This window comes from Lolium rigidum, chromosome 2, assembly GCF_022539505.1.
Source record: "Lolium rigidum isolate FL_2022 chromosome 2, APGP_CSIRO_Lrig_0.1, whole genome shotgun sequence".
NCBI lineage: Eukaryota > Viridiplantae > Streptophyta > Magnoliopsida > Poales > Poaceae > Lolium > Lolium rigidum.
The window spans coordinates 128,708,556-128,780,644 of NC_061509.1; the positions used below are offsets into that span (position 1 = coordinate 128,708,556).

General features: G+C 44.9%; 1 protein-coding gene across 1 annotated transcript; it reads right to left on the minus strand.

Annotated features, from left to right (window-relative positions):
* Window positions 1-28,474: 28,474 nt before the first annotated feature.
* LOC124692345 (beta-fructofuranosidase, insoluble isoenzyme 1-like) lies at window positions 28,475-32,487 on the minus strand. Its single transcript, XM_047225697.1, has 7 exons — window positions 32,265-32,487; window positions 31,548-31,556; window positions 30,277-31,151; window positions 30,014-30,172; window positions 29,238-29,482; window positions 28,975-29,065; window positions 28,475-28,885 (listed from the first exon to the last, which is right to left on the minus strand). The coding sequence occupies exons 1-7, from the start codon at window positions 32,449-32,451 to the stop codon at window positions 28,700-28,702; spliced, it is 1,752 nt and encodes a 583-aa protein (XP_047081653.1). The 5' UTR covers window positions 32,452-32,487; the 3' UTR covers window positions 28,475-28,699.
* Window positions 32,488-72,089: the final 39,602 nt, after the last annotated feature.

Here is a 72,089-nt window from a genome sequence, read left to right on the forward strand (position 1 = left end):
GAAATACCCTAATTTATTGTGTATTTAATTGACCCCAATTACCCTCTATATATAGGGGGCAAAGTGGGTACTGGGTTTCATAAGGGGGAAAGGTGGGACTAAAAAGGAGGCAAACATGAGGGAGGAGGGGATGGCCGAGCCACTGCCGCGCCTGGCATGTGCGTGCCGCGTTCTCCCCCGCCCGCTCGCGTGCCTGCCCGGGTGAGCCGGCCCACTTGACCGGGCCGGTCCCCCACCCTGTTTTTTCTTTTCTTTACCCTTTTCCTTTTATTTTATTTGGCTCCTTCCGAGGAGCCTAATAAAATAGGGATGCCCATTTAATTAATATAAAAATGTTATTTTTATATAATTAAATATATTTCAATATATTGATTCAACCAATCAAATATTAAACATATCCTTAATTACCAATTAGTCTGAGACACCTCCCTAAGTATTCCGGACCTCTTTCAGAACTCACTGAAATCCTATTCTGGATATTTCTCTCAACTCCGCTGAATCCAAAAACATTTGTAGTTTCGTTGAATCCTTAAGGGTGTTACCCTATGGTTTGGGAATAACATACCTATGTCCGGGTCAACGACCATATGATCACTATGGGGGTCTAGAGAACCATTGCGATCACTATGAATTCACGAAGATATTATCTTGAACCTATGCAAATAGTCTTAATCCTTTGTTCATTCGATACTTGCAATTGTACGAGATATGATCATCGGTATCACAATGCCTAGTTCAATCTCGTTACTGACAGGGCTTATTCACTTATTCACATGCGATTATATCCCCATGACCTAGTCATTAGCTGCACAGCTTTCTTGGATATAATCTCACCGAGTGGGCCCTTATAAAGTATCTTCCTGTCACGTGGACGGAAAAAATCCCGCTCTTAATAGCGTAGGCCTCTACCATTCCATCGGTATACCTAGCTGAGCCTTTATGACCACATACCACCCTATCACGGTGTGGCGGTTGAAACAACTAAGGCAACCTCAGGAGATGCTGATAAATACGATCTCATGGTCTGAGGATTAAGCAACTATGCACTCAACTATGAACTCGATATAAACATCGTAACACTAAATTCCATACGGTATGATCGTGTTACAATACTTATGTTGCGGGTATATCCACCATATATCATTCATCTAATGATATGATCTTATTGTCAATAACGTGTGTGTCCACGATCGAGAAAACCTCGACCAACTATCAACCTAACCAGTCATGCACTTGCGTGCTAACCAGGGACAATTGGTTGTTTACAATACCACATGTGTACTAGTGTTTTCCTTATAATACAGTTATAGCATGGCATAAAACTTATTACGAACATTTGGACATATAATATATCCATTATTATTTGTCTCTAGAGAACTAACTTCAAGAGTCTCCCACTTGCACTAGAGTACAAATAATTCAGTCATATTTGTCACTCATCATACGCCATACACTTATCAGCTCATGATTATGCTTAGTTGTGGAGCACGTGTTCTGAATCCTCAGATTTATATGTACTTTGTAAATCCATAATGCCACCTTATTTGGCATTATTTCATCGAAGTGATAAATCTATTATCAACTTTTGGCTCCTTAAGTGAGACGTTCCTTTCTTCTATCACATGACGTTTGGTTTAGTCAAGACGACGTTTACTGTATTTATCATGAATACTTGGAAACATACTTTGGCGAAAATCCAATTTTCTCAGCCTCTTATCAATGTAGATCTTGATGGTGATGCATCAGATGCTCATCCATCTTCCGTTTCACCTGTTGATGTGGTATTCACAATTTCCTAGAAATTTGAGAATTACCGTGTTCAACATTTTTCTCAGAAAATGCTTCAGAACATGTCCTTCCAGTAAGAACTTGGATCACCTTTTGTCATTTTACAAATCAAGACTTAATGATAGAACCCTATGTCACAACATAGGTGATGTAGTCCATGCGTTAGCCTCGAAAAAGAAGACAGGAGTCTAAGCATTTTAACAAACAGTGCACACAAAGATTCATGCGTCGCTCGCACCGGAAAATAGACAACAAGAACATCCATCTTGAACGATCCAAACGGCTATTACATTGACCGCGCTCTAAGCTAGGCTGAGAATTAGCAAATCCTTTATCTTCATCTTCATCACTATCACTTCACTAATATAAAAAGAGAGAGAGCCGGAGATCCAAAACATCTCAGCCATTAAACTAGATCAATTTACGGTCAAGATTGGCTCAATGTTGAACGCTCAACACGTTGAGCGCTTAACACATCGAGGTCCCGTAAAAGAAGGAAACTAACCCTGCCCCGCTGCGCTCCCATGTCAGATCCACTCACACGCAAATCCCCAACCGCCCACCAGCACGAACACCTCCATGGCGTCCATGAACACCCTCCCCAACCTCCAGCAGGAATGCCTCAGATGCGCCTGGTGCGCTCTAACTGCCCACCACCACCGCCTCCTTGCACAGCCTGGTGATCTGCCATCGCTCGCCGCCGCCAACGTCACAGGAGACGGAGGCGTCGCTGGCCCACGCGTTCCCTCGGCGAGGCCACCACCGGTTGCTCCTCTCGACCCGCGGTTGCGGTGGTCAAACTACCCACCGTCCTCGCCGTCTACTGCAGCTGATGCCATTGCCCTTCTTCTCGATCCGGCGCCGATGAGGAACCCAAACGGGGTACACCAGGATGTGGCGCCGCGAACCGGTCAGAGTTTCTCACGTCCCCTCCATCATAATACTCACTTCGTCCTCTTTGCCGTAGTGCCTCGATCTTGGTTCGATAACCTGGTACCAATTGGTCAATGCTACCACAAATCGGATATGTAAAGATAATTATTTACAGTTTCTCCCATTGCTAGGAAATAATCTAATTGTTCTAATGCATATTTGACAGTAATTTATTAACACATGAAGGTACTCAAATGATCTGATCTTGAAGCTCTGTTTTCTTTCTTGCTTGGCAATCAATTATGCATTACATGACAAATCTAGCATCAGTTAATTTCTTGCATTGATTTATCCTGACATGTTCATCATTTTTTACCCGGTTTGTTGCATGCAACAAGGTCATATAGTCAGGCAAGACCCCAAGACCGCGAGAGTGATGCATAGATTAGTGAATTTCACGGACTCGCAGTTTACACGTACCAGTTCAGAATTCTGATACGTTGGCAGGATGCTTCTTTCTGCTTTCTGAATATTCTTTACTGATAGGCTTTGGTTAGGCCTATAACTGTTAGTGCATTTGACTTCTTTAATTATTCTTGAGACCTATTCAATTATAATCTTGCAAAGGTTTTGCATGAGCCAGTTAACTATTACTGCATTTAGCATTTTCAGTTATTCCGATTTGTTCGTAGTTATTTCTTATTTTTTTGTTGGAAAATTGCAATGCCAATTAGAATGTTAGTTATTGACAAGCTGCAGTTCTCCACGTTCATATTTAGGGCATATAGTCAGTTCTTGGTCCATCCCAATTCCAATATATGTTCATGGTTTATCTCAATCTAGCACGCGAGATATGTATCTTTTGTTCCAATTAGGAGCAAGCAAGTTGTTGACGTCAAAAAAGCACCAAGCAAGTTGTGGACTATACAGTCGAGCTTGTCATGCTATTGAGCACATCTCTAATGACTGGTTGGATGCCACAAAACCAGGTGCCCCAAACAAAGGAATGTTTTATTTAAGGCTTATGCATATAATAGCATTAGGAAATATTTCCTTTTTGTTGCCGGATAGAGTGAGCTTCTTTTGCGTATAAAATACACGAATTAAAATGTTCTATCTCAGCCTGAACCAAAATATCTACTTCCTCAGTTAATTAATTTGAATCAGATGGAGTAATATTATCTGAATATTGTAAAAGTATAGTATGGAGCATGTTATTAATTTTATTTCTCAATTTTTTGCTGTCAAGTATTGATGCCTTAGTGCAGATCAAAAGAAGGATCTAAAACGGCTTTTGGCAGTGAAGTCCCAATTGAGGAAAGAACACAAATTGAACATGAAATACAAAGTCGTCTTCTTTGATACAATTGTAAAGATGTGTCAATCATTATTTGCATTTTCTTCAGTAAATGGTAAAGATGGGTAAAGGGACTGTTCGTCCTTATTTTGTGCCAATGGCATGCTTATACCTAGAAGGATACCATGGGCATAGAGAAAGAGAGACAGAGAGTTGGAGTGTACCACGTTTTGATTTTTTCTTGGTGTCGAGGAGGGCGCCGCTGAGGCCGTCGACGACATCATGAGAAAATATGTATGGATAACAATTCAACCTCCCACATTAACCACAAGAGAGTCACTGTATTTGCCGACAATAACTTACCTGAATCGGCCTCTGCTAATGGGGTGGTAAGCATCTTTCTTGTTACATAACATGAATTCAGTTTCATGTACTATATTCTTGCATAAACTAATGATACCTGAACTGCATTACAACTTAAATGGCCTTATTTATATTTTCATTATAAGTTAATAGCTGGTCTTTGATAGGGAAAGTTCTTTCATTATAAGTTAATAGCGCAATGGATATGCAATTGCACATGCATGTGCAATTACACACGGATTATATACACGAATCACAACGCAAATCTAACGGTCGTTGAGTTGATTGGGCTTTAACTTAGTTCCCGGCTAACCGGGAGTTAACCAAGATATATACATAATAAAATGATATGATAGTACCACATCAACATTACTATATTATTTTTATTTTCTAAATAATACTATATTTTTACATATAATTGGTCAAACTTTGCACAATTTACTGTTTTGGCGAAAAAATCACCGACCTATTGAATATACTTATCAACATAGTGCAAAGAGCCTTAAAAATAAAACAAATTACAAATAGATTTTTAGACCGCCTTACTAGCAAAATCGTATATCATCAGATCATTGTTTGCTCCACTCTAGTCCGAATCAACGCGTGCATGCCACAATTCCGATCGAGCTGTCGCACGTCTTGTTCGGCCGATCGATCGAGGTGGTGTCTAGCTAGTCGCCACTCAAACTGTTCATACCGTACGTCTCTGCGATCGCGCACACCCGAGATTGACCTCCATGCTTGCCTGCTTGTGTACGTTGCCGGCTGGAAATGGAGAGAGATCTCGACAGAGCTGCTCCGCTAGACATTTTGCTGGTACAAGTGGGAATAAGTGGCTGTCCATTTCGCAGCCGGAAAATCTCGATTGATCGTGCCTTCTTCTACCTCGCTGCTGATCTTCTCGATCCTTGTACAGGTGGTCCATGCGGTGAGGCGTCTGAGCGTGCCACCAGCATGCGCACAAGTGCATGTACGCCATGCGTCGAACTGTAGTGAATGCAAGTCGTCTCCATATCACAATCATTTTGACGGAAAGATCGCGGCATGCCCGATCTGATGGGCTGCAAGCCAAGGCAAATGCGAGGACAAACATGGCGTGCATCATCTCCCTTCAGTTGACCTCACCTCACAAGATCTAGCGTGAGAGGTGGCACGTAGAGATATGTCGGCGTTGTTATTCTCCATACTCTTCATCATGTACATGCATGCTCAAATACAAACAGGAGAAACAGACTGGTGATTAAAGCCACATAATAATTCAAGCAATGAGCTTTCTCCCTGCGAATAATTCAAGCAGGAGTTTTTATTTAAGGACTTCTACAGTACCTCCAAACTTATACAAGCCATCCATTTTGACCGATCGAATGGCTCCTGAGCGCTCGTACTCCACAAGCAGCCCAGGGAGTACCAACTCAAAATTGCCGGAGGACTCGCGGAGTAACTCAGCCGGAGGGGCCGAAAGTAATTACTCCTCATAATCTACCCCAAAGTATGGGTATTTTGCTGTTTCTTTTGTTTGTCTGAGGGTTTTTATGCATTATTAGTTATCCCAGTGAACCCTCTCCCATCGTTGCATTTCAAGGACGAACCCTAGCGGAGGTCCTAGCAGCGTCACGGGAAATGGAAGAGGAGCCGACCGGGGAGGGGAATGAGGCGTTGCATGGCCATGGTGTCCTGCCCCCCGACGGATGCACGCCAAAGAATAGGCGCCAGTGATTGTCCACATGTAAAGCTGGTAGAGTAGCGGCGGGATAGGTAAGGAGTAACTCCAGTTGTAAACCAGCGGCTGTGGGTGGGTAGTACACATGTAATTCCTGTAAAACCTCTCTCTATATATGCTCATTCTTAATGAAAATGATGAGCAACCATTGGTTGCCTGTCCTGTAAAAAAACATGTTTACTGTATTTGAGAGGCTTATAGTACTTGGAATCAGTCCTTGCGTAATTATCTAAATTTCTGCTTATTTATCTCTACTTGAGGCTTTCAGTATTTGAGATCAAATTTCTGGCCGGTGCTGGCCCAGAAGATCGATCAAGTAATCATAAGGATTATTACTCTTCTGTTTATTTACCAGAACTCATATATGTCCACGTGCACGGTACATCAGTAGATGCAGAAGTTAAAGACATGCCACGTGCACGGTGCGAATATCAACCCCGTAAGTAAGATCATGTCCTAACCCTACCTCCTCCTCCCCCGCCCCCTCCAGGGCGGCGGCGGAAGATCCGCTCGCCCCGCCCCCGGACCGCTGCCCTGCTGTCGGCCTCGGCCACGGCTCCGGCCCCGGCCCCGACGGCGGTGGCGGCGCCCCTTCCGTCGAGCGACGAGGGGGAGGGGAGGGTTTCCGCGGCGGTGTTCCATGGGAGATGATGAAGCGCCGGTGGAGGAAGCCGGGCGGCACGGCTACTTGGCCGGGGCCTGATGCTCTCCGTCGGTAGCCATGGAGGATTCGGTGGAGCGGTGGCGGCCTCCGCCCCCGGTGACGGTTCGGCGGTGGTACACATGATCCGCGCCGCTATCCCCTTCCCTGGTGATCCGGCAGGAGGGACTGACGGCGTGGGGGCTGCTGGTCTTGCTTTGTTTTTGGTGGCGGTCCTCGGGTTTCTCGCAAGCGAAGATGAAGATCTACCGGAAGTCAGTTTGCCTTGATCTAGCTGGAGAGATGAGTTCCGGAAAGCTCCATCGGTGAATGGAACAGTACATATATTGTCTGGAGTTTGCTGAATCGGGTGGTATTCGATCGCGCGTACCCATGTTTTTATTCCGACCGTTTGGTTCCAGAGGGAGCGGCGCGAAGCTCTATTCTGTGTTGACATAAGGTGACTTTTTGGTCCATGGTGAAGTCAGAAGAAGGAATATCATGAAGGCCGGATTGGTGGACTGGCTTAAGGAGGTTCGAGTCTCCGTGATGCTGAGGGATTTGCTTGGCGTTCTGGGCTCCGTAGCTGTGGTATGCATGTGAGGGCGGTAGCACAGGTAAAGTTCAGAGTCTTACCTCTCAGGGTGAAAACCCAAGGTCTGGCCTTAACTAGTTGTTCCTGGCAATGACCTTGTTGGAGACATTGTTTTGAGAGTGGGACTACCTTCAGGGTGAAACCAAAGACCTTTGGTCGGGCGACAACGACGCTGGTGCACTGTTCCCTTCTTGGAGGCGTCGCTTTTGGAGAGTCTGTATTTCATGTGTTGTCACGGTGGTGGTTGCATTGCTGTTGCTAGCTCTGTAATGCTGTAGCGGGATTTTTATTTCTTACTTTTCTTTACTCTATGTTGGTTGTGTGCATCCGTACTGCCACTAGGGTGAGGCGTTGTTGCAGAGATTGAGTGTAATTGGTATCTTTTGATATTAATATATTCCCTTTATCGGAAAAAAAGACATGCCACCCTTTTCCAAAAAGAAAATTAAGGAGCAAAAATAAAAGCATATAGGGAACCAACATCTGAAACGAATCGGACTGCTAAGCTTTGGCTGGCGGAGATAAGAATATCTCAGGCCATCTGTCAATTAGAAAATCATCCATGACTCTGGCCCTGGGTATCAGCCGCATCTTTGTGGCTGTGGACGTTTGCTTATCGTAGACTTGTAATACACTATCTGTTGTTCAATAAGCCAGATTTGATGGGAAAAGATTCTGCAGACCAGTAGAGCTGTAGCTAACTCTATGGTTTGGAAAATTTATATGCACGTACGATTGGAGTGTGTCATTTTGTAGCTCGAGCTACATGGATCTTGTTTTTTTCCAAAATCCGAAAACGGTATTTTAAAGGTTCAAAAAATTAGGACCAAAAATTCTATAGGTAGACAATGATGTACACTAAGACTGTGAAAAAGAAGCAATACAAAAGAATCCGTATTTTGGGCTGTGCAAAATTCACAAATCCATGGATCTGAAAACGTGAACAGTGTACATTTTGAAACCTGTAACATTTATCAGAATTTTTCTTTTTTGTGTAGCCTCTAATATAACTTATTTCATCCTGAAAATTTGCACATTGGTAAAGTACATTATTGGCTACATTCAGATTTTTTTAGATTTTTTAAAACTTAAATGTTGAATTTAAATTTTGTAAAAAAAGTCAGGATATGTGTAGCTCGAGCTACACTTTGAATTTCCCCATACGGTTGCCGGGATATCAGGTCCTCGTTTCCGGAATAGCCGATGTTTTTTATGGATCACACCCTTACCACTACATAAATAAAATCCTCGGAACGAATACAACACTACTAACCGGTGGGTCAAAGCAAGATCTGGTTATCTCGCTAGCCACGTGGGTTTGCAGTTGAACCATTACCATCAGCCAGATTTGGAAGTAGAAGACCATCAACGTAAAGGGAGTCTTGTGGTTGATTTTATTATTCAGGAGCATACAACTTGGAGCTAGACATTGTCCACTCTAGATAATATTTTGTTGCCATTAAATTTCCTGCACCCACTGCATACGGTGACCATTATTGGTCCATTCTAGACTTTGAATTGGATATTTTGATTGCCTCCCTTTCATAAAATATTGCCCATATGGAAATGGCAGCTAGATTAGGAGTACCTCGTGCCTTCATAACTTCAAAATGGAAAACAGCGGCCAAAACAATACTAGTGCAGATCGCTTTGTGATGGTTACCGTTCCAACGCCTCTTGCTTTGACGTCTAATTTTTTTAACATAAAATACACATTAAAGTAAATAGAAACCAAGGAGATTTTCTAGAAATGTATATGAATGAACATAACTAATAAAATAAATGCTATGATCTAAACATAACAAAATTTCTAGAAGTAAACCGAATTGAAAAGCAATTATCTAAACAATACAAAAAGAATGAACTAAAGAAAAATAAATATAATGGACTAAACATATCTAATCTAAACTAGATGTAAACATGGCAACATATCTTATCAATTAGGCGCGAAATTCTTGCTTGGAGCCGGAGCTAGAGCATAAGGAGAAGTCGGAGATAGTCCTCCTCTTCTTCGAAGCCATCTACGCCCCTCGACCCTCGGCCGTGACATAGGAGAGGTCCATTAAGGTCCTCGTATCCGCCTAGAATGTCATCACCATGATAGATTTCAAGTCAGCTCTTACCAAGGATAGGGTGGTGGCTGCCCTATCCTTCACCTCGCGCATGGTTCCCTTATTGTCCTCGGCTTCAGTTGAGGACAATGGCCACCACCCCTCCTTTTACTGTGATTCGGGGGCCGACGTCCCCTCATTCTCCTCCTCAGATGGAGGATGGGGACGATAGATGGAGCATCCACTCGCAGGTAAGAGGATCAATCGGTTAGCACGGATGGCAACATGCTAGGCGTAGTCGACGCCGTCACGTTAGCCAATGGGACGCCGTCAGACGGGGAAGGGCCAACAGAGAAGGACGCCACATCCTTCGCTGGTGGGGTGGACGATTACTATTATCTGATGTTGTCGATGGATTGCATGTTAAGATAAACTATAATTAATAATTCCGAGTGGATTTTTGTTTGCAATAAGTATATATTTATCCCTTTGTCTATCGAAAAAATAGTATTTTGTCTATATGCCAATCAGCTAGATATGTGTAGTTTATCGCATGTTATTAGATTTAGTAGTGCATTTATTTAGGGCCTTTATTTATGTTGTTGCTTTCGCTAATTAAACTCATAAAAAGTTACTAATATTTCAACAATTTCGTGCTTAGACTTAGTATCTAACAATTTCCATTTCTTATCGTCAAATTTGCTACCGCTTGCGGGTTCTGAGCTGTACGAGATGATGACTACTGTCTCGGTTCCATAATACTTGTCGTGATTACGGAACGGAGGGAGCAGTATACAAACCAAATTGATCCCGGCGCACTTGGAGACAGCACTAGGTGCATCTGTTGCTGGAATTGCTGGAAAGAGTCCAGGAGATCATGTAATTACGTGCACGATCCAAATTCAAGCTTATGCATTCGCGCTCCCCGTTGTGGAGTGGTGACAGCGAGGAGTATCATCGATCATCGTTCAAATTGGTGAGCACCAGTTCAAGTAGACCAAGCAAGCTAATGTATCATCTCTTCCTAGCACACATGAGTGGATGTACACACCCAACTTCTGAGTTTAAATTCAGGTCCAGGCGGGTTCTGGTACTCATGCAATTTATTTTGAGGATTATGCTTTAATCTTAACAAGATTAAAAATGTTAATACTCATGCAAAATGGCTATGTACATCCCTGGTTGGTGCAGAGACCGGGAAGTGAAATTCTCCCCATTTTTCTCTAACAAATTACCAAGTCATTCACTTGGTCCATGCCGTTAGGACTGGCGACCGTCGAGGCGATCTGACCGCCCGCCGCAGTGCCATGTCGGCGGGCAGGCGCCGCTGTCGCCTTACTCCGGCGCCGGGCGGGTGGGGCGGTGCGTCGGCTGATCCAGCTCGCAGTACCAGGCTCGATGTGCTGTCGCGGGTGGAGAATGCGGTCGTGGAAGACGGATCGGAGGCCGAGGTTCCGTTCGAATCAGCGCTTGAGGTCCTGGACTCGGACCCGGTGCCGGAGTGGTCGATGGTGATTCGGCGTGGGCGGTGGACGGGCGAAGAGCTGGTTCAAGACTTTTGGCCAGAAATTGGATATCCCACGCCGGCGTCAGGATTTTGGGAGGTGTCTTCCTCGCCGAGCTCCGGTAAGCCTGATGAGTTGTCTGATGTGTGTAGGGTTGGATCTTCGATGGAGGCGGTGGTGCTCCAATCGACGACGTCTTCTTCTCGGAATGTCACCAGAGCACAGAAGTCTAGGGAGGGTGCCACTCCATCCGCGGTGGGTTTCCAGGTCCAGCGGAGGCCTAGGGCCGGGGCATGGCGTGGCCCTTGCCCTCCAAGGCGGGTAACTCCTCTGCCGGTGCTTGGCCACTTCCTTCTCAAGGCAGGATGGTCACCGGTGGGCGAGCATGCATCTCCGGCGAGGATCCCTGAGCGTTCGGAGGAAGAGACGGGATTAGCGAAACCGTTACAGCTTGGTGGAGCCTAGCGGCATGGGGCTTCTGGTTGGACGGCCTAGGAGAAACCCTCAGATTTCTCTGGGTTGGATCACGGGCCCGTGCGATCTCCGAACCATCGTCATCCTCGTCATCCGACGCCGCCCTGCCGCTGCGGAACCTCCACACCGCCACACTTTCTTCCTCGCACTCTCCTTCATCGACGTCGGCTGCGCCGTCGCCTCTTTCAAGGTCCGCTTCCCCTTCACCGAGTTCGGCTGCGCCTACATCGTCCTCGACGCCGAAACCTCCTGCACCTGCTGATGCCGCTGCCGCGGCGCTTGGGGCCGGCTGCTGCGGGTGGGGGTACCTCCGCCGTCCCTCCTTCGCGGAGGTCGCGACCAGACGCCCGTACGCAATGTCGGGGTCGCGCCCGCCTCTTAGGGGGCCATTCCCGCAACCTGCAGGGAGCAGGCCGGGGATGGCTCTGCCTGCTGCTCTCCACGGATACCCTTCGCCGGCTCCTCGTCCACAGCCACCACCGTTTCGCCCTCAGCCTCCACCGCCTGGGTACGCGGCACCTCCGGCGCCGAGGCTGGCTTTCCAAGTGCAGCAATAGCCCCCTAATGCGGTTCCTTCTCAGCAGTTCCTAGGTTAGCCGTCACAGCCGCAACAGCTGCAACAGCTAGGGGTGGTGGCCGGGGACCCGTACCGACCTCCTGGTGGTCTTCAGCAGCCCATGCAGCATCAATATTCTGCGGGCTTTCTGCAGCCGCAGCCTGCGGTCTTTGCGCCGGGGGCTACGTCTAAACCTAAGAGAAACAACAACAACAAGAAGAAGGTGGTTCCGCCCGGGGTTCAGGGAGTTGGCTCAGCCTCGTCTGTACTACAACCTCAGCAACAACATGGCTTTGGTTTGGGAGCACCTCTTATGCAGGGCAGTCATCGATAGGTCAAGGGCAAGGTAGCTTCGAGCCGCAGTACCAGAACTTGGGTACGTCACCTGTTCTTATGCAGCAGCAACAATTTGCACCGTAGTCGTTGCCCCTCCTTGTGGTTCAAGTGAAGAGTGCAGTTGTGGGGGTGTGTGACAATACCAGTTCTTCTCCTGCTATTGATTCCCATGGTTGATAAGTCGCTGCCTTCAGCGAAAGTAAAGAACTTCTCGTGTTGGAAATGTGTTGATCACTGTCATATGACCAAGGACTGTAAAGTTAAGCACTACTGTTATATTTGTGATAAGATCGCCCATCCCACAGTGCGATGTCCAGTTCTCAAGGCATCGAGGCCCTCTGCTTATATTGCTGGTTCTGGTTTATCGGAGACTTTCTTCACTGCTTTGCTAGACTCGGTGGTTTGTGAGGACTTGACACCTACCAACTCCCCTATAGCCCGTGTGATTGTTACTGGTGACGTCGTGCCTGCTGAGTCGGTGGCTAGACAGGTTGCTAGGAGATGCTCTGTTTCTCCTGGGTGGAAATGGGAGGCCATTGCTTTTGGGGACAATGAGTTCTTGGTTAGTGTACCGACCTTTGATGACTTTAACATGATGGATGGTATTCAGGTGGGAGTTCCTGAGTCTGCTTCTTCTCTCAGTATCACCGCTTGGCAGTCTTCTGAGGTCCCTCATAAGGCCGAATTGGAGCAAGTTTGGTTACATGTGGAAGGTGTCCCTCACACACTCTGTCACTTCTTGGGACTTTGGGCAGTGGGGTCTCTGTTGGGAAAGACTTTGGATGGGGATCTCCTGAGCCTGCGCCGCCAGGGTGTAGTTTGCGTGTTGGTGTGAATGTTGAATTCTTCAGTTTTGGATAGGACAGTCTCGGAGCCTGGTTCTTACGCTACTTCATATGTTGTGGTGAAGCTAAAGTCCTTTGAGATCCATTTCCAAAGGGAGCCTGCGGACTATGTACCGAATCCTGACTTTGTTCCCTACCTCTGGGAGAAGAGGAATGATGGTAATGATGAAAGTGGTGCACCAGAAGCCGAGGATGATGATGCCATGGACCCTACTGAGGGCCGGGATGACCCTATGGTTAATGTTGTTTCTTAGGGTCAGAGTGGTGGTTTGGGTGGGAGTGCTGGGTCACACACCGGTGTTTCACGGGTGATGAATACTATTATGGCGGTGACACCCTTCAATAATAATTCGCAAACCCCTGTGGCCAAGGAGATTGTTGCTAGGCTTCGAGAAGTGAGTCCGAATCTTGAGAGGAGATCACCTTCGGCACGAGATATTTCTTCCACGAGCACCCGCCGGAGAGGGTTGTTTTACCTGCCAGAGGTAGGGTGCATACGCTCGCCAGGACTTCTTCGGGTACATCTCGAAGACACGCCGCGGCGGCGGCTGCGCATGCTGATGCTCTCATGGCAGGAGCGATTCTGGAGGGTGCCCAGGTGGCCGTTGGCACTGCCACATCTCCTTCCTTCGGATGCAGCGATCATGGGCCTGATGGGACGTCTGACCACGAAGTGGGGCGGCTACTGCGGTCGGCTCCGCCTCTTCCACGCGGGCTGCTGCTGCCACGCAACATTCACCGCCGAGCGGTGCTGCTGCTAGCTGCTGTCCACAACTGGCGCGTGGTTGACGAGGGAGGAAATGGTGTAGCTTTCCTTCGTTCCCCGGCAACGGCGCCAGAAAATAGCTTGATGTCTACGGGTGCTTCTATTCTTGTAGACAGTGTTGGGCCTCCAAGAGCGAGAGGTTTGTAGAACAGCAGCAAGTTTCCCTTAAGTGGATCACCCAAGGTTTATCGAACTCAGGGAGGAAGAGGTCAAAGATATCCCTCTCATGCAACCCCTGCAACCACAAAGCAAGAAGTCTCTTGTGTCCCCAACACACCTAATAGGTGCACTAGTTCGGCGAAGAGATAGTGAAATACGGGTGGTATAAATAAGTATGAGCAGTAGTAACGCAGCGAGTAGTAACGCAGATAAATCGGTAAATAAGCAGCGATAGCGTATTTAGGAACAAGGCCTAGGGATCATACTTTCACTAGTGGACACTCTCAACATTGATCACATAACAGAATAGATAAATGCATACTCTACACTCTTGTTGGATGATGAACACCATTGCGTAGGATTACACGAACCCTCAATGCCGGAGTTAACAAGCTCCACAATTCAATGTTCATATTTAAATAACCTTAGAGTGCATGAAAGATCAACATAACCAAATAGATCACATCAATACCATCACGAGTAATAGTTAACTTCACAATCTACAAGAGATCATGATCATAGCCTACGACAAGAACCACATGGTGCACACACTAGTCACCTTTACACCATGCGGGAGGAATAGACTACTTTAATAACATCACTAGAGTAGCACATAGATGAATTGTGATACAAAACACATTGCAATCATAAAGAGATATAAATAAGCACTTCACTACGCCATTCATAACAGTGAATAAGTATTCTGTGAAATATAGCCTAAGAGACCCACACGGTGCACACACTAGTCACCTTTACACACGTGGGACAAGGAGTCTCCGGAGATCACATAAGTAAAACCCACTTGACTAGCATAATGACATCTAGATTACAAGCATCATCATATGAATCTCAATCATGTAGGGCAGCTCATGAGATTATTGTATTGAAGCACATAGGAGAGAGATTAACCACATAGCTACCGGTACAGCCCCGAGCCTCGATGGAGAACTACTCCCTCCTCATGGGAGACAGCAGCGTTGATGGAGATGGCGGTGGTGTTGATGAAGAAGCCTTCCGGGGGCACTTCCCCGTCCCGGCGGCGTGCCGGAACAGAGACTCCTGTCCCCCAGATCTTGGCTTCGCGATGGCGGCGGCTCTGGAAGGTTTTTCGTACCGTGGCTTTTCCGTATCGTGGTTTTAGGTCGAGGGGCTTCTTATAGGCGAAGAGGCGGAGTCGGAGGGGCGACGAGGCGGCGACACCATAGGGTGGCGCGGGCCACACCCAGGCCGCGCCGGCCTATGGTCTGGTTGGCCTGTGGCCCCCTCCGGTCCTTCCCGGGTGTTCGGAAGCTTCGTGGAAAAATAGGAACCTGGGTCTTGATTTCGTCCGACTCCGAGAATATTTCCTTACTAGGATTTCCGGAACCAAAAACAGCGAGAAAACGAGAACCGGCCTTTCGGCATCTCGTCAATAGGTCGGTTCCGTAAAACGCATAAATATGACATAAAATGTGCATATAACATGTAGATATCATCAATAATGTGGCATGGAACACAAGAAATTATCGATACGTCGGAGACGTATCAGCATCCCCAAGCTTAGTTCTGCTCGTCCCGAGCAGGTAAACGATAACAAAGATAATTTCTGGAGTGACATGCCATCATAAACTTGATCATATTGTAAACATATGTAATGAATGCAGCGATCAAAACAATGGTAATGACATGAGTAAACAACTGAATCATAAAGCAATGACTTTTCATGAATAGTACTTTCAAGACAAGCATCAATAAGTCTTGCATAAGAGTTAACTCATAAAGCAATAAATCAAAGTAAAGGTATTGAAGCAACACAAAGGAAGATTAAGTTTCAGCGGTTGCTTTCAACTTGTAACATGTATATCTCATGATAGTTTGTCAATGCAAAGCAATATAACAAGTGCAATATGCAAGTATGTAGGAATCAATGCACAGTTCACACAACTGTTTGCTTCTTGAGGTGGAGATAAATAGGTGAACTGACTCAACATAAAAGTAAAAGAAAGGTCCTTCAAAGAGGAAAGCATCGATTGCTATATTTGTGCTAGAGCTTTTATTTTGAAAACATGAAACAATTTTGTCAACGGTAGTAATAAAGCATATGAGTTATGTAAATTATATCTTACAAGTTGCAAGCCTCATGCATAGTATACTAATAGTGCCCGCCCCTTGTCCTAATTAGCTTGGACTACCGGGATCATCGCAATACACATGTTTTAACCAAGTGTCACAAAGGGGTACCTCTATGCCGCCTGTACAAAGGTCTAAGGAGAAAGCTCGCATTTTAGATTTCTCGCTTTTGATTATTCTCAACTTAGACATCCATACCGGGACAACATAGACAACAGATAATGGACTCCTCTTTAATGCATAAGCATGTAGCAACAATTAGTGTTCTCATATGAGATTGAGGATATGTGTCCAAAACTGAAACTTCCACCATGATTCATGGCTTTAGTTAGCGGCCCAGTGTTCTTCTCTAACAATATGCATGCTCTAACCATTAAAGTGGAGATCTCTCTTACTTCAGACAAGACGGACATGCATAGCAACTCACATGATATTCAACAAATAGTTGATGGCGTCCCCAGAAACATGGTTATCGCACAACAAGCAACTTAATAAGAGATAAAGTGCATAAGTACATATTCAATACCACAATAGTTTTTAAGCTATTTGTCCCATGAGCTATATATTGTAAAGGCGAATGATGGAATTTTAAAGGTAGCACTCAAGCAATTTACTTTGGAATGGCGGAGAAATACCATATAGTAGGTAGGTATGGTGGACACAAATGGCATAGTGGTTGGCTCAAGGATTTTGGATGCATGAGAAGTATTCCCTCTCGATACAAGGTTTAGGCTAGCAAGGTTATTTGAAACAAACACAAGGATGAACCGGTGCAGCAAAACTCACATAAAAGACATATTGTAAACATTATAAGACTCTACACCGTCTTCCTTGTTGTTCAAACTCAATACTAGAAATTATCTAGACTTTAGAGAGACCAATTATGCAAACCAAATTTTAGCAAGCTCTATGTATTTCTTCATTAATAGGTGCAAAGTATATGATGCAAGAGCTTAAACATGAGCACAACAATTGCCAAGTATCAAATTATCCAAGACATTTTACCAATTACTACATGTAGCATTTCCCGTTTCCAACCATATAACAATTAACGAAGCAGTTTCAACCTTCGCCATGAACATTAAAAGCTAAGAACACATGTGTTCATATGAACCAGCGGAGTGTGTCTCTCTCCCACACAAGCATTTATTCAAACAAAAACAAAAACAAAAGCACACAGACGCTCCAAGTAAAATACATAAGATGTGGCCGAATAAAAATATAGTTTCAAGAGAAGGAACCTGATAATTTGTCGATGAAGAAGGGGATGCCTTCGGCATCCCCAAGCTTAGATGCTTGAGTCTTCTTGAAATATGCAGGGATGAACCACGGGGGCATCCCCAAGCTTAGACTCTTCACTCTTCTTGATCATAGTATATCATCCTTCTCTCTTGACCCTTGAAAACTTCCTCCACACCAAACTCAAAACAACTCATTAGAGGGTTAGTGCACAATAAAAATTAACATGTTCAGAGGTGACACAATCATTCTTAACACTTCTGGACATTGCATAAAGCTACCGGACATTAATGGATCAAAGAAATTCATCCAACATAGCAAAAGAGGCAATGCGAAATAAAAGGCAGAATCTGTCAAAACAGAACAGTTCGTAAAGACGAATTTTAAAAGGGCACCAGACTTGCTCATATGAAAATGCCCAAATTGAATGAAAGTTGCGTACATATCTGAGGATCACTCACGTAAATTGGCATAATATTCTGAGTTACCTACAGAGAATTAGACCCAGATTCGTGACAGCAAAGAAATCTGTTTCTGCGCAGTAATCCAAATCTAGTATTCACTTTACTATCAAAGACTTTACTTGGCAGAACAAAACACAAAACTAAGATAAGAAGAGGTTGCTACAGTAGTAAACAACTTCCAAGACACAAATATAAAACAAAGTACTGTAGCAAAATAACACATGGGTTATCTCCCAAGAAGTTCTTTCTTTATAGCCGTTAAGATGGGCTGAGCAGTTTTAATGATGCACTCGCAAGAAATAGTATTTGAAGCAAAAGAGAGCATCAAGAGTCAAATTCAAAACAAATTTAAACCTAACATGCTTCCTATGAAAAGGAATCTTGTAAATAAACAAGTTCATGAGGAGCAAAGTAACAAGTATAGGAAGATAGAACAAGTGTAGCTTCAAAAATTTCAGCACATAGAGAGGCATTTTAGTAACATGAAAATTTCTACAACCATATTTTCCTCTCTCATAATAACTTTCAGTAGCATCATGAGCAAACTCAACAATATAACTATCACATAAAGCATTCTTATCATGAGTCTCATGCATAAAATTATTACTCTCCACATAAGCATAATCAATTTTATTAGTTGTAGTGGGAGCAAATTCAACAAAGTAGCTATCATTATTATTCTCATCAAGTGTAGGAGGCATAGTATAATCACAACAAAATTTACTCTCCATAGTAGGTGGCACCAAAAGACCACTATCATTATAATCATCATAAATAGGAGGCAAAGTATCACCAAAGTAAATTTTCTCCTCAATGCTTGGGGGACTAAAAATATCATGCTCATCAAAACCAGCTTCCCCAAGCTTAGAATTTTCCATATCATTAGCAACAATGGTGTTCAAAGCGTTCATACTAATATGTTCCATAGGTTTTTTAATTTTCGCATCAAACCATCCATGTCTTAAATCAGGAAATAGAATAAGAAGCTCACTCGTGGTCCATTATGCCAAACTAGTGTAAACAAGAAACAAAAAGATGCAATTGCAGGATCTAAAGGAAATAGCTTCGAGTACTTACAACGGCGAAAATAGCTTAGTAGCCGAGATCCGGAGTGTGAGTACCTTTTACCTTTCCTCCCCGGCAACGGCGCCAGAAAATATCTTGCTGTCCACAACTGGCGCGTGGTTGACGAGGGAGGAAATGGTGTAGCTTTCCTTCGTTCCCCGGCAACGGCGCCAGAAAATAGCTTGATGTCTACGGGTGCTTCTATTTTTGTAGACAGTGTTGGGCCTCCAAGAGCAGAGGTTTGTAGAACAGCAGCAAGTTTCCCTTAAGTGGATCACCCAAGGTTTATCGAACTCAGGGAGGAAGAGGTCAAAGATATCCCTCTCATGCAACCCTGCAACCACAAAGCAAGAAGTCTCTTGTGTCCCCAACACACCTAATAGGTGCACTAGTTCGGCTAAGAGATAGTGAAATACAGGTGGTATAAATAAGTATGAGCAGTAGTAACGCAGCAGTAGTAACGCAGTAAATCAGTAAATAAGCAGCGATAGCGATATTTAGGAACAAGGCCTAGGGATCATACTTTCACTAGTGGACACTCTCAACATTGATCACATAACAGAATAGATAAATGCATACTCTACACTCTTGTTGGATGATGAACACCATTGCGTAGGATTACACGAACCCTCAATGCCGGAGTTAACAAGCTCCACAATTCAATGTTCATATTTAAATAACCTTAGAGTGCATGAAAGATCAACATAACCAAATAGATCACATCAATACCATCACAGTAATAGTTAACTTCACAATCTACAAGAGATCATGATCATAGCCTACGACAAGAACCACATGGTGCACACACTAGTCACCTTTACACCATGCAGGAGGAATAGACTACTTTAATAACATCACTAGAGTAGCACATAGATGAATTGTGATACAAAACACATTGCAATCATAAAGAGATATAAATAAGCACTTCACTACGCCATTCATAACGGTGAATAAGTATTCTGTGAAATATAGCCTAAGAGACCCACACGGTGCACACACTAGTCACCTTTACACACGTGGGACAAGGAGTCTCCGGAGATCACATAAGTAAAACCCACTTGACTAGCATAATGACATCTAGATTACAAGCATCATCATATGAATCTCAATCATGTAGGGCAGCTCATGAGATTATTGTATTGAAGCACATAGGAGAGAGATTAACCACATAGCTACCGGTACAGCCCCGAGCCTCGATGGAGAACTACTCCCTCCTCATGGGAGACAAGCAGTGTTGATGGAGATGGCGGTGGTGTTGATGAAGAAGCCTTCCGGGGCACTTCCCCGTCCCGGCGGCGTGCCGGAACAGAGACTCCTGTCCCCCAGATCTTGGCTTCGCGATGGCGGCGGCTCTGGAAGGTTTTTCGTACCGTGGCTTTTCCGTATCGTGGTTTTAGGTTGAGGGGCTTCTTATAGGCGAAGAGGCGGAGTCGGAGGGGCGACGAGGCGGTGACACCATAGGGTGGCGCGGGCCACACCCAGGCCGCACCGGCCTATGGTCTGGTGGGCCTGTGGCCCCCCTCTGGTCCTTCCCGGGTGTTCTGGAAGCTTCGTGGAAAAATAGGAACCTGGGTCTTGATTTCGTCCGATTCCGAGAATATTTCCTTACTAGGATTTACGGAACCAAAAACAGCAGAAAACAGGAACTGGCCTTTCGGCATCTCGTCAATAGGTTAGTTCCATAAAACGCATAAATATGACATAAAATGTGCATATAACATGTAGATATCATCAATAATGTGGCATGGAACACAAGAAATTATCGATACGTCGGAGACGTATCACTAGCGTGCAGCACAAGCAGCCAGGAGCTGCTACAGCTGCTGTGCAACACTCGCAGCTGGACGCTGCAGCCGCGGCCATGCAGCTCATTCAACCGGGCGCTGCTGTGGCTGCCGTGCAGCTTGTACAGCCAGCCGCTGCTGATACCATGCAGCACACGCTGCCGGGGAATGCTGCTGCTACCATGCAGCACGCCATGGTCAGCAATGCTGCTACGACGAGTGCCTCCATGGCCATCAAGCCGGCCGCTGCTCCCAAGGCGTTGGCTGCGAGCGCGGCTTCCCCGAGGGCTGGGCATGGCATGGAGGATACGTCGCCCCTGGAGCTGCCGTAGCATGACGAGGGTGGCCGGCCTCATCACACCGTGTCTTCACCGTCTTCGACCTCGATGTTTGCGGTAGGCATACCGCATGATGCTTCTGCCACCGGGGGGGCCTGCATCGCCCACTCCTCCTCCCAAGGTGGCGAACTCGCGGCGCACCATGCCTGACACCCCATCGCGTAGGAGCACGCAGCATGGGCTGGCAGGGGATGGTGCCGAGGTGACGGATGGGGACTCGATGGCCAAGGCCATGCGACGCAAGGCGGCATCAAACCTCGACTCTGCAGGTATTGTTTCAAGTGATAAGTCCTTTCTTTCTTTTTCCACGCCGCAGAATTCTTCCAAGTTGAATAATCTAGGCGTTTTGTTGGGTACTTCCTTTGATTTAGTTTCTGTTTCGACTAAGGCACTGAAACACATGGATTTTGATAGATTTAAATGTACTCCTGTGTTGAAGAGCAAGTCGGATACCTCCCATACAAGTGATGATGATGATGATGAAGCGTACACCATTTCGGATGGCCAGCTACTCACACATATTGTAGGGGAGGTATCAGAAGTTGGTCTAGACGATGCGATGCTTAGTTCATGTTATGAACTCAAAGCAAAAGATCGCAAGTCTAGAGCCACTTCTATTAAAAAAAGCACTTGGCCTAATAAAAAGACAAGGATGGGTAAAACTTCTAATGTTTTCAAATTAATGGCATGTTTAAGAATAGCAGATGTCTTAGTGACTTGGCTAAACACTTACACATTTCTGATTCCATTCGTGATCATGCTTTAGATTTTATTAGGATCTCTGAGACTGGGAAACGACACTACTCCACAAGTTTTCTAAACTGCCTTTCTAGTGGTGAAGACTTCGCTTGGGTGTCGCGACCTCCCAGGGGTCGGTCCGGGGGTTTGCTTATAGGCGTCCGAACTTCGACTATGGATATATTGGATAATTCTCGTGGTGACTTTCATATAAAGCTTCACATACGGAATAAATCTGATAGTTTCATTTGGAGTTTAGTGTCGGTCTATGGGGTGGCTTAGGATGCCTTCAAACCGGCTTTTATTCGAGAGTTGGTTAATCTGGCGAAGGATAATCCACACCCATTATCATAGGAGGGGATTTTAACTTGCTTAGATATCCACATGAGAAGACTAAGGGCAGGTTTGACAGTCATTGGTCTTTCCTGTACAATATTGTCATAGACAGTTTGGACCTGAAGGAAATATCAATGACTAGGAGGTAATTCACCTGGGCTAATAGTCTTCCTGATCCGACATATGAGAAGTTAGATAGATTACTAATGGACTCAGACTGGGAATTGAAATTCCCTCTGGTCTCGGTACGTGTTCTACCTCGAATTGAATTTTGTCGGATCATGCTCCCATACTATTAACTACTAGGGTCCCTTCTCCGCCTCGTAAACGTTCGTTCAAATTCGAACTTGGATGGTTACATAGAGAGGGTTTCTCGGATATGGTTAAAAATCTATGGGACTAGCAGTACATCGCGGGTTCTCCTATCCAAAGGTGGAATAACAAGCTTAGGGCTGTGCGAAAATACCTATGAGGGTGGGCGCGACACATGACTGGACAACTCAAACAGGAGAAACTCAGCCTTTCAACGTCAATTGACGAGTTAGAGGCAATCACGGAATTTAGACGACTAACAACGCATGAACTTGATCTTAAGAATCTATACAATGCAAAGTTAGCCGGTTTATTACGCGAGGAGGAACTCAAATGGTACCAGAGATCAAAGGCTCAATTCTTATTAGAGGGAGATTCCAATACGAGATACTTTCACAGTGTTGCCAATGGCATGCACAGAAAGAAACGTATTGACTCCCTCATACAAGCTGATGCCACGATCGAGGGACATGAGAAATTAAAGTCTTACATCACTTCGTACTATAAAAGTTTATTTGGGGCACCTGAGGAGTCACATATATCTCTGGATGAATCCAGAATAGATGATATCCCACAAGTGTCACCTCAGGAGAACGCCGCCCTTACCGCCCCATATACATAGGAAGAGATGAGGAAAGCGGTTTTCCAAATGGATCATATCAAGGCTCCGGGAGTTCTATCAAACATTATGTGATACTATTAAAAAAGACCTAGTAGAGTTGTTTCAACAACTCCATGCTGGGCAACTTGAATTGTTCCGGTTTAACTTTGGGGAAATCATTCTTCTTCCAAAAGTTAACGATGCGTATCGTATTCAGCAGTTTAGACCAATCTGTCTCCTTAATGTTTGCTTCAAAACTTTTACAAAGGTTGCTACTATTAGACTTAATTCAGTGGCTGATCAAGTAGTGCGCCCAACTCAAACCGCTTTTATGCAAGGTCGATACATCCTAGATGGTGTTGTGACTTTGCATGAAACGGTTCATGAGATGCACCGCAAAAAGTTGAATGGGTTTATCCTTAAAATCGACTTTAAAAAAGCTTATGATAAAGTCAAATGGACTTTCCTACAACAAACACTACGAATGAAAGGCTTTTCTCCTGAATGACGCGCTTTAATTAATAACTTTATCTTTGGTGGAAGTGTCGCTATAAAAGTCAATGATGACGTAGGAATATATTTCCAAACAAAGAAAGGGTTGAGGCAAGGAGATCCGCTATCTCCAATGTTATTTAACATTGTCGCGGATATGCTTGCCATTTTAATTCAGCGTGCGAAGGTAGATGGCCAGATTGAAGGAGTGGTACCCCATCTGGTTGATGGGGGTCTGTCTATTTTGCAGTATGCCGATGATACAATTCTATTTATGGATCATGACCTTGATAAGGCAAGAAATCTGAAATTAATCCTCTCAGCTTTCGAGCAGTTATCTGGTCTAAAGATTAATTTCCATAAGAGTGAATTGTTTTTGTTTCGGTGAAGCCCAAGACGAAGCCGACCAATATACCGAGTTATTCGGATGCGGTTTAGGCTCTTTTCCAATTAGCTACCTAAGTATTCTGATTCACCATCGGAGAGTGACTCTAGCTGAATGGAAAATGGTCGAGGAGAGATTGCAGAAAAGACTGAGTAGTTGAAAAGGAAAATTACTATCTCTTGGTGGTAGATTGGTACTCATAAATTCAGTACTCACAAGTATGGTGATGTATATGATATCATTCTTCCAATTGCCGAAAGAAATTCTTCATAGATTGGATTACCTCCGATCAAGATTCTTCTGGCAAGGAGATAGTGAGAAGAAAAAATATCGGTTAACAAAATGGAGTGTTGTCTGTCGACCCAAAGATCAAGGTGGACTTGGTATCCATGATCTAGAGATTAAGAACATGGCCCTACTAGGTAAATGGTTGGCCAGCTTCTTAACCGAGGATGGGGTCTGGCAAAACTTGTTGAGGAGGAAGTATGTAGGCTCCAAGGCGTTTTCTCAGGTTTCTTGGAAAACCGGAGATTCACACTTTTGGCCTGCCATTATGGCTACTAAGAAGCACTTCTTCCCCTATGGGTCTTTCTCCATTAGGGATGTGTCGTTGCCTATTCGACGGTACCTCGGAGGAGGGATCCTCACGAGGGTGAGAAGAAGTAGGGGCCATCGGGCGGAAAATCTTCGGGACGGTGGTACGCGATTTACCCAGCTTCGGAACACGTGCACGATGACAGGGCCTACTGCTGCTTGTCTAGAATTATCTGGGTGCTTTCACGTTGTTACAATGAGTTGTGGTTGTGCCTCTAGGGCTCCCGGGATCTGGCTTATAAAGGCGCCAGGATCTAGGGTTTACATGGAGAGTCCTAGCCGGAATACAAGATGCCTAACTATGGAATATTACATTTCCGTGCACGTAAATGATCCACCTTTCCTTATACGCCGTACTGGATCCGGATACTTCGTGTGCCTCCATGGATCCGACTACTTGCATAGGTCAGTTGAGATCCGGCTCCTGTTCCTGGGCTGGACTTCATTCATCTTCTATCAACAGCAACTGGGCCGCCCGATGGGCCATATGCCACCATCACCGCCTATGGGCCACCGATGCTTGCCGGATCTAGACCATGTCGTTGATATACCCATAAAGTATACCCACAACAGGATGGGTCGGAGATTCGATTCTAGGAGGATAAGTGGTTGGGGACAACCACGCTCCGGGAACAATATCCAGCTTTGTACAGGATCGCACACGATAAAGATGTAACCCTTCAGAGGGTGATGGAAACTTCTCCACCAGCTATGACTTTTAGGCGTAATGTAGTCGGTCCCCGTTTAACCAGTTGGAACGAATTGTTAGAGAGATTAGATTCAATCCAACTAGTTCAAGGGAAAGATATATTCCGCTGGGAGCTTACCAAGAGTGGCAAATTCTCAGTAAGATCCATGTATGAAGCATTAATTCAACCCATTCAACCGATCTATAATAATAAAAGGATTTGGAAGCTGAGGATACCATTAAAGACGAAGGTATTTGTTTGGTACCTACGCCGTGGTGTTATCCTCACCAAATATAACCTTCCAAAAAGGAACTGGCACGGTTGTAAGAAATGTGTTTTCTATCACGTAGACGAGACAATTAAACACCTCTTCTTCCAGTGCCAGTTTGCGAAAGCTATATGGTCAATCATTCAGATAGGATCTACCTTATACCCTCCCCGTATCATCGCAAACATTTTTGGCAATTGTCTAAATGGGGTAGATGTTAGGTTTAGGAGCCTTATCAGGGTGGGAGCGTTAGCCGTCATATGGTCGCTTTGACTGTGTAGAAATGACAAGGTTTTTAATGAAAAAAATTCTTCTCTTATGCAGGTAATTTACCGGTCTACGGCTACGCTCCGTTTATGGTCGCCGCTTCAGTGCTTGGAAGACCGTGACCTCTTTACAGAGGTATCTACACGATTGGAAAATTCGGTCAAGGAGTTTATTATCCAATATGGAGAGTTTATTATCCAACATGGGTGGCTGCATAGTCTGCGGATAGCAGCTCCTTCACCATGATACGCTTGTTAGCTTTATATCCCTATTTTGTGTTGAACTATTTGTGCTTGGATTGTAACCTGGAACGGCTGTGTGCATCCTAGCTATGGAGAGGCCGGGTGTATTACGTCAAACTTTGAGTAATAAAGCACCTTTTTTGAAGAAAAAATGCATGGAGCATTTGCGCGGTACATGCTTTCACAAGGCACCTCTCGCGAGTTCTTGTCTACATGGAACTATGGAAGATTTTTGCAGTTGGCGAGTAACAGTACTGTTCATAAGAGCATATCCACTCGTCCCCCCGTATGGCGTCCGGCGCCTGACTGTATGGGTAGGTGCCGGCTCGTAACCCCTAAATAGGGGGGCACTGGCGCCCAGCCGCACCCCTAAAACGCCCGCCCCAAAATTCGAAACTTAAAACATAGGCCGACCAGATTTCGCACCCACAGGATTATTGTCTCGCAAATTGATAGGGCAAAGGTGTCCGATCTTTTCATGATAGGAGGATATGTCGAATTGTTGGTGGAGTTCGTGCTTGATGATCCGACTACATGTGCAAAACTCGTGCGTCAATGCAATCGCTAGGACAATCTCCGGGAGTTACTGATCTTGCGGATTCCTACCTGAAATCGAGAACAAGTATGAACTAATAATGCAATCAAAATTATTGTGGATATAGATGAAAGCTTTATTGAAAAGGTGGAATTCCGAATAGTCGGTCTTGTTCTGGGTGTTGGCCTCAAGAGAAGTACACGAAGAGTTGCAGCAATGGCTAACTTTTAGTCTAATCAAAATCCGTGACGGATATGGTGGTATTTAAAGGATAAAAAAGGTGGTTTTTCGGCCAGCCATAGATATGGTGAACGAACCAAACCCTAGAAGGCCTTTTCCCCTCCAATATGGACTCTAAACGGTGGCTGACTTAAATCCCGCGAAAATAACATGAGCCTGGCCCAAAACTAAAGGTGACGCAGCACCATATTATGCTATGGACGAAATTATGAAGTATAATCTTGTGTATTTTGTCCAAGTCTTCAATCATCATTATGGTGACTTTAAAGTTCTGAAATCTCCACTTGCGGCGTCCCCTTCAATCCTCATATGGTTGCTGCCATCTTCCTCATGTGTGATCATACTCCAATGTTTGTCCTTCTCATCCATGCTAGGTCCATCATTTCTAAGAGTAACAAACACATCTGATTCAGGCAGCATCATATTCTCATGTATGTGAGGAATAGTTCCAAGAAATGAAAGTACCCGATAATTAAGTTGTTTGGCACGAGCTCGAGTGATTGGTCCTTGTATTTGTAGGGCTGTAGATACATCGGTTGTATCAATAGATAGGATATCCTCATCATAAATGGAAGTCTCGACGAACACTTCATCGCAAATCACGACATTGAAATGTCCGACGAACCAAAAAAAAGGGGCACACCGGCCAGTCGGCAATGCGGGAATCAAGTGATTTCCTCAACCGAGAAATTGGGGACGATGGTGGGCATCGTCGACGTAGCGATCGCCGATGCCGGTGAAGTAGTAGCCGTCGTTGGAGTCGCGGTGCTGGGCTGGGGCGAGGGCACAGAGGACCAGCTCCCCATCATGCTGGAAGGAGTGGACGAGGAGGAGGCGCTCGCGCTCACCATAAAGGCCTCCGAGCTGCAGGAGGCACCGAGCGCTCAAAGGCAGTTGGGGCAACCATGTAAAGTAGGTTTGGTACTATCTATAAAGTTTATCAATAAATTGTTTTACGCGAGGGAGGGCATTGGGGTTGCCCCCGACCCAAACAAATAAGGGATATCATGGTCAATTTTGTGTCCTCGGTTCAATCCAAACGAACTAAAACATATTGTCTTTGATATTGGATTTGCGTCAGATCGGAGATGGCAATCCGCGTACAAGCCAATCCATTTGGGTTCCCTAGCTCGACGTGCTTGCTTAAGGGGCAGCAACTCATCCCTGATGACCGTAGACTTTCACTGTGCCTTGTGCGCGTTGCAATATCAATATGGGTGCGACTCGTTCTTCACACATTTATTTGTTATTATGTGTAGCTTTTCGAATGGAGTATATTTATATGTGGTTTGACATGACCATGTACGTTTGTTGTTTGTCTTCAGGCCAGATCCTCACCTGGAGATAGCTACAGCTTACATAGTATAAATTTCTTTTCCGGATTGCCGGAAGCTTTTCATACTAATGGTAAAGACGCCGCCCTCCATACACCACTAGCTAGGAGCTTCCGTTTTCTAATTTGTGTGTTTATGCCACTACGAGCACACGCACCTACGACCTTTTTTTGTCCGAGATTCCAACTATGATGACAATTTTGTGGCAGATTGTAGGCGTTAATCTTCCACTATTTCTATTATATCCAAAACGAGGACCATGTTTTTGTTTCGAAGAAATTGTCATTTTTTTATGAAGCCACACATGACTTGCAGTAAAGAAAGAACTTGGTGTCACTTTATCGTAAAGGTACTGGGAACAATAATACTACAGGTTTATCCAGTACTTAGCTCGTCAGATTTCAGTCATGTTAGCATCATCAATCTGATCCTGTGACATGCATAGCAAGGAGGGAGATATCTCAAGGGAGATAGGAAAAATATGAAGCTAGCTCTTTATTATTATATTTAGACGCGTGGAAATTAAACAATATCTTTATTTGTACGTACACCACGGTACCCAACCCATGAATTTTGCAACAAAATTTGCAAATCATATGTGATCATAGAGCTCTTGAGTGAGCAATCGAGGGACTGAATATCAGTGAAGTGAAACCACGAAATGCGAGGAAGCGAAAACTCGTCGGAGATGGTGCATGCTTAGGCGCCATTCATCAATGGTCTCTTCATCTCCCACGCGGTCAGCTTGGACACCTTGATATCCGTCTCCCCGTTGTTGAACACGTGAAGGTGCGCGTCTTTCCCTAGGGCCATAGACGGGTACACCCTTGATAGGATGCAGGTCTTCCCTCCCGCGCCGAAGCTCTCAACCACCGACCGATCGATCTAAAGACAAAGATTAATGTTGGTCAACACAAATTTAGTTCTGAGGTGCATTACTAGTTAAAGCGATGTTATGAAAGTGAAGTTGGTACCAAGCTTCTCAGAGAGATCTTCCCGGACGAAATGTCGGTGTCGACGAACCCGGCGAAAGTCGGCTTGTATAGATCTGGGGTAAGAGATGACCTGAACGACACAAAAGAAAGACAGGGTCAGTAGAGCTAAAATGTTACTGCAAGGTTTCTGAAGATTTACTTGTACCCTGTTTTTTGCAATCAAATATCTCTATTACGATTTCATTTGCCCATTAGAAGAGGATAAGAGAGACATGTAGGACATGAGAGGTATTTGGTCGTACTTGGTGGGGTCGCTGCACATGAGGACGATAGGTTTGCCGTATCCATCCTTGAAGACTCTGAAGAACACTGCAGTCTTCTCTGCTAGGTCGGCAGAGGACAGCACCCACAGCCCAAAAGGCCCTACCCCGCCCTTGACATCGGCGCCCTTGATGCCGCACAGCTTCTGCGCGTTGTTGCTGTAGGCCGGATCGAAGGGCTCAGCCTTATCCAGGCTCGATATCTCGAAGCTCACCTCCACGTCAGACTGCGAAAGAAATATCTCGGTTAGATTGTTGCATTGTCACCCGTGAGTCACACTAGGACTAGGTAAAAGGAAAGAAAAGGGAAAGTAAAGCGAAGGTTCTTTGCAAGTTAAACTATGACTTGTTCACGAATGCACGGTGCTCTCCGTCCTAGTAAAATATTCTTGGCCAACAGCACTACACCAAGGCGTCGATAGTAGATTTTCTTACGTACGTGATATTAGTTGACAAAAAAAGTTCAAATCTTGCGGGTGATGCGGATGTGTGAATAAGAGAGATTAAAAACGAGAGCTGCAGCTAGCGGCGACGGCAAGCCCGTGGACCTCTGACTTTGGGAGTCCATGGCGAGAAGGAGGAGCAGAAATTGCGCACGTAATAAGCAAGAATCGTCACCCATAAGATCGACATGGACCGGAAGCTACATCGATGGCGACATGGACCGGAAGCTACATCGATGGCGACGACTATCTGCTAGTTGCAGAATTTTTGTTCTCTTTTAATTAAGCACAGTAAATTCCACAGTTATCACTAACCTGGTATGACTGCAGACCCGTGATCTCAAAATGCTGGCCGGGCTTGACGACCTTGTCGCCGACGGTAACAGGCTTACACCGGAGCTTCTCGAGCTCCTCCACCGGCCACTGCACCAGCTGCTTGCCGCTGGGGTCAAGCCATATCTTCCGGGGAATCGCCTGCACGCCACCACATTCATACACATCAATTCTACTACTACCAAGGAAAGGATTCAAAGAAGATTTGAGCTGAAAACGGCCGTAGCCATCGAGGATATTCGTACCTGGATCCCGGCCCAGCCCTTGGCCTTGTCGTGGGCCACGCTATCGGACTCGTTGGCCCACCCCAGGAGGATCCGGCGCTGCTTCACGGGGTCGAAGAAGGTCTTGGACGCGTAGAAGTTGCCGTAGTCGTACTGGAGGCGCTGGTAGACGTCGCCGGTGGGGTTGTCCGGCACGTACCGCTCCTTGACGTTGTCGTACGTGCCGACGGTGTAGTAGTCCATCCGGGTGAGGTCGAGGCTGTTCTTCAGCACGTGCTTCTCCACGCCCGCCGCCGCGCCGTACTCGGAGGTGTCCAGGCCCTTCTCCACCCCGGCCTTGCCCACCGGGAAGAAGTCCGGGCACTCCCACATGCCGGTCAGCGCCGAGTGCAGCGGGTGCTGGGCGCGGGTCCAGTTCTTGAAGTCGCGGCTCCGGTACAGGATCGCCTCCCCGCGGAGCGTCCCCGGCCGGAGGCCCCCCACCAGCATACGCCAGTGCTTGCCGGCGAACCACGCGGTGGTCGGGTCGCGGAACTGCGTCGCGTTTATGCCGGCCACCGGCACGGCGATCGGGTTGTACCCCGGCTTGTACCATTCCCGGAGGAGAGGGTCCGACGCGTTCTTGGGCAAGGCGATATTCTGGATCTGGTAGTTGACGCTCGGCCGGTCGATCCCCGTGTACAGGATCGCCGGAGTGCCGTCGTGGAGGATCGTCGTCGAACCGGACCACACGCCGTACTGGTCCGTCGGGATGCTCGGCGAGATGGCCGGCTCAAGGGCGATCCAGTTGATCAGGTCGCGGGACACCGAGTGCGCCCAGATGATGTTGCCCCACACCGCGCCCTTGGGGTTATACTGGTAGAACAGGTGGTACCATCCCTTGTAGTACAACGGCCCTGTTCGTTCCCAAAATTCCCAAACAACATGTCAGCTCAAGCTAACAACATTACTTCATGCATGCATCTCAAATGGTTTGTAATTTCTCTAGTCAAAATCCGTGCTTGTAGATGCAAACTGCTAGCTTATTGCTTGAGCTCAACTTGCTGTCGGCAGCAGAAGGTCCTGCATCCTATACGTTGCCACATGTGCATGTGCATGTGCAATCCGAATACAAAATTTCCTATCCGTTATATTCTTCTACACAAAATGTATGGTCTTCCATACTCGCATCATTTTTAAAATCAGCCGCACACATGCAGCAATCTTCCTATTCTTACAACATGACAGATCTAGTAGCTAGTAGCTAGTAGAAGACAGAGACAAGTACAAGAAATGGGCTGGAGAAGTCGTACCATTTGGATCTGGAGTCCACGAGTTTTGCCGTCCAAGCAACCAGAATCAGACACAGAGAGGCAAAGAAAAAATGTAGTATTAGAACCAGGCATCACTGTGAGAGAAAACAAGACTCAATAACTTATACTACTATTAAAATACAGATAAGCTCTAATATTATATCCAGAACCACCACGGGCACGGGGCCACGGTGGACTGGAAGACTTCATCGTTGTCGGCTACTACTACGAAAACTATGAGTTTGCAGCTCGACTTTTCTCAAGGGACTTGAAGAAAACAGCTGCAAGACTACCTAACTAACACGGTGATACAGAAAACCATTAATTTTGATGCGCCCTTGCAAGGCCGCAATCTTTTGCTCTCCAAACTAACACCTGGCTACAAATGAACGAGAAACCAAACAACTAGAGTAAAAAAAATTGTATTATACCTTTCTTCAACTCTCAAACATACATTTATTAAATTTTCTGCTCTTTGTGATGTCTATCTGCCCCGACGACGAACAAAGCACACATCTCAAATTAGCATCGGCATTGCAGACATATCTTTCCACAGCTATGTCTCTAATGGCTAGACATATAGTACTTGCAAAGCTTTCGGTAGCTATCTATGTGTGCTCACATGATATATATAGCTTAGCTTGAAGACACAGAAGAGCATAACGAGAGAAAATTCAGACAACTCCAGCGAGAGTAGACCAGCAGTATATGTCTTACCGTTGATCCAGTTCATGGGGGGCTGGAAGTGGTAGCCTGTCCTGAGCAGCGGGCTAACAATGGAGGCTGGGACCGACGGCGACGCGGCCGAGGTCTCCAGGCTCATGCGGGCATGGTGAGATGCGCAGGCGAGCTGCAGGAGAAGCAGCACCGCCCATGGCGCCAGGACCCATTTCGGATTCCCCATTGCTTGCGCAGTTAATAGGGGAAGACGAGAGGAGACAAGGATGGATGGATGGGAAGACCAATGGGCAGCTCAGGTCTATATATAATACTCGAGGCAGAGCTTAGGAGCTAACAATTGGCGCTTCCTCGGTTCCTCCCTGGAATTTTGAACCCAGCCACTCGATAGGTCCCATTTGTCATGGAGAGCAGGAAGGCCTAGGTGTCAGTCAACGGGTAACCCCAACTCAACAATAAACTGGGCTTCCTCTTATTTGCCCAATCCCTAGACACTACTGCTAGTATATTTTTAGCAATTGGAGCAAAAGAAAATTTCTCCAAAAGGATTGGCATAAATGGTCTCCTAAAATAAAGTCACCCGAGGAAAATCTCCCCACCCCCAGCTCTTATATTTGCAAATTCTACACCTATTGTCCAAACCGACCAAAATTGACGAGGCAGAGAAAACCGCCATGTAACACCACCCATACAACAACCTTGCCGCATAGCTGCCGCCACCTAGATGCTGCAACTGCAACATACAAGATGATGAGGACATCCCTACCAATCCACTACCTCCATCATTGCAAGATGCATGAAGACGATGCTGCTGTGAAGCTCAAGTCCGATGAAGTTAGGATTGAACTCATTACAAGGGCTCGTGCGAAGCTACTCAAACAACAGGTGAACTTGTTCCTAAATGATACTTTGATTGATGAGAACTTTATACTGCCTAAGTCTTGTTACTTATGTATGATCAGGTATGAAGGTGGAGCAAGCATCGCACGAGGAGAAGAGGAGCAGCTGGACGTAAAGCTGGACATGGAGCTGGACGTGAAGCTGGACAAGAAGACATCCAATGGACGCGCGAAGGAGGAGAGGGAGGCATGCGCGAGGGAAGAAGAAGTTGTCCAGGCCGGCGCCATCCCCGGTCTGACGGGCCGCCACGCCGGTCGGCCCGGTCACCCGTTCGGTTCGACCGGGCGCTACGCCGGATCCGCCCGGCGCCGACCGGACCCTGGACCGGTGCACACCGGGCCACATCCAGGGGCTCTGGACCCCTAGCCCGGTCTCCACCCGGTGCTAAGCCCGGTTTCAACCGGCTTGCCTGGTCCCTGGCCCGGTCGACCGGCCCCTTGACTGGCCGTGTCCCAGTCAGTCTCGACCAGATCTCGATCTGGGTCGGTTTTCAATGTATTTTCTCGACTTCTGGTCGTCCTGAACCCCTATATAAGTGCCCAGGACGCCCCCAAATTAGGTTTAGACCACGTTTAAGATAACCCTAGTTCAAAGTTGATTGCTTTGCAACTCTATTGAATCTCTACATCGATCCGCATTGATTTGGTGTTTTGCTACTGAAAGTCTTATGTGATCTGCTGTTCCATTGGGAATTAGACGATTGCAACTTACCGCTTCGTGGTCGGCGACTACGTGCGCAAGTGTGTGGAGTTGCGAATATCTTGCAGGGTTGAGAGCTGTTGCATTGGCGATAGGGACCAATCGAGAGACTCGTTGCGTCATACAAGTTATCATCCACTTCATCATCGTGTTATTTCCGCTGTGTTCATCGCGTGTTCATCACATCTATCGTCGCTTACTGAGAAGATCGGGCAACCCCTTATCATCTTGGTATCAAATTTCAGAGTTTTCTCGGTAAGCCATCCACAATCCACCCCATAGTTGAGTTGTGAGTGTTTCCTATCCAGAAAAAGCCATAAAAAGTTAGGCTTAGGGTTTGCCATAGCCTTAGATTGCACTAATTTCGAGATTTAGTTGCTTTTCGTAGTTGTTTTGCGTATCTTTTTCGTTCTTCTAGTAGATTGTCTAGGGTTTGTGTTTCAATATCATCTAGTTTACAGTTTTTGTTGCTCCGAGTACACATATCATACAGTTTGCTTGTTTCCAACCATAGCCACATCCTTTCGATATAAGTGACTAGGAACTTCACCAGAAGAGACTAGTTTTACCGCTCGACAGACTGCTCATTAGGGTTTTGGTGCTTTGCATTATCTGTTGGCCGTGTTACAAGGAGTTGTGTCATAAAATCAAAAGAAAGGAGAAAATAGAAAAGAAGCAAAAAGAGCTACAAGTGCTGCGTGTGATAAAAAGAAAATCCAAAAAGAAATGAGAAGTGCTAGTAGAATCAAGTGAAGGCCTATGTTTTTCTTTGCAATCTTGTGCATGTCCTGTTGAGCTTTGCTAGCGTCTCTCGAGAGCATTGCAACCTGTTTCATCCATATAGTTGCATTTCCACATTATCGCCTTGTGTGAGTATATTTGGTTGTCTACGGTCAGCGCTAGAGCTTGTTATTGGTGCAAATAGGTATCCTACCTACAGCCCCACATATATCTTGCTTTGCCATGTGACTGTTCTTATACCCTTGATATTCACTTCGCTACATCCGTGCACTAGTTGTTACTACAAGTGGTAAGCAATACTAATTCACTTTGGAGCGGTAAGACTACCTTTTCTTATTAGTTTTGAGTGAGATGTGAGAGTACCACTATATATATTTGTTTTAGTTCTCTAATCTACTAACCATGTCTTTTAGTGATGAAAAAATAGTTAACCAGAAAAACAAGGATGCAGTTGATGTTATGACATGGAGGGAGTATGAAGCTCTTTGCAATGAGATGCGACGTGAATTCCGCGATCAGGACGAAGAACTTAAGGGGACCGTTCAGGAGGTCGCCAAGAAGCTGGATACTACTAATGAGACCGCCAATGCAATGCAAGATCAAATGACGGATATTCAGCGCAATATTCAAGCATTGACTCGAACTGTTGAGAATTTGACCCAACAACAACAACAACATGAAGATGAAGATGCTGAGCTTCAAGATGAAGCACGTGGTGTTGGTCGTGGTGTTGGACGTGGTAACCGTGGCCGTGGCTTTGCTGAACTCGGAGCTCACCGTGTCCCTCCACAACCGCAAGACGATGGTTTGGGTAAGGCAAAGTTCTCAATACCCAAATTGGAAGGACGTGCTGATGTTGAAGAATACCTCACTTGGGAGCTGAAAATTGAGAAGTTATGGCGCCTACATGACTATACTGAAGATAGGAAGGTTAAGCCTTCTTCCTCAGAATTTGATGGTTATGCATTGCGTTGGTGGGATGGAGTTACACGTGCTTGTCAGGAAGATAACGAATTGCCAGTTCTTACATGGCGCGAGATGAAGGCAATTATGCAAGCTCGTTTCGTTCCCACTAATTATTTGCGATCTATCTATGATAAGTTGACCCTCTTGAGACAAGGTGTTATGACAGTTGATGCTTATTACATGGAGATGGAGATGCTTATGCAGCGTGGTCGTGTCCGTGAGTCACTTGAGATGACAATGCAACGTTTCCTACATGGTCTGAAGTATAATGTCAAAGGCATTGTTCGTTATCAAAGTTACACCACTATGAATCAGCTGCTACATCATGCAAGAGAAGCTGAAGCACAGTTGGCTGATGAGGCGTAAATTAAAGGCCGTACTACGGGAGCTGGACGCTACACGCCTAGGGCGTCCCCATCCTTGGCGCCGACACCATCTTCGCGCCCCACACCTTTTCCTACTTCGTCTAGCAAGCCGGTCTCCAATGTGTCCAACACAAAAAAGCCCGAACCTGCTGCTAGTACAAGTGGTTCTAGCATGTCTACGGTGCGTAATCGCGATATGAATTGTCATACATGTGGAGGCAAGGGTCACTTCAAGAGAGATTGTCCTAAACGAAAGGTGATGATCATTAATGACCATGATGAGTATGAGACTGGAGATGATGCTGATTCCATATGCTCCAGAAGATGATGATTATGACAGTGATGGTGTTGATGCTTTTCTGTCTGAAGCTTGCACTATTGTTGTGTCACAACGTGCTCTTAATGTACAGCCGAGTGCATCTACTCAACGCTGCAATTTGTTCCAAACAAAGGCACTAGTTGGTCTTGATAAATCTTGCAAAGTCATTATTGATGGCGGGAGTTGTCGCAATCTAGCAAGCAATGAGTTGTGTGCCAAGCTGAAACTGAAGTATCTACCGCACCCGCATCCATATTATATTCAGTGGTTGAGCGATAATGGTGAGATGAAGATAAACCACATGGTGCGTGTTGATTTTGAGATTGGACCGTATAAGGATTCCATTGATTTTGATGTGGTTCCTATGACGGTGTGTCACCTACGATTGGGTCGGCCATGGCTCTATGACCGTTCTGTGGAACACAATGGTCGCGCCAATACATATCACTTGGAGTTCAAGGGCAAGAAAATTAACTTGCAGCCTATGTCACCACAACAAATTGTCAATGAATCTCGTCAGAAAACGGAAGTACACTTGGAGGATGCACCCATCGATAGGCGAGAAAATTGTAATGTCGTGAGTGATATAACGAAAAGTGAGAGAGTGAATTCCTTAGTTCTATTAGCCACCAAAGAACATACGAGAGAATTTAGTGAGGATCCTACAACCATGCCTCTTGTGCTCATGTACAAGGGTGAGGTTTTGGTTTCTAACGACATGATCCCTATTTCTCTTGGTGTTTCTAATGTGTTGCAGGAATTCAGCGATGTGTTTCCGGAGGAGGTACCTGCAGGATTGCCACCATTGTGTGGTATTGAGCATCAAATTGACTTGATCTCCGGAGCCTCGCTGCCCAATAGGGCGCCATATAGGATGAACCCTGAAGAGACGAAGAAAATTCAGAAACAAGTACAACCGCTACTCGACAAAGGTTATATCCACATAAGCCTTAGTCCTTGTGTTGTTCCTGTTATTCTAGTTCCTAAGAAAGATGTTACTTGGCACATGTGTGTAGATTGTAGAGCGATAAACAACATTACTATTCGATATCGTCATCCTATTCCCCGCTTAGAGGATATGTTAGATGAATTGAGTGGTGCTGTTGTTTTGTCTAAGATTGATTTGCATAGTGGTTATCATCAAATTAGGATGAAAGAGGGGGATGAATGGAAAACAACCTTTAAAACAAAATTTGGTTTATATGAGTGGTTAGTAATGCCTTTTGGTTTGACTAATGCACCTAGTACTTTCATGAGACTGATGAACCATGTTTTGCGTACTTTTATTGGAAAATTTGTGGTTGTGTACTTTGATGACATATTAATCTACAGCCGCAATGAATCTGATCATACTATACATATTCGACATGTTTTGCAAGTGTTGCGTGATAATAAACTCTATGGTAATCTTGAGAAGTGCACATTTTGCAAAGATAAGGTCATATTTCTGAGGTTATGTTGTCTCTAAGCATGGAGTAGAAGTAGACGTATCCAAAATTGAAGCAATTAAAAATTGGCCTACTCTTATGAACGTGAGTCAAGTGATAAGTTTTCATAGTCTAGCTGGGCTTTATCGACGTTTTGTGCCCAATTTTAGTACTATTGCTGCACCTTTAAATGAATTTTCTAAAAAGGGTGTTGCATTTGAGTGGGGCGTCGCCCAAGATCATGCTTTTGATGAACTGAAAAGATTGTTAACTTCTACACCGTTGCTTGCACTTCCTGATTTCATTAAGCAGTTTGAGATTGAATATGATGCTAGTGGTATTGGAATTGGTGGTGTGCTGATGCAAGAGGGTCGCCCAATTGCATATTTTTCTGAGAAACTTTCTAGTGCTAAGTTGAACTATCCTATCTATGATAAAGAATTGTATGCTTTAATTAGAGTTCTTGAGGTTCGGCAACATTATTTATGGCCAAAATAATTTATCATACATTCTGATCATGAAGCTTTGAAATATTTGAAAGCTTAATCTACCTTGCATAGGTGTCTTGCTAAGTGGGTTGAGTTCATTGAGTCTTTTCCATACATTATTAAGCATAAGAAGGAAAAAGATAATATTGTTGCCGATGCTCTATCTAGGAAAAATATGTTATTAACTCAACTTGATGTGAAAATTCCTGGATTAGAAGTGCTATGTGATTTGTATGCCACTGATCATGATTTTGTTGAACCATATCGCTTGTGTGCTATTGGTAAAGCATGGGAGAAATATCACATACATGATGGGTTCTTGTTTAGAGCTAACAAACTATGTGTTCCAGAATCGTCTATGCGTTTGCTCTTATTGCATGAATCACATGCTGGAGGTTTGATGGGTCACTTTGGGCGTGAGCAGATGCTACTCATGCTCGCTGATCACTTCTATTGGCAAAATATGAGGCGGGATGTAGACATGTATGTGAAGAGGTGCACTACTTGCAACAAGTCCAAGTCCAAGCTAAAGCCACACGGTTTGTATACTCCTTTACCGACACCTACTATACCATGGGAAGATATAAGTATGGATTTTGTGTTGGGTTTGTCGCGTACTAAGAGATGCCATGATTCTATATTTGTGGTAGTGGATAGATTTTCTAAGATGTCGCACTTTATTGCCTGCCACAAGAGAGACGATGCGTCGCATATTGCTAACCTGTTTTTCAGGGAGATTGTACGTCTACATGGAGTCCCGAAGACTATTGTTTCTGATCATGACGTCAAGTTCATGAGCTACTTCTGGAAGACACTTTGGGGAAAGCTGGGGACAAAGCTACTTTTCAGCACTACTTGTCATCCCCAAACTAATGGTCAAACTGAGGTGGTGAATAGAACATTGTCACAACTGTTTAGATCCATGATCAAGAAGAACTTGAAGGAGTGGGAAGATTGTTTGCCGCATGTGGAGTTTGCTTACAACAGGGCGGTACATTCTACCACAGAGTTGTGTCCCTTTGAGCTGGTGTATGGTTTCAAACCCATTACTCCACTTGATTTGTTGCCTTTACCCATACATGAGAGAGTTAATACGGAGGCATCAAAGAGGGCAAATTTTGTACGGAAGATACATGTGAAGACTAAAGAGCTGATTGAGAAGAAAGGCAAGAGCAATGCTGCAAGGGTGAACAAGAAGAGCAAGAAGAGGTGGTTCAAGCCTGGTGATATGGTCTGGGTACATTTTCGCAAGGATAGGTTTCTGAAGCTGCGGAAGTCCAAGTTGCTTCCTCGTGGTGCTGGTCCTTACAAAGTGCTTGCCAATATCAATGATAATGCCTACTCTATAGATCTTCCAAATGATGTGTTTGGTGTCGGTAATTCTTTCAATGTTGCTGATTTGACACCATATGACGGAGAAGACCTTGGAGCGTCGAGGTCGACGCCTTTTGAAGGGGGGGGGGAGATGATGAGGACATCCCTACCAATCCACTACCTCTGTCATTGCAAGATCAAGACGAAGCTGCTGTGAAGCTCAAGTCCAATGAAGTTAGGATTGGACCCATTACAAGGGCTCATGCCAAGCTACTCAAACAACAGGTGAACTTGTTCCTAAATGATACTTTGATTGATGAGAACTTTATACTGCCAAAGTCTTGTTACTTATGTATGATCAGGTATGAAGGTGGAGCAAGCATCGCACGAGGAGAAGAGGAGCAGCTGGACGTGAAGCTGGACATGGAGATGGACGTGAAGCTGGACAAGAAGACATCCAATGGACGTGATAACCCACAAGTATAGGGGATCGCAACAGTCTTCGAGGGAAGTAAAACCCAAATTTATTGATTCGACACAAGGGGAGGTAAAGAATACTTATAAGCCTTAACAACTGAGTTGTCAATTCAGCTGCACCTGGAAAAGCACTAGTAAGAGGGGTGATGTGAAAGCAGCAGTAATATGAGAGCAATAGTAACAGTAACACAGCAGCAGTAGAAGTAATATGAGAGCAATGGCACCAGAAAATAGTTGATACTACTTCCAATGACATATAGAATGAGTATATGATGATGAGAGATGGACCGGGGTTCCCAGCTATCTACACTAGTGGTAACTCTCCAATAACAAGTGTTGGGTGAACAAATTACAGTTGGGCAATTGACAAATAGAGAAGGCATAACAATGCACATACATATATCACTATGACTACTATGAGATTTAATCAGGGCATTACGACAAAGTACATAGACCGCTATCCAGCATGCATCTATGCCTAAAAAGTCCACTTTCAGGTTATCATCCGAACCCCTTCCGGTATTAAGTTGCAAACAACAGACAATTGCATTAAGTATGGTGCGTAATGTAATCAACACAAATATCCTTAGACAAAGCATTGATGTTTTATCCCTAGTGGCAACAAGCACATCCACAACCTTAGAACTTTCTGTCACTGTCCCAGATTCAATGGTGGCATGAACCCACTATCGAGCATAAATACTCCCTCTTGGAGTTACAAGTATCAACTTGGCCAGAGCCTCTACTAGCAACGGAGAGCATGTAAGAACATAAACAACATATATGATAGATTGATAATCAACTTGACATAGTATTCCATATTCATCGGATCCCAACAAACACAACACCGATTACATCAGATGAATCTCAATCATGTAAGGCAGCTCATGAGATCATTGTATTGAAGTACATGGGGGAGAGAGTACCGACTAGCTACAGCTAGAACCCGTAGTCCATGGGGGAACTACTCACGGAGCATGATGGAAGCGGTGGCGTTGATGGAGATGACTTCCGGGGGCACTTCCCCGTCCCGGCGGCGTGCCGGAACAGAGATTTTGTCCCCCGAATTGGAGTTTCGCGATGGCGGCGGCGCCCCTGGAGTCTTTCTGGAGTTTCGTCAATTGGTATCGTGTTTTTAGGTCGAAAGGGGTCTTATAGGCGAAGAGGCGGCGCGGAGAGGGTGCTCGGGCCCCCCTCACCATAGGCTGGCGCGGCCAGGCCTGGAGCCGCGCCGCCTTATGGTGTGGTGGCCCTCTGGCCCGCCTCCGACTTTCCTTCGGTGTTCTGGGGTCTTCCGGGAAAAATAAGATAATGGGTCTTTGTTTCGTCGAATTCCAAGAATATTGCCCGAACAGCCTTTCTGGAACCAAAAACAGCAGAAAACAGGAACTGGCACTTCGGCATCTTATTAATAGGTTAGTTCCGGAAAACGCATAAAAACATTATAAAGTGCGAGCAAAACATGTAGGTATTGTCATGAAACAAGGATGGAACATCAGAAATTATAGGTACGTTGGAGACGTATCAAGCATCCCCAAGCTTAGTTCCTGCTCGCCCTCGAGTAGGTAAACGATAAAAAGAATAATTTCTGTAGTGACATGCTACTTACATAATCTTGATCATACTATTATAAAGAATATGAGATGAATGCAGTGACTCAAGGCAATGATCTATAGTTGCTAACAAATAGATAACATATAGCAAAACTTTTCATGAATAGTACTTTCAATACAAGCATCAAAAGTCTTGCATAAGAGTTAAATCATAAAGCAATAAATTAAAAGTAAAGGCATTGAAGCAACACGAAGGAAGATTTAAGTTTCAGCAGTTACTTTCAACTTTCAACATACATATCTCATGGATAATTGTCAACACAAAGTAATATGACGAGTGCAATAAGCAAGTATGTAAGAATCAATGCACAGTTGACACAAGTGTTTGCTTCTAAGATGGAAGGAAGTAGGTAAACTGACTCAACATAAAGTAAAAGAAAGGCCCTTCGCAGAGGGAAGCAGGGTTAAATCATGTGCTAGAGCTTTTTAAGTTTTGAAATCATATAGAGAGCATAAAAGTAAAGTTTTGAGAGGTGTTTGTTGTTGTCAACGAATGGTAGTGGGCATTCTAACTACCTCATCAACCAGACTTTCAAAGAGCGGCTCCCATCAAGGACGTTATCTCTACCAGCAAGGTAGATCATCCCTCTTCTCTTTTGTTAACACATGTATTTTAGTTTTATTTATGGATGACACTCCTCCCAACCTTTTGCTTACACAAGCCATGGCTAACCGAATCCTCGGGTGCCTTCCAACATTCACATACCATGAAGGAGTGTCTATTTGCAAAATTAAGTTGCTTACTGATAGATCAGGGCAAAACACGTGAAGAGAATTATTAATGCAAGTTAATTAATTGGGGCTGGGAACCCCATTGCCAGCTCTTTTTGCAAAATTATTGGATAAGCAGATGTGCCACTAGTCCATTATGAAAGTCTGTCAGGAGTAAATGACAAGATTGAAAGATAAACACCACATACTTCCTCATGAGCTATAAAACATTGACACAAATAAGAGATAATAACCTTTGAATTGTTTAAAGGTAGCACATGAAGTATTTACTTGGAATGGCAGGAAATACCACATAGTAGGTAGATATGGACACAAATGGCATAGGTTTTGGCTCAAGGTTTTGGATGCACGAGAAGCATTTCCTCTCAGTACAAGGCTTTGGCTAGCAAGGTTGTTTGAAGCAAACACAAGTATAAACCGGTACAGCAAAACTTACATAAGAACATATTGCAAGCATTATAAGACTCTACACTGTCTTCCTTGTTGCTCAAACACTTCTACTAGAAAATATCTAGACCTTAGAGAGACCAATCATGCAAACCAAATTTCAACAAGCTCTACGGTATTTCTCCACTAATAGGTTTAAACTACATGATGCAAGAGCTTAATCATGATTTACTTGAGAGCTCAAAACAATTTCCAAGTATCAAATTATCCAAGACAATATGAGGCATTTTCTGTTTCCAACCAAATAGCAATAAATGCAATAGCTTCCAACTTTTGTCATTGAACGTTAAAAGTAAAACGAAGAACAACAGTGTTCATATGAAAAAGAGGAGCGTGTCTCTCTCCCACACAAGGATTGCTAGGATCCGAATTTATTCAAACATAAACAGAAATACAAACACACAGACGCTCCAAGTAAAGCACATAAGATGTGACCGAATAAAAATATAGTTTCAATAGAAGAAACCTGATAAGTTGATGAAGAAGGGGATGCCTTGGGCATCCCCAAGCTTAGACGCTTGAGTCTTCTTGAAATATGCGGGGATGAACCAGGGGGCATCCCCAAGCTTAGACTTTTCACTCTTCTTGATCACATATCATCCTCTTCTCTTGACCCTTGAAAACTTCCTTCACACCAAACTTCTCATAAACTTCATTAGAGGGGTTAGTACTCAAAAAACTTTAATCCACTTTAGCCCTGTAGTGACACATTGCAAGAACTCAATAAAACATTAGCTACAGCTCCCCACGTCTAGAAAGCCTTGCTTAAAGTCCACAAGAGACAATGCAAAAAAACAGAGACAAAATCTGTCAAAACAGAACAGCCAGTAAAGACGAATTTTTAGGAGGTACTTCCGTTGCTCAAATCAGAAAACTCAAAACTAATGAAAGTTGCGTACATATCTGAGGAACACGCACGTAAATTGGCAGATTTTTCTGAGTTACCTACAGAGAATCTTGCCCAAATTCGTGACAGCAAGAAATCTGTTTCTGCGCAGTAATCCAAATCTACTATCAACCTTCTATTAGAGACTTTACTTGGCACTACATTGCAATAAAATAAAGATAAGGAGAGGTTGCTACAGTAGTAACAACTTCCAAGACACAACAAAACAGTAGCAAAATAAAGACATGGGTTATCTCCCAAGAAGTGCTTTCTTTATAGCCATTAAGATGGGCTCACTAGATTTTAATGATGCACTCGCAAGAAATAAGAGTTGAAGCAAAAGAGAGCATCAAAAAGAAAATTCAAAACACATTTAAGTCTAACCCACTTCCTATGCATAGGAATCTTATACACAAATAAATACATAAAGAACAAAGTGACAAGCATAAGAAGATAAAACAAGAGTAACTTCAAAAGTTTCAGCATATAGAGAGGTGTTTTAGTGACATGCAAATTTCTACAACCATATTTTCCTCTCTTGTAATAATTTTCAGTAGCTTCATGAACAAACTCAATATTATAACTATCACATACAGCATGCTATTCATGATTTCCAAACACATAATTTTTATCAAGCTCAAAAATAATAGGATCAAAACTTTCAAACCCACTTTTATCAATAATGTAACAAGATGATTGATCAATCTCAAAAGGTATGGGACTCATAGATAAAGTAAAGAACTCTCCAATCCCATTTTCATTAGTAGTACAATTAATAGTATCAAGTAACATAGGACCATCATCTAGAGATTTATCATAAACATTTGTCAAGCAAAACTCTTTAGTACCATGCATTTCGACATCAGGAACAAACAAAGCATTATCATAAAATTTATCAAAGTTGCATGGATTATCATGAATAACAGTAGCATAATTATTCTCGCAAGTTTTACTCATAGGGAATATTTCAAGAGAATCCACATGAACATAACATTCATCCTCCTTCGGTAAGCATGGAGGACAATCAAATAGTGTAAGAGATAAAGAGTTACTCTCATTAGAAGGTTGGCATGGGTAGCTAATCCATTCTTCCTCCTTTTGTTCATCACTCTCCTCTTCTTTTTCATCCAATGAGCTTTCAGGTTCATCGATTCCCTCCTCTTTTTCATCCAATGAGCTTTCAGGTTCATCAATTTCTTCTTCCACTGGTTCTTGTGCATTAATGAGTCTCTCTTTATAATCAATGATATAAGGATTGTCACTGTAGCTTTCTATGCAAAAATTAAGGATAGAAGGGACATAATCTTTAAGGTCCTTACAAACAACACAAGTTTCATAATTTTTAGCCATGAAGGATTCTATCTCACAAACTCCCATAAACAAAACAAATTGTTCTACTTCTTCGAACCCAAAATGAATATAGCTATTCCAATTATAGTTCTTAATTAAAACTTCCTCACTAAATCCACATTGAAATTTAAGATGTTTAGTATCCTGTTTAGAGCAACAGTTTATATCATGGCGTTTAAGCAAGATTTTAGCAATTGCATTCAATTTTTCTATCACAGCACTCATAACTTTACCCGTTCTTGATTCTCTATAATTATTATATAATTCAATAAGCTCCAAATAGGTTGTAGGTTCTCCCATAATAGCAGTTTTTAATTTTTAGGTTTTTCATGTTTTTATGGATTTTCGGGTATATGAGAAAAGTAAAACAAAACAAAAACAAACTAGACGAAAGTAAACTAAGCAAAATAAAACTAGACAAAAATAAACTAAGCACAAATAAACTAGACAGAAGTAAACTAAGCAAAACAAAATAAAATAAGATAAAAACAGAGATAGAGGTAGAGTGTACTCCCCAGGTGAACTTATGAGTAGAGCTATGCCTCCCCGGCAACGGCGTGATACGTCTCCGACGTATCGATAATTTCTTATGTTCCATGCCACATTATTGATGATATCTACATGTTTTATACACATTATATGTCGTATTTATGCATTTTCCGGCACTAACCTATTAACGAGATGCCGAAGAGCCGATTCTTTGTTTTCTGCTGTTTTTGGTTTCGGAAATCCTACAAAGGAAATATTCTCGGAATTGGACGAAATCAACGCCTAGGGTCCTATTTTTGCACGAAGCTTCCGGAAGACCGAGGGGAAAGGAAGTGGGGCCACGAGGCGCCGACACACTAGGGCGGCGCGGCCCGGGCCTTGGCCGCGCCGGCCTGTTGTGTGGGGCCCTCGTGTGGCCCCCGCGTTGCCCTTCCGCCTACTTAAAGTCTTCGTCGCGAAACCCCCGGTACCGAGAGCCACGATACGGAAAACCTTGCGAGACGCCGCCGCCGCCAATCCCATCTCGGGGGATTCTGGAGATTACCTCCGGCACCCTGCCGGAGAGGGGATTCATCTCCCGGAGGACTCTTCACCGCCATGGTCGCCTCCGGAGTGATGAGTGAGTAGTTCACCCCTGGACTATGGGTCCATAGCAGTAGCTAGATGGTTGTCTTCTCCTCATGTGCTTCATTGTCGGATCTTGTGAGCTGCCTAACATGATCAAGATCATCTATCCGTAATTCTATATGTTGTGTTTGTCGGGATCCGATGGATAGAGAATACTATGTTATGTTGATTATCAATCTATTACCTATGTGTTGTTTATGATCTTGCATGCTCTCCGTTATTAGTAGAGGCTCGGCCAAGTTTTTGCTCTTAACTCCAAGAGGGAGTATTTATGCTCGATAGTGGGTTCATGCCTCCATTAAATGCAGGACAGGTGACGGAAAGTTCTAAGGTTGTGGATGTGCTGTTGCCACTAGGGATAAAACATTGATGCTATGTCCGAGGATGTAGTTATTGATTACATTACGCACCATACTTAATGCAATTGTCCGTTGTTTTGCAACTTAATACTGGAAGGGGTTCGGATGATAACCTGAAGGTGGACTTTTTAGGCATAGATGCATGTTGGATAGCGGTCTATGTACTTTGTCGTAATGCCCAATTAAATCTCACAATATTCATCATGTCATGTATGTGCATTGTTATGCCCTCTCTATTTGTCAATTGCCCGACTGTAATTTGTTCACCCAACATGCTATCTATCTTATGGGAGAGACACCTCTAGTGAACTGTGGACCCCGGTCCATTCTTTTATACTAAATACAATCTGCAATACTTGTTCTACTGTTCTTTGCAAACAATCATCATCCACACTATACATCTAATCCTTTGTTACAGCAAGCCGGTGAGATTGACAACCTCACTGTTTCGTTGGGGCAAAGTACTTTGGTTGTGTTGTGCGGGTTCCACATTGGCGCCGGAATCCCCGGTGTTGCGCCGCACTACATCCCGCCGCCATCAACCTTCAACGTGCTTCTTGGCTCCTCCTGGTTCGATAAACCTTGGTTTCTTTCTGAGGGAAAACTTGCTGCTGTGCGCATCATACCTTCCTCTTGGGGTTCCCAACGAACGTGTGAGTTACACGCCATCAAGCATATTTTCTGGCGCCGTTGCCGGGGAACTGAAGAAAAGCTACACCACAAAGATTTCTAACTCCCACGTCAACTACACGTCAGCATATTTTCTGGCGCCGTTGCCGGGGAGATCAAGACACGCTGCAAGGGGAGTCTCCACAATCCAATCTCTTTACTTTGTTTTGTCTTGCTTTATTTTATTTACTACTTGTTTGCTGCATTATATCAAAACACACAAAAAAAATTAGTTGCTAGCTTTACTTTATTTACTGTCTTGCACTCTATATAAAAACATAAAAAAATTAGTTACTTGCATTTTACTTTTGTTACCATGTCTAGTTCTGCACTTGTTACTTCTTCACCTGAGGAATTAGTCTTCACTTTTAAACAAGGGGATGAGGAGAGTTTTAAAGATGCTTGGTCCATAATTTTTACTTCTTATCGTAAAACTGAACCTCAAATGACTCTAAGCTTGCTCCTTAGTAATTTTTATTTTGGTCTTATGATTCGCTATAGATATGCCTTGGATGCTCTAGTGGGAGGAGATTTCCTTCATTGCAATGGGGATCAAGCTTTTAATGCCATAAAGAAGTTGGTTGCATCACATGATTCAGCTAATAACTTTGATTCAGCCCTTATTAGCATTTATAATAGATTAAATACTCTTGAGACAAGTGCATCTCGCTTGAATGAAAATTATGGATATGTTCGTAACCGTCTTGATCAAGTTTTAGTGAACTCTGAACCTTCATTATGGGATCCTACTATTAAAATTGCTATCGGTGACCAAACTCTTCATGCTAATTGTGATATTATGACTGAATTTTGCCTAATGCCTAAGAGTATTCATAAATCTTTGAAACTTTGGGGATTCATTGAAGGGGGAGAAGGAATAACTCTGTTATAATTCCTAAAGGAATAGCTGCGGGTGTTCATACAACCATTCTTGGGAGAACAATATCCATTGATTATCTTGTTATTGAATGTGCAGGAACAGGTCAAATCACACTCGGAAGATCCCTGCTGAAACTATTGGGAGCAGTCATAGATATGGGAGAAGGCACCCTAAAATTCACCTCTACACCGGGGGTAGACATATATTCCCTAAATCAAAGAGTAAGGAAAAGAACAAGAAAGGTAAGGGTAAAGCCCAAGGTAATGTCGATACTTCATCCCTCGATAACACTTGATACACACTTTCTGCGCCTAGCTGAAAGGCGTTAAAGAAAAGCGCTTATGGGAGACAACCCATGTTTTTACTACAGTACTTTTATTTTATATTTGAGTCTTGGAAGTTGTTTACTACTGTAGCAACCTCTTCTTATCTTAGTTTTGTGCTTTGTTGTGCCAAGTAAAGTCTTTGATAGTAAGGTTCATACTAGATTTGGATTACTGCGCAGTAACAGATTTCTTTGCTGTCACGAATTTCGACCTGCCCCTCTGTAGGTAGCTCAGAAAAATATGAAAATTTACGTGCGTGATCCTCAGATATGAACGCAACTTTCATTCAATTTGGGCATTTTCATTTGAGAAAGTCTGGTGCCTCAATAAAATCAATCTTTACGGACTGTTCTGTTTTGACAGATTCTGCCTTTTATTTCGCATTGCCTCTTTTGCTATGTTGGATGAATTTCTTTGTTCCATTAATGTCCAGTAGCTTTATGCAATTTCCAGAAGTGTTAAGAATGATTGTGTCACCTCTGAACATGTTAATTTTTATTATGCACTAACCCTCTAATGAGTTGTGTCGAGTTTGGTGTGGAGGAAGTTTTCAAGGATCAAGAGAGGAGGATGATACAATATGATCAAGGAGAGTGAAAGCTCTAAGCTTGGGGATGCCCCGTTGTTTCAACCATGCATATTCTAAGAAGACTCAAGCGTCTAAGCTTGGGGATGCCCAAGGCATCCCCTTCTTCATCGACAACATTATCAGGTTCCTCCCCTGAAACTATATTTTTATTCTGTCACATCTTATGTGCTTTGCTTGGAGCGTCGGTTTGTTTTTGTTTTTGTTTTGTTTGAATAAAATGGATCCTAGCATTCATTGTGTGGGAGAGAGACACGCTCCGCTGTTGCATATGGACAAATATGTCCTTAGGCTTTACTTATAGTATTCATGGCGAAGGTTGAATCTTCTTCGTTAAATTGTTATATGGTTGGAATCGGGAAATGCTACATGTAGTTATTCTAAAATGTCTTGAATAATTTGATACTTGGCAATTGTTGTGTTCATGTTTAAGCTCTTGCATCATATACTTTGCACCCATTGATGAAGAAACACCTAGAGCTTGCTAAATTTGGTTTGCATATTTGGTCTCTCTAAAGTCTAGATGATTTCTAGTATTGAGTTTTGAACAACAAGGAAGACGGTGTAGAGTCTTATAATGTTTACAATATGTCTGTTATGTAAGTTTTGCTGCACCGGTTCATCCTTGTGTTTGTTTCAAATAACCTTGCTAGCCTAAACCTTGTATCGAGAGGGAATACTTCTCATGCATCCAAAATCCTTGAGCCAACCACTATGCCATTTGTGTCCACCATACCTACCTACTACATGGTATTTCTCCGCCATTCCAAAGTAAATTGCTTGAGTGCTACCTTTAAAATTTCCATTCTTTACCTTTACAATATATAGCTCATGCGACAAATAGCTTAAAAACTATTGTGGTATTGAATATGTACTTATGCACTTTATCTCTTATTAAGTTGCTTGTTGTGCGATAACCATGCTTCTGGGGACGCCATCAACTACTCTTTGTTGAATATCATGTGAGTTGCTATGCATGTCCGTCTTGTCCGAAGTAAGGGAGATCTACCACTTTAATGGTTAGAGCATGCATATTGTTAGAGAAGAACATTGGGCCGCTAACTAAAGCCATGAATCATGGTGGAAGTTTTAGTTTTGGACATATATCCTCAATCTCATATGAGAACACTAATTGTTGCTACATGCTTATGCATTAAAGAGGAGTCCATTATCTGTTGTCCATGTTGTCCCGGTATGGAGTCTAAGTTGAGAATAATCAAAAGCGAGAAATCCAAAATGCGAGCTTTCTCCTTAGACCTTTGTACAGGCGGCATGGAGGTACCCCTTTGTGACACTTGGTTAAAACATGTGTATTGCGATGATCCCGGTAGTCCAAGCTAATTAGGACAAGGTGCGGGCACTATTAGTATACTATGCATGAGGCTTGCAACTTGTAAGATATAATTTACATGATACATATGCTTTATTACTACCGTTGACAAAATTGTTTTTGTTTTCAAAATAAAATCTCTAGCACAAATATAGCAATCGATGCTTTCCTCTGCGAAGGACCTTTCTTTTACTTTTATGTTGAGTCAGTTCACCTATTTCTCTCCACCTCAAGAAGCAAACACTTGTGTGAACTGTGCATTGATTCCTACATACTTGCATATTGCACTTGTTATATTACTCTATGTTGACAATTATCCATGAGATATACATGTTATAAGTTGAAAGCAACCGCTGAAACTTAATCTTCCTTTGTGTTGCTCCAATACCTTTACTTTGATTTATTGCTTTATGAGTTAACTCTTATGCAAGACTTATTGATGCTTGTCTTTAAGTACTATTCATGAAAAGTCTTTGCTTTATGATTCAGTTGTTTACTCATGTCATTACCATTGTTTTGATCGCTGCATTCATTACATATGTTTACAATAGTATGATCAAGGTTATGATGGCATGTCACTCCGGAAATTATCTTTGTTATCGTTTACCTGCTCGGGACGAGCGAGAACTAAGCTTGGGGATGCCGATACGTCTCCGACGTATCGATAATTTCTTATGTTCCATGCCACATTATTGATGATATCTACATGTTTTATACACATTATATGTCGTATTTATGCATTTTCCGGCACTAACCTATTAACGAGATGCCGAAGAGCCGGTTCTTGTTTTCTGCTGTTTTTGGTTTCAGAAATCCTACAAAGGAAATATTCTCGGAATTGGACGAAATCAACGCCTAGGGTCCTATTTTTGCACGAAGCTTCCAGAAGACCGAGGGGGAAAGGAAGTGGGGCCACGAGGCGCCGACACACTAGGGCGGCGCGGCCTGGGCCTTGGCCGCGCCGGCCTGTTGTGTGGGGCCCTCGTGTGGCCCCCCGCGTTGCCCTTCCGCCTACTTAAAGTCTTCGTCGCGAAACCCCCGATGCCGAGAGCCACGATACGGAAAACCTTCTCGAGACGCCGCCGCCGCCAATCCCATCTCGGGGGATTACGGAGATTACCTCCGGCACCCTGCCGGAGAGGGGATTCATCTCCCGGAGGACTCTTCACCGCCATGGTCGCCTCCGGAGTGATGAGTGAGTAGTTCACCCCTGGACTATGGGTCCATAGCAGTAGCTAGATGGTTGTCTTCTCCTCATGTGCTTCATTGTCGGATCTTGTGAGCTGCCTAACATGATCAAGATCATCTATCCGTAATTCTATATGTTGTGTTTGTCGGGATCCGATGGATAGAGAATACTATGTTATGTTGATTATCAATCTATTACCTATGTGTTGTTTATGATCTTGCATGCTCTCCGTTATTAGTAGAGGCTCGGCCAAGTTTTTGCTCTTAACTCCAAGAGGGAGTATTTATGCTCGATAGTGGGTTCATGCCTCCATTAAATGCTGGGACGGTGACGAGAAAGTTCTAAGGTTGTGGATGTCTTGTTGCCACTAGGGATAAAACATTGATGCTATGTCCGAGGATGTAGTAATTGATTACATTACGCACCATACTTAATGCAATTATCTGTTGTTTTGCAACTTAATGCTTGGAAGGGGTTCGGATGATAACTCGAAGGTGGACTTTTTAGGCATAGATGCATGCTGGATAGCGGTCTATGTACTTTGTCGTAATGCCCAATTAAATCTCACAATATTCATCATGTCATGTATGTGCATTGGTATGCCCTCTCTATTTGTCAATTGCCCGACTGTAATTTGTTCACCCAACATGCTATCTATCTTATGGGAGAGACACCTCTAGTGAACTGTGGACCCCGGTCCATTCTTTTATACTGAATACAATCTGCAATACTTGTTCTACTGTTCTTTGCAAACAATCATCATCCACACTATACATCTAATCCTTTGTTACAGCAAGCCGGTGAGATTGACAACCTCACTGTTTCGTTGGGGCGAAGTACTTTGGTTGTGTTGTGCGGGTTCCACGTTGGCGCGGAATCCCCGGTGTTGCGCCGCACTACATCCCGCCGCCATCAACCTTCAACGTGCTTCTTGGCTCCTCCTGGTTCGATAAACCTTGGTTTCTTTCTGAGGGAAAACTTGCTGCTGTGCGCATCATACCTTCCTCTTGGGGTTTCCAACGAACGTGTGAGTTACACGCCATCACGGCGCCAGAAAATAGTCTTGATAACCCACAAGTATAGGGGATCGCAACAGTCTTCGAGGGAAGTAAAACCCAAATTTATTGATTCGACACAAGGGAGGTAAAGAATAATTATAAGCCTTAACAACTGAGTTGTCAATTCAGCTGCACCTGGAAAAGCACTAGTAACAGGGGTGATGTGAAAGCAGCAGTAATATGAGAGCAATGGTAACAGTAACACAGCAGCAGTAGCAGTAATATGAGAGCAATGGCACCAGAAAATAGTTGATACTACTTCCAACGACATATAGAATGAGTATATGATGATGAGAGATGGACCGGGATTTCCAGCTATCTACACTAGTGGTAACTCTCCAATAACAAGTGTTGGGTGAACAAATTACAGTTGGGCAATTGATAAATAGAGAAGGCATAACAATGCACATACATATATCACTATGACTACTATGAGATTTAATCAGGGCATTACGACAAAGTACATAGACCGCTATCCAGCATGCATCTATGCCTAAAAAGTCCACTTTCAGGTTATCATCCGAACCCCTTCCAGTATTAAGTTGCAAACAATAGACAATTGCATTAAGTATGGTGCGTAATGTAATCAACACAAATATCCTTAGACAAAGCATTGATGTTTTATCCCTAGTGGCAATAGCACATCCACAACCTTAGAACTTTCTGTCACTATCCCAGATTCAATGGAGGCATGAACCCACTATCGAGCATAAATACTCCCTCTTGGAGTTACAAGTATCAACTTGGCCAGAGCCTCTACTAGCAACGGAGAGCATGCAAGAACATAAACAACATATATGATAGATTGATGATCAACTTGACATAGTATTCCATATTCATCGGATCCCAACAAACACAACACCGATTACATCAGATGAATCTTAATCATGTAAGGCAGCTCATGAGATCATTGTATTGAAGTACATGGGGGAGAGAGTACCGACTAGCTACAGCTAGAACCCGTAGTCCATGGGGGAACTACTCACGGAGCATGATGGAAGCGGTGGCGTTGATGGAGATGACTTCGGGGGCACTTCCCGTCCCGGCGGCGTGCCGGAATAGAGATTCTGTCCCCGGATTGGAGTTTCGCGATGGCGGCGGCGCCCCGGAGTCTTTCCGGAGTTTCATCAATCGGTATCGCGTTTTTAGGTCGAAAGGGGTCTTATAGGCGAAGAGGCGGCACAGGAGGGTGCCTGGGCTCCCTCCCCATAGGCCGGCGTGGCCAGGCCTAGGGCCGCGCCGCCTTATGGTGTGGTGGCCCTCTGGCCCGCCTCCGACTCTCCTTCGGTGTTCTGGGGTCTTCCGGGAAAAATAAGATACTCGGTCTTTGTTTCGTCGAATTCCGAGAATATTGCCCGAACAGACTTTCTGGAACCAAAAACAGCAGAAAACAGGAACTGACACTTCGGCATCTTGTTAATAGGTTAGTTCCGGAAAACGCATAAAAACATTATAAAGTGCGAGTAAAACATGTAGGTATTGTCATAAAACAAGGATGGAACATCAGAAATTATAGGTACGTTGGAGACGTATCAGGACGCGCGAGGGAGGAGAGGGAAGCATGCGCGAGGGAAGAAGAAGATGTCCAGGCCGGCGCCATCCCCGGTCTGACCGGTCGCCACGCCGGCCGGCCCGGTCACCCGTCCGGTTTGACCGGGCGCTACGCCGGATCCGCCCGACGCCGACCGGGCCCTGGACCGGTGCACACCGGGCCACATCCAGGGTCTGTGGACCCCTAGCCCGGTCACCACCCGGTGCCAGGCCCGGTTTCAACAGGCTTGCCCGGCCCCTGGCCCGGTCGACCAGCCCCCTGACCGGCCGTGTCCGAGTCAGTCTCGACCATATCTCGATCTGGATCGGTTTTCAATTTATTTTCTCGACTTCTGGTCGTCCTGAACCCCTATATAAGTGCCCAGGACGCCCCCAAATTAGGTTTAGACCACGTTTAAGATAAACCCTAGTTCATAGTTGATTTCTTTGCAACTCTATTGAATCTCTACACCGATCCGCATCGATTTGGTGTTTTGCTACTGAAAGTTTTGTGTGATCTGTTGTTCCATTAGGAATTAGACGATTGCAACTTACCGCTTCGTGGTCGGCGGCTACGTGCGCAAGTGTGTGGAGTTGCAAATATCTTGCAGGGTTGAGAGCTGTTGCATTGGCGACAGGGACCAATCAAGAGACTCGTTGCGTCATACAAGTTATCATCCACTTCATCGTCGTGTTATTTCCGTTGTGTTCATCGCGTGTTCATCACATCCACCGTCGCTTACTGAGAAGATCGGGCAACCCCTTATCACAAGACGTCGTCCGCTCAGATTAGATCGACGCTTGGCCGACGCGTCGCCCCTACAGGAAGACCGCCAGGGACAAAGTACGACGTCATGATCTCCTTATCGAAGCCCATCCCCATGTTGTCTCACCACGCCATGATTGGAAAATCCCACCATCGTCGATGCCACACGAGCTTTGCTCATCCGCACCTTTCGCCGGCGAGGGGAGAAGGGATATGAAGGAGGGGCCCGCAGGCCGATAGGTTTTCTCCTGTACTACCCGCGGGAGTAACATGATAATGTGACAAGTCTTTCTATTGGAACACTATTGACAAAATAATCAATGTTACAACCAATAGCGTACTCTAGGACCTCAGTAATGTCCAATAAGCATAGACCACATATTCAAAGAATGTGATTAGTGGATTTAGGTTTAGAGTAGAACACACATGTGTCATATGAAACATGACAATGGTTCTGGAGATTATCATGAGTAAGAATGGGAAGCAAATGGATGAGAATAGAGCTGGAATAATTGGGCCAGCTCATAAATAAAATAGCTATAATCCCCAATGGAAAAAAAAAACTGAGATCCACTTGGCTCATACATGCATGGAAATAGGTAGAAATAAAAGTTTTGTTCCACATCACTATATTACTGGGAGTTGGACCTTCTTGTAACATGTCTCTTCTATCACTTGAGCATGAGAAGAGGGCATCTATACATGCGCTTTTCTTTCTCCGTCGCCCGTCTCGCAATAAACGTTTGTCATGTTTCATGAATGGGCCGAGGTGAAGGTGGGACCTAGACCATATGCGCGAAAGCTAAAATGTTTTGCACTAGTGGGAGATTTATCGGCTTGGATGTTTGCATGTTCGGTCAGTGTCCCAACTTTTTTTTTATTTTACCTTCTCGCGTGGCTGTTCACTATGTCAATAAAAAAGGTCTCTTCTCTCTAGAGACACACGACACATTTCCAACACTTGTGTCCGTCAACCGCTTCTATTGCATTGCGCTACTGCTTAGGTCTTCCCTATCGCTTCTTTTGGCCTGATGTAGGACGGGAAAGTAGCCTCCTAAACCCCGCCTCTTGGGATTCTATACGTGAGAGAGGTGGCAAGGTTTTTGGGGGAGCACTCTCGTGCAATTACTAGCTTCTTCTCCAACTCGGACGTTGTCGACAACTTCTCGACATTAACGACATCCTCGGCGGCATGTATGCTATCAACACCGTGAATGAACGGTTCTTCTTGTTCTTTCATCTTGTAAACTAGTTGGCATGACTGGTTTAAGTCATATTTTCATGGTCATAATACACCTACTATTTTTTGTATTAAATCTTCTGGAAAATTTCTCATATATTGAATACATATTTAAAAAATATATTGAATATACCGGAAACACATGTTTTATAAGAATCTATTTCCCACGCTAAGATAACCCCGTTTGTAGAATGTAGAAATCTGGGAGGTAGTGCCTACACCTAGTTGGAGGCACACGAAAAGTGTAAGGGTAAAACGGTGTACACATTTGCTAAAGGATACTGCTGAGGATCCTCCGGAGGTTAGAATCGTTCCAGCCTCCTGCTTCCCTGAGCGCCACGTGTCCACTTTCAGCCAAAAATCCTGATATTGCTTCATCGCAGCAAAAAAGATCCCGCTTTTGCTTCATTGAAGCAAAAACCGGTTCGATTAAAAATAGAAGGAGAGTTGCTGGAGACTCATTTAGACTTTGCTTCGTCGCAGCAAAAAAATCTTCCGCTTTTGCTTCATTGAAGCAAAAAACGGTTCATCTAGAAATGAAAAAGAAAACTAGCTAGAGACAGACCTTGCCAGAGACCCTCGTAGCAAAAAGAAAATAAAAATTATATAGAAGTATCGGAACCACATAACATTTGTATCACAAAAATAATCAACTGTAGCACCGTGAAACTCCTCACCGGTGCACCAACGGCAACATTCCAACTCCGGATAGTAGCACCGTCACTCTCTTGCAGCTCCGCCGCTGACTGGTGGTAGCACCATCGGTGAACATTTGCAGCATCGCCGCCAACCATAGCGGGCGCGCCGCCTTGCAACACTGCCATTGCCGGTTGCATATCCTTGCAACCCCACCGCCGCAGGTAGCAGCGTTGCCGCCTGTCGCGCCGCCTTGCGGCGCTGGCGCCGCTGGTCGCAGCATCCGCCTTGCAGCAGCGCCATCACCGGTCGCCCAGCCTTGCACCAACATCGCCGCCGGTCGCAGCGCTGCCGCCTTGCAGCACCGCCGGTCGCAGCAACCGCCTTGCAGTAGCGCTGCCGCCTGTCCCGCCGCCTTGTAGCACCGCCGCCACCGGTCGTAGCATCCAGCTTGCAGCAGCGCTGCCGCCTGTCGCGCCGCCTTGCAGCACCGTCGGCGCCGGTCGCAGCATCTGCCTTGCAACACCGCCGCTGCCCGTCGCAGCATCCGCCACGGTAGCATCAACGACCTTCATTGGCAGCACCCCCACCCAACAATGGTAGCACAACCACTCTTCCTTGGCAGCACTAGCACCGGTTGCAGCATCGACTACCGCCGATGGTAGCATCGACGAACTTCATTGGTAGCGCAGCCGTGGTAGCACTGCCGATCGACATCACCGACATCCTTGATGGTAGCATCTATTTCTGCCGATGGAAGCAACTACGCCCAGCGCTTGCAGCATGACGTGGCCGCCTTTTGCAGCACTAGGCGTGGATGCTTGCGACTGCAGAGTCGCCGGTGGCGCCAAGCTTGAGCAGTAGCAGATGCCATTACAGCCTTACATGGATGTAGTCGGGGCCTACGTTGCTGGGGATGGAGGCGTGCAGCCATCGTGGGGGATGGAGGCAGCGACGCGTGGATGGAGGCGCCTGCCGTCGCGGGGAAGGAAGCAGTGACGAGCTCCGTCATGGTCGGCCGTCGCGGGGAAAGGAGGAGGCGACGCGCGGGACTGAGGCGGCGGCCTTCGCGGCGAGTGGAGCCAGCGCCGCGCGAGATGGTCGTCTGCGGCCGTCGCGCGGTAGGAGGCGGCGGCGCACTCCATCGAGGATGGGCGTCGCTGGGAAAGGAGGCGGCGGCGCGCTCCGTCGAGGCCGGTCCTCACGGGTAGAGGAGGCAGCGGCCTCTACGTAGTTGCCGGCCATCGCTCCCGAAAAAATTTGGTGGCCACCGGAGCCGGGGCAGCTCACGTCGTGCAGAAGAATGGAGGGCGGCAGGTTTTGGTGGCCGCCGGAGCCGGGGCTGCTCACGTCGCGCGGAAGAACGCGGAAGAATTATGGTTCACGGGAGGATAAGGAAAAACGGGAGGTGGAGACGTGTTGAGGGTGGGGTCCATGTGGACACGCGTGGCAACGCCAAGACGGAGGCTGCCGGAGGTTGTGCCTCCGAAGGATTCAAAGCATTTTCCTTTGCTAAAAGTGGCTTGTAAATTAGTCGTTAGAAGCCGAGCACTATCAACACGCAAACATGTTAAATAAGACATTAGCAAATAAGAAAAATTTCTAACAGCATGATCAATTTCAGTCCTTTTCAATTGAGAAAGTATAAATGCTCAGGAGAATCCGTAACGTTCTCGCAAAAAAAAAATCCGTAACGGGAAAAGGTCCTCCGTTCACTCCAAACAACCTCATGAAAGAAAGTAAACGTGTAAATCCCAGAGTTCAAAAGTGCCTTGGATTTGGCCTTTTTAACGGTCAAACTCCACGCACTTGGATTTGCTTGCTTGTATATTATAGGCAGTTGAAGGGAAAGTGGCAAGAATTTTTTGGTGCACCAATCGCTGCACGCGAAAAATGGGTTTGCAGGGTCACTAATCTGCCCCGTCGGCCGGCAATAAGATCACGTTTTGCACAATCGTCAACGCCGACTGGATAGCCACAAGCTTGCACGCGCACGCTTGGACTTGGGGTACTATGAAACTGACGAATCGTCCCGAATTTGATTTCAGTTCAAGCGTGCAGTGGGGACGTAATGGGGGCGCGAATGGTCAAGTTGAATTTTCTCGCTGTACTGTGTACAGTTCCTCAGAGCCGTACGTACGTGCTACGCCTAAGCACAAGTCAAAAAGCAGTGTAGGTTCAGAATAAGCGGCAAGCGTGGAAGGGGCAGATGCTTCGTGTGGGGCTCTTAGACCATATCAACTTCGTGTGGGGCCGAACGTATAGGTGGTAGCAACCCACCACCCTCCTCGTCTATTGCATCACTTTTAATGTCGGTCGCGTGCCAATCCTTGAATGCTGACCATCGCGTCCCCATCCCCACACGGAGACGATCCAGACAAGTTTCACTTCCAGTCTCCACGCTTGCGGGAACCCTTAGCTCCCACATTGATGACAACAATCACAAATAAGGGCCAGGGCAACCATGAGGTCGGCTCCTCTTCCTGTTACCGCCGTCGAACATCGCCACCGCCGCAACAACTCATTTGGGTATGCACATACATGTCAGCATGGAGGTGGCCCGCGCTTTCTAGGAGGCTAAACGGCCAGGGTCCCGGTGCTACCCGTGTCGGCACAAGTGACGAGTAGGAGCTAAACGACTACAAGCACTTCGCGGTCGTCGACAAGTTGGAGTTGGAGGATGCCCTTGCAACCCCGCGGGCTAGAGACGGGCTTCTTTACTATCCACTGTGGGTTCACCCCCTCCCCACTGCAAAAAAACAGTTCAGGGGAGCACACATGCTTCTTTTCTATCCATGGATCGCCTCAAACATATTAAAACGGATACATTTAATATCTAAAATAAATCGATCCAGTAAAGATGCCTTATATCCGTTCATGACACAACTTAATGAATTTTCCACAACATATATATCAGGGCAGGTGTCACTGTCTGACGCTCGAAACAGCCCGTCATGCTTTGGACGTGGGCGCATTGACCGGCGGTGCTCGAATTGGTATATTTGGTTCGTGCTGCGCGTGCCTGCTGTTCGTTGGGACGTCCGCGGATCGCCGATCGACTTGCTGCAGCTGGCTGTAGCCGCGACCACGCATCTGTGATCTGCGACGATCCTCTTATAGTAGCCACTGCCTATTTTGTATTATCCGTTCCACAGTTCCAGTTAAGGCAATAGCGTGTCGGGCATTTTATAGCTCTGCCCATGTCGGCCGTGCTAGCTGCTTTGACCTGGCGGCTAAGTGGTTTACGACGACATCTAGATGCCGCGAGCCAGCGACGACTTGCATTATATTTTAGATCAAGAGTGGTAGCATATATGCATGGTGATACAACTATATTGCTGTTAACAGCTCGTTTTCGGAGAGAATATCACGTATATGTCGTTTTCGGAGAGAATATCACTATTGGCTAGGACCAAAATCTCTCAGACATTGATTAATCAATTTTAATATATAGTAACATTATGATGGCATTGTTATCTGTTGGAATTCTAGCTCATTTAGGCAGCTGGTCTTGGCACATACTGCTAAGCAATAGTAGGCCTAAGAACAACTTGTAAGGCAGCTCATGCTGTTTTCCAAAATACTGAAGAAACACGTGAGCAAATAGGCACATACTGCTAAGCAATAATAGGCCTAGGAACAACTTGTAAGGGAGCTCATGCTGTGTTCCAAAATACTGAAGAAAAACGTGATTGTGACTTGCAGCTAGTGTGTATGGTACCACTGGCGAGGCTCACCACACGAGTTGTCAATAACGAGTTCTTACCATAAAACTATCACTTTTGTGCTCAAATATCGGAAAACTACCATATTTTAAAATTTCCCCATAAATATGTCACTGTACAACAGATATTTTGCAATGTGCATTAGAACAAAATTAATCTCGAATTGACAGCCTTTCACCACTTCTCCGCAATAGTTTAATTTAAGATTGGCTTGCAACGAAAGTAGTGGCAAGAAATAAAAGCAAGAGTAGCTTTTATAAAAGACTAGCAAAAGTGTCCACGCGTTGCACCGGGAGAAACAAAGTACTCAAACGTTGCAGCTGTTGAATTGGGTGAAACGATTGCCCTGTTAGGGGATCGTGTTACGTGTTATATAGGGAATGGAATAACCCCATCCGTGACATGTACAAGGAAGGAAGAAACAAACAAGGAAGGAACAAAGAAGGAAAGGAGCCAATCAAGTATAGAGCCGTTGGAGTCAATATCATTGGTGTACTACACCATCTGATTTATACCAGTCTATACGTGAAGGCTGATTACATGTATTGTGTCTAACACCCCTTAATCTAAACCGCGGAAGAACTGGAGAGGTTGAGATTACGCCTGAATTCTTCAAAATTCTTCACCGGTAGGGCTTTTGTGAAATCATCGGCCAACTGATATTTTCATGAAATGAACTTTATGTTGAGCTGCCACGCATCTGTGATCTGCCACGGATCCGCTTATAGTAGTTCACTGCCTATTTTGTATTATCCGTTCCAGAGTTCCAGTTAAGGCAATAGCGTGCCGGGCATTTTATAGCTCTGCCCATGTCGGCCGTGCTAGCTGCTTTGACCTGGCGGCTAAGTGGTTTACAACCACATCTAGATGCCGCGAGCCAGCGACGACTTGCATTATATTTTAGATCAAGAGTGGTAGTATATATGCATGGTGATACAACTATATTGCTGTTAACAGCTCGTTTTCGGAGAGAATTCACGTATATGAAAAATTAAAGGTGAGCCGGTACGCCATCTATGTCGGTGCCAACGACATATCCTCTAATTCTATATTCTTATTAAAAAGCAGTTCGATCTAAATTAAGTACCATTTCATATATATTAGTTTTTGTTGATTTAGTAAACAGAGAGTACAAAGCATGCTGTTAAAAACTCGTTTTCAGAGAGAATAGATATCAAGGAAATGAGAATCAAAGGTGAACCACTATACACAGCGCCAACAAAATGTCGTGTAAAACTAATAAAAAGTGGTTTTTTATTTGGTACTGCTCGGAGCATTAGTCCTGGCCGTGTTTGGAACCGGGACTAATGTGAGCATTAGTCCAGGTTCCAACGGCTAGGACGCCTCACGGGGACAGCAAGCAAAGCAACAGTCCCGGTTTAAACGGGGTCTTTAGTTTCGGTTGGAGAGACCAATCGGAATTAAAGGGGTTGCGGTGGGTGGCAGCTAGGGTGCGGCAGACGCGAAGCCCTTTAGTCCCGATTGGGGTCTCCAACCGGGACTAAAAACCTTTTTGCGCTAAAACTAAATTATTTTTTGTAATCTGTTATAGTTTCAATATTTGGTAAGTGTTTGAATATGAATTTGAATAAATGTTTCATATTTTTTAATCTGACAAAACTTTGAACATTAAAAGTGTTTGAATTTGGAGAAGTGAATCCAAAACCATTTTCTGTTTTCTAAAATAATTAATCTAACAATTCAAACTACTAACCATTTTTCCATTCCTCTTCTTCCTCCTCCTCCTCATCTTCATCCGCATCATCCACTGTGAAGCCATCCTTCTCGTACTTATTGTGTCCCTCCTCTGCTCACCACCAGCTCTGGCTTCCTCTTTTTCCTCCTCATCATCTTCATCCGCATCATCCACTCTGAAACCATCCTTCTCGTACTCATTTTGTCTCTCCTATGCTCACCATCATCTCTGGCTTCCTCTTTTTCCTCCTCCTCATCTTCATCTACATCATCCACTGTGAAGCTATCCTTCTCGTACTCATTTTGTCTCTCCACTGCTCACCACCGGCTCTGGCTTCCTCTTTTTCCTCCTCCTCATCTTCATCTGCATATATCATTCACTGTGAATCCATCCTTCTTGTATTCATTTTATCCCTCCCCATCTTCATGATCGTAAAACAAAATATATTATATATATTCATCAACGTGTGCAGTATAAAATGGTGTAGAATTAAATGGAAAACACAAATTGGAAAAAGGAATACACAAAATAAAACAAAATTGAAATACAGAAAATGGAAAGGAAGAGCCTGAGGATGCCACGTGTGGACATATTAGTCCCAGCTAGTAACACGTACCGGGACTAAAGGTCATCCATCGGCCGCTCCAGACAGCGGCCACGTGGATGTCCTTTATTCCCGCTTCGTAACGCAACCGGATTTGGCAGTCCCGGTTTCAGATTTGGCAGTCCTGGTTTGGCAGCACTACTAAAGGTGGGGCATTTAGTCCCGATTTGGCACCCTCGGTTGAGCAACTGGAACTAAAGCTCCTCTAGAACGGGGTCAAAATACCCGTTTTCTACTGGTATAATTACATCTTACGATGTAGTTCGATATTGATTAATCAATTTCAAAAAACGGGCCGGGTATTGGCTAGGACCAAAATCTCTCACACATTGATTAATCAATTTTAATATGTAGTAACATTATGATGGCATTCTTATCTGTTGGAATTCTAGCTCATTTAGGCAGCTGGTCCATGTGTACAGGAGGCCCACTCTAAATTCTGAAATTTCTAAGCAAATAGGCACATACTGCTAAGCAATAATAGGCCTAAGAACAACTTGTAAGGGAGCTCATGCTGTGTTCCAAAATACTGAAGAAACACGTGAGCAAATAGGCACATACTGTTAAGCAATAATGGGCCTAAGAACAACTTCTATGGGAGCTCATGATGTGTTCCAAAATACTGAAGAAACACGTGATTGTGACTTGCGGCGAGTGTGTATGTTACCACTGGCAAGGTTCACCACACGAGTTGTCAATAACGAGTTCTTACCATAAAACTATCACTTTTGTCCTCAAACATCGGAAAACTACCATATTTTAAAAAATTTCCATAAATATGTCACTGCAGATTTTTTTGCAATGTGCATTAGAACAAAATTAATCTCGAATTGACAGCCTTTCACCACTTCTCCGCAACAGCTTGAAGATTGGCTTGCAACACAAGTAGTGGCAAGAAAGAAAAGCAAGACTAGCTTTTATAAAAGACTAGCAAAAGTATCCGCGCGTTGCATCGGGAGAAACAAAGTACTCAAACGTTGCAGCAAACCATTCATGTTGGCACTTCTTCTCTTTAATCTAGGTGTCGTCCTAAAATTTTATTAATATATAAATTAAAAAAACTTATAGTTAGTAAACACATAATATTTTGCTAACAATCTAAAATTTAGTATTAAAAACATCCCTACGACATAAATTTTGCAACAATCTCTTCAACATCAGCACGGCATCGAAATTTACCTTTACCCAATGGACATCACGTGTTATCCAAGAAAGCAAGAAGTTGCTCAAGACCACCAAGCCAAAAAAAAAGGAGCACATAATTTCAGGATCACATGAGGCTTCTCTATTCCTTCAAGAGCACATCACGCCTTGTCCCCACCTTCCTCAAACGCAAATATGCCAAGGAATGCCAAAGAGAATCAAAACTGGAACATGTCTATATCCAGCTCCGGATTTGTACCGATAACATCTAGCTTATAGAATGCTTGCTTCAGCTGTGCTCTCAATTTTTTTTTCTCGAGAATACGTCCTGGAAGACGTATCAATCACATAGAAGATATGCTCTCAATTCTCTCATCAAGTCTCCAATGGAATATATGGAACTCGCGTAATGCAGTCATTGTAAGGAATATGAATTTCAGAGTACGTATGTCCGGAAATCGATTCAATATTTGCAATTCAGCCACGAGTTTGCTGTGTAATCTGTAATTCAGCAAGGTATATATCATGCAGCTCAACTGGTTGGGGGAGTGGATGTACAAACCCAGCACCTAAGTTTAAATTCTCACGAGGCCCAGGCTGGTCCTGGTACTTATGTAATTTATCTTGAGAACTATGCTTTAGTCTTAACCAAGATTAAAAATCTTAGTACTCATGCCAAATGGTTGTGTGCATCTCTGGTTGGTGCAGAGGCCGGGAAGTGAAATTGTCCCCATTTTTTAGACAATTCAAAAGACCGCTTCCGCTCGGGTCGTCCCCTCCAGGGCAACTCGGGGCGGAAACCCTAGCCCCCACCACCGCTGCTTTCCCCTCCCCCTCCCCCCTCCTCGTCATCCCCTGAGGCCGGCGGGGGCGGCGGGGATCCTCGCGTGGCCCCCTGGTGCGGCGGATGGAGGCTCGCGTCCACACTGGGGGGATGGCCCCAGCACTTGGAGGATGATGGCGGCGCGGCCGTCTCGCCGAGCGGGCGGTGATGGCGGCACCGGCGTGGCCCTGGTATCTGGTGGCGCGACCTCTCCTCACTTCCTCGCCGCGGCCTTGGCGGGCGGGCGGTGACATAGGCATCCCAGACGGCCTGCCGAAGATAGTACCCGGGGTTTACTAAAAGCCCATTACCCGAAGTTTATGAAGCCCGGAAGCCCATAAAGGTGTCGACTATGGCAAGTAGATATAGATTAAGGATATAGAGATTTGTAACTTTACGGGACGGATTTAAAGAGCCTCCCGGCAATTGTAACTTGTGTAATACGAAACCCTCGGCTCCGCCTCCTATATAAGGGGGGATTCGAGGGACAAAGAAAGGACCGATCTTATTGTCAATCCAACCCTAGTTTTTAGCAGTCGAGCACCTTTTCGGCTGAAACCTTCGAGATCTACTTGCCCTCTACTTCCGCGAAACCCAAGTCTAAAACTTGTAGGCATTGACAAGTTAATACCTTGTCAATTGGCGCCGTCTCTGGGGACTAGAGGCGACAAGGAGCTGATCTCGATGGCATCGTCAACACCTTTGGCAACATCGTCAACATCGTCGATAGCAAGAAACGCGATGGATGGAGGTAAATAGATCAAAACTGGTCTTGTCTATTTTGTTCCTCACCCTCCCGCCCGTGTGGATGCATATGCGTATTTGGAGGAGCCAATGGAGATGACGTTCGGAGGTTTCCACTTCCGCGTCGGGAAGAAAGGATCGCATCGCCTTGCCACACCAGTTTCATCGGGTTCGTCGGCGGTCAACTCTGAGTTCTCGGGATCATCATCATCGTTCGAGAAAGGCGACGAGAAGATCTCGTCGCCACGCTTCGTCAAGCCAGCATCAAGTGGAAAACTCGCCGACATCTTCGGAAACATGTCCTTCGGGTCGCCTGCATATTCAGATCTGAGCAGCGACTCGGAGAGCATCGACAGCTTCGACTTCATCGACAGATCTACCTCAGTTCGAGCGGTTCTCACCGATCCGCGCGACGGTGTCACCAGCTTCAGGAGGAACAACCCGACAACATATCATCAAGTCTATGTAATCGGAGAGTCGAGTCTCCCAGAGGAGGAGACATCAGAGGCTTTTGATGATTTGGGAAATCCACAAATCGATCCCAAAGATCTCACACGAGGATTGGGAGCCAAATACATCGGGACCGCACCTCATCAGAAGTTGCAACTTCCACAAGCAGCTTGGCATAAAGCGGCGATAGCCATGAGCGGCGCGGAGCCGATGACCACCACTGCCACATTAGAGGAGATGCAAGCGTATCAATACAGAATCGCTCGGGCTAGACGAGAAATAGAAAAAGAAAATATAGTACTTGAGCAAAGGATAGCCGCAGCTTCTGCATCGAGCAGGCGAAGCGCTGACCTAAGTCGACAATCAAGGACTTCGGATGATAACCACAGAGCAACACGTGATAGAGGAAGATCCCGCCTGCAGCATATACCCGAGCATGAGCGGGAGCACTTGATCCAGAACCTCGACATGTCCTTTATCTTGATAGACACAAGAGGGAACATTATCCCCAAAACACCGGAAGCGGGGTATATGGCGGCTCAATCTTTTATACTAGCGTCAAAGCCACCAGCTGGAGACCCAAGAGAAGCATTGTATCAGATGGCCATGACAGGAGTTGGAGTCATGGGAACAACGTTTGCAGGACCTAGTACACCGCAACCCGAAAGTGCTCCAAGGCGAAATAGTACTCGACCCACCCCGGTGGCGCGAGACCCTCCACGAGCAGACGTGGCGAGGAATACAGAAGCTCAAGATAGCGTAGACAGAGCAAGGGAAAGTAGATCCAGGCGATATTCTCCAGAAGTCGACGAAGAGGATATGTGTGGACTCCCCTGCTTCACTCGACGAGTTCGCAGAACACGGTCCCTTCTGGCTTTAAATTGCCAGACGGTTATAAAAAGTTTGATGGTCTGCAAGATCCCAAGAATTGGTTAATTGATTTCTTGGAGACAGTAAAACTGCTGGGTGGATCAAGAGCAACAGCTATGCAGAGCGTTCAAGTACATCTCAGTGGAGCCGCAAGATCATGGATACAAAAGTTACCAGTAGGATCTATCGACAACTGGGAAACTTTCGAGGAGCTATTCATAAAGAATTTCCGCTCCACGTGTAAAAAACCCGCATCCATAGAGCAGCTAAGGACCTGCAAGCAAAAGTTTGCTGAACCAATGAGGACATACATTCAGCGTTGGAATATCACAAAGAATTCTGCTGAAAACGTATCCAACGAAAGAGCGATAGATGCATTTGTCGTGGGAATCCAACGAATCGCTAGGCAGATGGAGAAGATGTTGTGCATAATAAACGGCACAGGTCACCCGAAGAGGACCGCAACAGAAACAATAATCAAAATAGGCGACGATACTCTCGTCCGTACGCAGATTACGACAATACCGGCTAAGTAGCGGCCGGCTTTCGAGGAAACAGTGGTGGAAATAATCGGGAGGATTATCAGAGAAGCAACGAACAGTGCGACACGCCAAGTTCTAGCAGATAAAATAATCGGCCAGGGTTCCAGAGGCCATACAATATATCACCCGACGATCTCTTTAATGGACCATGTCAGATGCATTTTTATCTCGACAATGAGGGGAAAAGACAGTCAGGCAACCTTCAGAAGGACTGTCGAACTTTACAGGTGTTGCACAGGCACGCGGCATATGCCAACACACAGGCAACAAATAGGGGGAACCCGCAGGGGCCAAGGAGTGAGGTTCACCTTCCACCTCCACCCGCAATTACCGATGAAAATCGACATCAGTTCCAACTGGCGGCAAACCCAATCAACGGTCCATACATCGATACAAACGGAGCGGTGGCGATGATCCAGAAGGGCATGCCCTCGAATAGGGCCTAGAAAGTGATTTCGCGGCAAGTGTTTGAAAGAATATTTCATGATCTCTGAGTTTTGTGTGTTTGTTAACAACACCGGTGACAATTTAACCGTGTGCTAAGTGGATTACAGATATGGAAAAGATACCACGGGAAAATCTCGACCCACTCAAAAAGGAAGAAAAGAAAAAGGAAGAAGCTGAAGCCTGGCCCTGCCGGCGCTGCCGGCAACAACTGGGCCGGCACTGCCGGTGTGTGCACCCGGCACTGCCGGTGATTCCAGGCCGGCACTCGCCGGTGAGTGCACCCCGACACTGCCGGCGTTTACGGCCCAGACCTTGCCGGCCTGTCTGTCGACCTGCTGATTCAGAAAAGTGGCCGGCACTGCCGACGTCTCAAGGCCGGCACTGCCGGCGATTCACCTCCAACGGGCAGAAAAGTTGGTGGGGTATAAATACCCCCTTCACCTACCTTGGAATGTTGCTCAAACCCTAAGAATTTCATCCACCATTGCTGAGCCACCAAGAACACCAAAATAGCCAGATCTCCTCCCTCAACCACCCAAATCACTTGTGCTTTGGAGAATCGAAGGAGAAGACCCCGATCTACATCCTCACCGAAGCGTTTTTCATTTCCCCCTCATATGCTTGAGGGCCCCCTTGCTAGTGTTCCTCTTTGGTTCCCTAGTTGATTGTTGTTGATGTGTTGTTGTTGATTGTTGTATTGTTACAGATTTGGGAGCCTCCAATTCGGTTGTGGATGTGTGCCCCAAGAACCTTGTAAAGGCCCGGTTTCCGCCTCGAGGAAATCCCTTAGTGGAAGTGGGTTAGGCCTTCGTGGCGTTGCCCATAGGAGATCTGAGTGAAGCCTTCGTGGCTGTTGGTTTGGCTTTCGTAGCAACCACACTCCTCCAAACGTAGACGTACCTTCTTGCAAAGGAAGGGAACTACGGGAATCATCTCCATGTCATCGCGTGCTCCACTCTCGGTTACCTCTATCCTATTCTATCTCCTATATATTGCGTAGCTATATCGTGCTTAGTTGTTAGACTTGTCATATAGGTAAATTCACTTAGTTGCATATCTAGAGAATTTACCTTTGTGTCAAACCTAAATTGAAAAAGAACTAAAAATTGGTTAGCACCTATTCACCCCCCCCTCTAGGTGCGGCATACGATCCTTTCAATTGGTATCAGAGCCTCGGCTCTTATTTCGGGCTTAACCGCCTAAGAGTATGTCGGACGAGGAGCCTCCGGAAGGGGCCGCTAAGATGGTCTCCATGGATGACTTCAATTCGTTGAGGTCCTCCATGGAAGCTCAAATGGAAAGCATGAAAAAATGATTTCCGAGCTTTTGACTCCGGTCCCTCCCAAGGCTCCCATCGTAGAGGTAAAGGACACGGGTGCGTTAGAAGAGGGAGATGCTTCGGAATTACCCTCCTCTACCAAACCCGTGGATGGTGATAACTTAAACACTATCAAATCTCCCATTGCATCTCCTAGGGGAACTAGTGGAGGTGAGAGCTACAATCGTGTACCTCCGCATTTCATATCTCCCGATATACCGGTTCCCCATCCTCATATAAATATTCGGGGCGACCCTCCTAAGTTTTCCGTTAATGATTTCGATACTTGGTAATTTGAGTTTAGCTCTCATGTTCGCACTGCCTCCAATGAACTTTGGAGACTCATCGTGGAAGGCTTCAAGCCTTACAACCCCGACAAGTTGACTAGAAGAGAAGCGGTTGATAGTCAACTCAACAACACCGCCTTGCACATGATTCAAACTAGTGTGGGGACAAAGGATTTGTCTCATGTTCGGAATTTCACCACCGCCAAGGAAGCTTGGGATGGTTTGGCCGCTAGTTGCATTGGAAGTGAGAGCATGAGAAGGAACAAGTATAATGCTCTTCGGAATAAAGCCGAAGGTTTCATGAGGCTACCGGATGAAGATCATGAAGTCATGTATGGAAGACTTCTCACCGTTGCCGATTCTTTCCGGAATGTTGGTGCCACCCACATCAATGACTCTTGGATCAAGGATAAGTACATCGATTGCATGATGCCGTTTGAACCCATTGATGTCAAGACTCTTGTCGGTAGAGAATGCTTTCCCTCTCTCACCTCTCAACAAGCCGTGCACGAGATGCAAGCTCTCAAGGTACTTGAGCAAAACTCTCATGATTCTCGCAATCGGGCTCTTGGGATGTCAAAAGGGTCCAACCTTGCCTTGACCGTCAAGTCCATAGAAGAAGTGATCCCTCAAGATCAATATAGGGCATCTTGGAGTATGTCCTATCCGGAAGACTTGGAACACCACTACCATGATCACATGGCATTCCATGCAAAAACCTTTTGGGTTGACCCATCCAAGGCCAAGGAAGACAACATCAAGAGAAACAACAAAAGTGGGTTCTCTAGCTTGGGTCCAAGAACAAGATCATGCTACAACTGTGATGACAAGCACCATTTCATCGCCGAATTCCCCTATGAGAATAGGGAGACTCATGGTGGAAGGCTCATTCCCAAGGACAAGAGCAAAGACTCAAAGGGCAAGTATTCAAAGGCCCCCAACAAGAAATTCTACAACAAGAGCAAGAAAGGCAAGAGGCCCTCAAGGATTGTACTAGTGACTAAGGAATAATATTCTTCCGATGAAGTTGAAAGTTGTAGTGATGATGAAGAAGAAGAAAGCTCAAAGGAAGTGGTCGCCATTGTCACTACCAACATTCCGTCTTCATCTCTCTTTGACTCCCCCAATGAGAATCCTCATATCAAGAATGCACATTGCTTCATGGCAAGGTCCACCTTGGACACATCTATTGTGCTATCAACTCAAGAAGAATATACCTCCGAAGATGATGATGTTGATGATGAAGAAGATGCAACCTCAAATGGATTGATTGCTCTTGCCTCCCTCTACACTAAATCTTCATCACCAAGTGAATCCCCCAATGAAGTCATTCATGTGGAGGAAGAAAGTTGCCTCATGGCTAAATCCTCCGAGGTATCATCTTCTAACCCCTCTATGCCTAGCATATCAAATGATCTAGGGGTTGACCTTGCTAGTCTAAAAGTGAAACAAGAATTGCTAGAGTTTGATGAGTTCATTCTTAACTTACAAGGTAACACTAAAAAGCATGTTTCCAATCTCATGGTTCGTTTAGCACAACAAAATGATACTCTTGAGAAAAAATGTCAAATAGAGAGGGAAGACGCTCTTGAACTACATGCTCTTAGAAATGCTCTTGAGGAAAGTCAAGAAACCATAGCTTCTCTTGAAGAGAGGTTAGAAAATCTTGGAGATCCTCAAGATAAAATTAACAAGCTCACTAAAGCTAGAGATCTTGCTAGAGCTAAGTCTAAAGTGCTTTTAAAGGAAAAGGCCAAATTTGGTGTTGATCATGAAAAACTTGTGAGAGATCTAGATGATCTAGACAAGGCACACAAAGCCTTGAAGAGTGAATACTCTCTCCTCTCCAAGTCTTATGAGCAACTTCAAATTAGGCTTGCTTCATATGACATACCTAGTACCTCTACTCCTTCATGTGATCATGCAAATATTATTGAGGAAAATGCTAGGTTGAAAGATGAGCTTGCTAAGGCCTCCTCTCCCCAAAGTAAACGTTCCTTGGATGATCTTTTGAGTAAGCAAAGATCAAACAATGGGAAGGAGGGCCTTGGTTATAATGCCAAGGCAAAGAAGGCAAACAAGCAAAAGGCCAAGCCCGCACAAGAAAAGAAGAAAGCTATCACTAATGGTGAAGCCCCCAAGGGCAAAACCATTAATGATGATGATGCGGGAATTGCTAACCCTCACTATGTTCTATTTAAAGATTATTATGGTGATGTTTATGCTAAATATGTTGGCCCATATGATGGTTATGTTGCTTGGTCTATTTGGGTCCCAAAGACCCTTGTTGCTAACAAAAGAGGACCCATTGAGAAATGGGTACCTAAATCCAAGAATTGATCTCATGTAGGACTATGCCGCCGGAGGTTCAAAATGGGTACTTGATAGTGGATGTACAAGTCATATGACCGGCGGCAAGAACCTCGTCAAGGAGTTGAGGCCTAACATAAACAATATCACCGTCTCCTTTGGCGATAATTCTACATCCGAGGTATTGGGTTTTGGCAAGGTTGTGGTTGCACACAACATTACTCTTGTGGATGTCATGCTTGTCAAAACCCTTGGTTACAATTTACTTTCCGTTTCCGCCCTTGGCAAGATGGGTTTCGCCGTCTTTATTGATAATGATATTGTGGTCCTCTTGTGGAGCAAGACTCTAAAAGTCGCTTTCGTTGGGTATCGCGAACACAACTTGTATGTGGTGGACTTTTCGGGGAACACCACGACAAGTGTGATGTGCCTATTCGGAAAGGCGGATGTGGGTTGGTTGTGGCATCGCCGCTTGGCCCATGTCAACATGAGAAAT

Excerpts from the sequence above, each read along its gene's own strand:
- LOC124692345 (XM_047225697.1), bottom strand. The coding sequence starts at position 32,451 with ATGGGGAATCCGAAATGGGTCCTGGCGCCATGGGCGGTGCTGCTTCTC. Across the intron at positions 29,483-30,013 it reads CGGGTCTGCAGTCATACCAG|TCTGACGTGGAGGTGAGCTT; the intron begins GTTAGTGATAAC and ends TTTCTTTCGCAG. Across the intron at positions 29,066-29,237 it reads ATGTGCAGCGACCCCACCAA|GTCATCTCTTACCCCAGATC; the intron begins GTACGACCAAAT and ends TGTGTCGTTCAG.